We start from the raw sequence: 70,020 nt of genomic DNA, 5'->3' as shown, positions 1-70,020 counted from the left end.
TAATACACATATTCGCTGTATTAATATTTCCATTTAATACACATGTTTGTTGTATTAACACTTCAATCTGATACACATATTTGTTGTATCATTGGAGTTCATCCCCTATCTCCTCCCAAATAACATCCGGTTTAGGAGTACATCCCCTATCTCCTCCCACACAACACAATGCATATAAACGTTTTTTATATACATATTCAATCAATACACAATTTTGATGTATTATTCCAACCATCATACACAATGTGATTAGTTTCAGTTTTCCCTAATCAACATACAATGTCTACAACAATCAAGACTATCCTCCACCGATAGCACAAAGCAGTTATTTCTAAACAAATAATAAATGCATCAGACAGATATAATCTCAACATTTCCATAGGTGAGTGATAAATTAATCCAACTACACCATTCAATCCCATAATTTCCCAATTTCATAGATTTCAACTGAATTCCATGTTTTTCCCAAATTAATTATACCAATTAATTTATCACAATAATTAGGACATTTCCCCCTTTTATCAAAAATCAACCCTAAGGTTCAATTTCCTCATTTTGACACTAATAAATGCCATTTTTCATGTCTTACATACACATGGAATTTAATATATGAAAAACCCCCTTTTATCAAAATTACAAATCAAGCCCTAACTTTTTCCCAAAATTACCCAACACCACCAACTACTCAAAATGCATAAAACTTATGTCAAAACTCATAAGATGGAGTAGGTTATCCCTACCTCAAAATGAAGAGCTCAAATGGAGAAGATGACCAAGACCCAAAGTGCTCCAAATCCACAAATTTTCAGATTAAAGCGTAGCCCACACAACCCTCTATCTTTCTTACAAAGAACTTAGGGTGGGAACACACTAAAAAGAGATAAAACCCTAGAGAAAAGGTAAGTGTAGAGAGAGAGAGAGAGGACGGTTCTAGGGTTTTGAAAACAAAAGAAATGAAAAAGTGAAGTGTAATCCCGCTGCTGTCTACTGATATAACACAGGCTCGCTCGAGTGAAGGATTGGTCGCTCGAGCGACCAGACACAAAGAACTCTCGCTCGAGCGTAGAAAGCCTCGCTCGAGCCAACAATCAAAGCTTCAAGTCTGCAACCCAGAAGCACGCTTGAGCGCACGAATGCTCGCTCGAGCGAAGAAATCCAAAACATAGACCTTGCTCGCTCGAGCGAAGGAAAGCTCGCTCGAGCGAAGAATTGTAGCCTTCAGGTCCAAAACTAGACACAAATGCAGGCTCGAGCGCAATACTTCTTGCTCAAGCCACCAGACACAAAACTCAACTCTCACTCGAGCGAAGGATCTAAAACACAGAGCTCGCTCGAGCGACAAAAGTCTCGCTCGAGCGAAGGATCAAAATTCTGGGCAGCAACCATTTGCTCCCAATCACACCCAACCTGTAACAATCCTACCCAAAACCTCCTATAACTCAAATATAAAGTATTGAATGATGGAAAACAAGATATAAACAATACTAACTCCACGGAACCTAAGTCCGGAATACAATAATCAATGGAGGGAAAACCGCGATCGCTATAATCAACCCATTGGCCCGGGCCAAGCTTGCTGGATAGGACTTGTGCTTACATTTTAGGCCCAAGGCCAGAGCAACAAAGTGGAGGGAAAAATAATGAAAAAAAAATTAAAAATTAAAAATAATAACGAAAAAGACGAATAATTGAGGGTACAGCTCAGCAATTGTGGTGCTCACTGTACCATATACTCCACACCTCAAATTGTCATGCGGTTAACTAAAACCTGATCTCTCTGTTTTCTCTTTCTCTCTCTCTCTCTCTCTCTCTCTCTCTCTCTCTAACCTCAGTTCTTACTCAGCCTATCCATATATACTTGTACTTTTGGCTTTACAAACCCCATTTAGAGCGAGCTACTTCAATAGATATATATATATATATATATCTGATCAAGAACCTGATTCACCTCCCACATTTTTTACTCTGTTTTGGTAAGTACCATTCAACCTCTCATTTTAGTCCAACCCCCATGCTCTATTTCGTATTCATTCTATTACAATTTAAACTGCTTAGTTTCTTTATAGTCCCAATAATGACTTTCTTGAATGTGATTTACTTTATCTGGCCGAAGAATTGGTGCTTTCGAAGATGCTTTGAGGATGGATCCAGACCCAGATAACCTAGATGCTCTGTTTCGTATTCATTCTCATAAAATTTTAACTGTTTAGTTTCTTGAATTTGATTTACTTGCTCTGGCTAAAGATTTGGTACTTTGGAAACTGTTTTAAGGATGGATCCAGACCCAGAGGACCCAGCTGCTCTGTTTCGTATTCATTCTTCTTACAATTTAAACTGTTTAGTTCTTCATATAGTCCTAATAATAATACCTTTCTTGAATTTGATTTACTTGTTCCTCTGGCTGAAGAGTTGGTGCTTTCAATACTGCTTTGTGGATGTATCACGACCCAGATGACATTTTCTACCTCTACCGCCAATGCAGAACCCACCTTGCATTGACCGAAGAGTTCGTTTCCAACATATGATCTCTCTCTCTAGCGTTTGTTGTGCTTTGGTTGCTTTCAATTATGCATCAATTTGTGTTCTATGTGTGTTAATAATAATAGAACCATCATAATTCCAATCTAAGGTTGCAGGATTTGCATGTTAAAATTATTCCAATTTTGAGGATTTATTATTGATTCTGATTTTTTTTGGAGGTTCAGGGTTCTTGATATTCTTGCATTGAAGAACAATCTGCGTGTGTGTGTGTTTGAACCAAGATAATTTCTTAAAGTGCCCATCGTCATCTGATCATGTATTCATGTCTTCTTTAAATGGAGTGAATTAGCTAATTCATGAAACTTTTGTTTTTAATCTGCTTTGCAGGACATGGTGATGGAGGCGGCCATCTTAGAAAATGTGTAAGATATCATCTTTAATGCAATATTTTGAAACTTCGTATTAAAGATTAGTTATGAAATCTTATTAAAGAATAGCGCCAGAGATAAATTCTGATCTCTGTTGTAATAATCAGCATAACAAAAAAATGCAATTTGGACTAGTCTTGATCATTTTCTTGCTAATCTGCATTGAAATTGCTTTGGTGGCAACTTTAATCCTGTGGGGTTTGCAGTAAGAATGTGGATGTAGCTAGCCCAGAACATTATCGAATGGAGCGTGCTAACACAGTCGCTGATGTTAACTGTACCAGCTGCAAGAGCCTTTTGGGTTGGAAATTTGTAAGAATCACACAGTTTCTACTTCTTTTGAGAGATTCTATATATATATATATATATATATATTCTTGCATTTGAATAAAAATTTTCTAACAAAAAGGTTATATATGGTTTAGGTTGAAGTGCCAGAGGAAAACGATGTAGTTATGACTGGAAGATTTCTATTGTATTTGTAAGTTTTGAAACAAATAAATAAATACCACTATACTTCAACAGTTTTGCTACATACACAGAAAAGTAGAGTCATGCACCAATTCTGTGCATTGTTATTATCATTATTATTATTATTATTATTATTATTATTATTATTATTATTATTATTATTATTATTATTATTATTTTGGTATTTCAATTTTGATTTTTTCTTATGGATTTTGTTAGGTTTTTATTCTTGGCAATCCCGTTTGACAAAACTCCTTTTAGTTGTATTTGTTTTCGCACTTTTATTTCAGTGAGGCTATGAGTTTATTAGATGCGAATCCAACCCGAATCGAGCCTTGCAGAGAAGTTTGTGATGTTAATGCTTTCAAAATTGCCACTTCGCTGATTATGATTGGGGTCGAGCTGCCCGGTCAGCTCGCGCCAGAAGCAAAATACAAAATTGCATTCAAAGTTGGCTGTCCGCCCTTGCTCGCTCGAGCGAAGAAGTCCTCGCTCGAGCGAAGGATTGCGTCTATACAAAAACCTGAAAGAGCTCATTGTTCGATCGAGCTAAGGGTTCGTGGCTCGAGCGAAGGCACTAATGGAAATCATGCGAGTTAAGGTTCTCGCTCGAGCGAGAGAAGCTTCACTCGAGCGAGCTTCAAAATCCGGATTTCTATAAGGAATTGGTTTTCTTCCAAAACTAGGATTACTTTGGATTTCTATAAGTAGTTGGTTTTCTCCGAAAAACTTTACTTACTCCTCCAGATCTTCTTTTTGGATATTAAGGGTTATATCTGGGGATATTTTGCTGGTTTTCTTTGATGTTTTGATTGAGTATTCAATTCATGGTTTAAAGAGTATACATCAAAGGATTGTTTGTTCATTCTATACAAAAGAGAGAGTTGTTCTTCGGTGGATTCTGAAGAATTCGAGCCTGAAGCTTTGGTGGATTCTGGAGTGGCTCATCGTCAAGACAATTCCGAGGTGAAGACGGGGTTGGAAGAGGCACATAGAGGTTGGTTCAATTCGGGCGTGGATTCTCTAGGTAATTAAGAGTATACCTGTGTAATTCCTTTATGTCTTTTTAGTGGATTATTTTGTGGCTTTTGCCCGTGATTTTTTATCACAATTGGAGGTGTCCAATTATGGTTTTTCCACATAAAATCGTTGTGTCGATTTGTCTTGATTGTTTGATTGGGATTGTTATATACTGCTTAAAATTGATATATAATCACAAATCAACATCTAGCGGATTTCTAGATTTTTCAATTGGTATCAGAACGGGTCGCTCTTTTGTTTTTTAAAACTTTCAAGCGAGATCTTGTTTGATTTGTGATAATGGATACAATTCGTGGGGGAAATTCTATGGTTCGACCACCCCTACTTGACGGATCCAATTATTCTTTTTGGAAAGCTCGGATGAGATCATTTTTAAAATCTATTGATGAAAAGGTTTGGCAATCTGTCATGTATGGGTGGACTGAACCAACAATTACCGTTGATGGAGTAACTTTCCCCAAACCAATTGATAAGTGGGACACAATTAATTACCAAAATAGTAGCTAGAATAGTAAAGCTATCAATTCTCTCTTTTGCGCTGTCACACCTGAAGAGTTTAGTCGTATTTGCAATTGTGAAGTTGCAAAAGAGGCTTGGGATATCTTACAAACTATTCATGAGGGCACTCCTTCTGTTAAACGCTCAAAACTTCAAAGGCTCGCGTCTAGTTTCGAAAACCTTTCAATGAAAGATGGTGAGACTTTTGATGAATTTTATGCAAAGTTGAGTGACATTGTTAATTCCAGCTTCAATTTAGGTGAAAAAATACCAGAATCCAAAGTTGTGGGAAAAATTTTGAGATCCTTGCCCGATCGGTTCCAACCAAAAGTTACGGCTATTGAGGAGGCTCAAGATGTTGACAACCTCAAGCTGGATCACTTGGTTGGAAATCTCCAAACTTATGAGGCACATAGGAATTTCAAAAAGAAACAAAAAGATACTATTGCTTATAGTAGTGCTCATAGAGTTGGAGAGGATTCTGATGAGGATTGTGAGATAGACTTCAAGATTACGGATGCTTTTATAAAACAATTTAAAAAATCTTTTCTGAAAAAGAATCCTAAACTTTTGGAATCTACTCATACTCATAAATCTAAAGGCAAAGATAAACTCAAAATTAATCATATAACCAAGAAGGAGAAAGAAAAGATACAAGGGAACTCTGAAAGAGTCCAATGCTATGAATGCCAAGGATTTGACCACTTTGCTTCAGAATGCCCCACTCGTTTGAGGAAGAAGAAATCCCTCACTATCACTTGGGATGATGAATCAGAATTTGATGAAGATGAAAGTGACAATGAAGATCGAGGTGAAAAGGGACATAAACAATTCCTTGCTTTCATGGTGGCTTCCGAAACTGAAGGACGAACAGAGTATCCAAAGAGCCCGATTGAGAATTAGGGATGGCAATTGGAACCCGGCCCGACGAGGACCCGATCCCCCGATCCCGAATTGAGCGGTTATTCCCCCGAAAAATACCCCCAACGGGCCGGGGATGGTATTAAAAATTAAATCCCCGATAATATTCGGGCCGGGGACGGGGATACATGTTTCAACCCCGGACCCGGCCCGACCCCGTCCCCGATCCCCGCCCCGCTGAATCCCCGAAGTAAAATTACTATATTGCCCCTTATATATATAATAAATGTGTGAGTGTGTATAGGGTTTGGGCTGTTGGCAGACGCAACCCACACACACACATCTTCTCCCTCTCTCTCATCTGTTCCTCACCGCAGCCCCTCATGGTGTCTCCTCTCACCGCACCTCCATTCTTCTTCTCTTTCTCTCACAGCACCGTCTCTCACCGCACCGCCGCTCACCGCACCGTCTCTCACCATGTCGGCGACGGCTCCTCCCTCACCGTCGTTCCTCACGGCAGCTCCTCCTCTCTCCCTCTCACGGTATCTTCTTGTCTCTCTCTCTCTCTCTCACGGTATCTCATCCTCTCTCTCTCTCTCTCTTTGTTTTTTTGATTTTGTTATCTATTTATTGATTTTGTTCTTCAGATCAGAAAATGATGAAGATGAAGATGAACATGTTGATCTGTGTTGATGAAGGTTTTTGATTTTTTGATCTGTGTTTGATTTTTTGATCTGTTTATTGATGAACATGTTGGTCAAGGTTTTTGATTTTTTGATCTGTGTTAGATCTATTTGTTGATCTGTGTTAGATCTGTTTGTTGATCTGTTGTTGAAAATCTCTCTCTCTCTCTCTCTCTCTCTCTCTCTCTATTTGTTGATGAACATGTTGATCAAGGTTTTTAATTTTTTGGTCGGGGAATTTCGAGGTCGGGGAAACCCGATCCCCTCTAGGGGACGGGGATGGGGGCGGTTATGGGTTCCCTGTCGGGGATCGGGATCGGGGACGGGGGTATTTTCACCATCAGGGATCGGGGATGGGGAGTGTGATCCCCGGCCCCGCCCCGCCCCGTTGCCATTCCTATTGAGAATGCCACTAATGATGAATCCTCGGGGAGTGAAGATGAAGAACTTCAACAAGCATATCAAAAGTTGTATAAGGAGTCTCTTAACTTATCCAAATTGAATGACAAACTCACTACAAAACTCAAAGCATGTGAAAGTGAGAATGTCAAATTAAAGAAAGAGATTTCCGAGGCTAGGAATGATGTCCTTAAGATTTCTAATGATCGACAAGCTCTTTGTTCAAAACTCTTGACTTGTGAGACAGAGAGGGATAAGCTACAACAAATCTTTGCAACATATGAAGAAAAGATTGAAAGTCTCGAGATGTCTCAAGTTGCCTTGGAGGAGCTAATCATCAAGAAAGAGGAAGAACTCAAGTGTGCTATGACTACCATTGGTCTTTGGAACAGAGGATCAAAGACTTTGGACAATATCATTGGGTCTCAACATATTTGTTCTAACAAGAGTGGCATTGGCTTTGGTGGTAAGAAAGAGCAAAAACAGAGTGCTTCCACATCTCATGATACAAGAACTCAAGGAAAGGGAGAACAAAAAATTCAACATGAGGATGGACTTCTCAAACTTCCTAGAGTTGGTAAGGTAAAAGAAAAGAAGGTACACCCTGTCCACCCTGTTTTTATTTGTCATTATTGTGGTATGCATGGTCATATTCGCCCTTATTGTTATAAGTTGCATGGGAGAGTGTATTTGCCTAGACCTAAAAATAGAAAGTTGGAAACCATGTCGAGACAGGTTCCCATTGAAAGGGAAGAGAACCACAACGTCAAGACACCACCCAAGAACCGCAATGCTCACAACTTTGTTTATACTAAAACGGTTTGGGTGAGAAAACTTGGCTTGTGTTAATTTGTTTATTTTTTTTAGTTTTTGGGTTTCTGTGTGTTTTGTTTTTTTAAAGAGGAAAAAAATGTGTGCATGTTCGTTTTTTGTCTTGCTTTGGTTAAGGGAGGAAAAAAAAAAAACAAAAAGATTTTCTTAGTATGGTTTTGCAAGCTTAAAATTTTTTGAGTGGTCCTTGGTGCATATTGGAATTGATAAGAATATCCATTACATGTTAATATTTGTGTGCTTTCTGTGGTCATTATTCATTTTGGAGTGTGTGTTTTTTGATTAGTATGTCTCATTCTATACACACTCTTGGATTAACAACTATTGGAGTCTTCCGCCTTAGTGATTTTTTTTTTTTTGGACTTCTGTCATTGATCTTTTGCCTTTCTAGAGGAATTGACCTATACTAGCATATCATGGGTGATGTTGAGTCTCTTAACCATCTTCCATCTTTTTGCATCTCCACGGCTTTTCCCCTCTATTCTTTGTAGTCCAGCCATGAGGAAAAGGCTACCTCAGAGTCACCAACCAGGTCATCCTTATTATATCCATGCTTCTCTGGTTCGGTTTCCATACTCTTGAGCGTGTTAGCCGCCAATGACTGTGCAAAAGAAAGAAAAAATATGCAAAAAATAAAAAATAAAAAATAAAACGTGCAAAAGAAAGAAAAGAAAAAGATGTGAAAAAAAAAAGAAAAAAAAAAAAAGGGATTCATTGATTGAGGGGGAGCCTCCGCTTTTACTCACCAAATACCCCTTGATTCCTAGTGGTTTGACTTTCCTTAGTTGTGCTTAGATTCTCTTGTCTTAGGTCTAGCTTTCATATCACTGCTAGGATTTGAATCTAGTGTTTGTCGAACTCCAAGAGTCACACACACACTTTTATCATAGGATCTATGCTTTTCACATAATGCATCACTCTCTTTTATGAGAAATCTTCTAAAGGCTGGGCGCATTGTGTTTTCAAGTATTGTACTTCTTGGATAATCTTGTGTGTTTCAAGGTACAAATCTGAAATTCCTTGCTTGCTCCACCATATTATTTTTGTCGGTTTCTTCTTGTTCATTATTTTCAGTACAGTGTTTGTGGTTGCTTTGAGTGAGAGGGAGTTTGGTTTATCATTGTCAAAGTTTGTTAGCATAAACACTTTGATTTGTTTGGTAAGGGAGATTGGCTTTAGTTGGTTTGCATGATGCTATGCACTGCTTCTTTATTATTTCCTTATTGCATCTTGCTTTAGTTGATTGAGCTTCCTTTGTCAATTCGTGACAAAAAGGGGAAGAAAGTTGTTTTTCATGTATTCATGTCATGTGACGGGTGCATGTGTCTTAGTTTTCATGTTTTCATGCTATGTTTTCATGCTACATGTTCTTAAAATCTCCAATTTCCATCTATTCATTTTTTTATCTCATGCTTCAAGATAATCTAGTCATATGTTTATTGTTTTTTTTACTCTTATGGGACTAATAGTTGTTTTGGAGTTTGTGGCATTAATAGTGTTTTTGCAGATCTTGATTGTTAGAAAGAAGTTTGTTTTTGTTGGCTGTAATGGGTTGGGGTGTTTAGAATTTTATTTGTTAGGTGTGTTTTGTCACAGCATTGCCAAAAAGGGAGATTGTTAAGTTTTTATTCTTGGTAATCCCGTTTGACAAAACTCCTTTTAATTGTATTTGTTTTCGCACTTTTATTTCAGTGAGGCTATGAGTTTATTAGATGCAAATCCAACCCGAATCGAGCCTTGCAGAGAAGTTTGTGATGTTAATGCTTTCAAGATTGCCACTTCACTAATTATGACTGGGGTCGAGCTGCCCGGTCAGCTCGCGCCAGAAGCAAAATACAAAATTGCATTCAAAGTTGGCTGTCCGCCCTTGCTTGCTCGAGTGAAGAAGTCCTCGCTCGAATGAAGGATTGCGTCTATACAAAAACCTGAAAGAGCTCATTGTTCAATGAGGCGAAGGGTTCGTGGCTCGAGCGAAGGCACTAGTGGAAATCACGCGCGTAAAGGTTCTCGCTTGAGCAAGAGAAGCTTCGCTCGAGCGAGCTTCAAAATCCCGATTTCTATAAGGAATTGGTTTTCTTCCAAAACTAGGATTACTTTGGATTTCTATAAGTAGTTGGTTTTCTCCCAAAAACTTTATTTACTCCTCCAGATCTTCTTTTTGGATATTAAGGTTTATATCTGGGGATATTTTGCTGGTTTGCTTTGATGTTTTGATTGAGTATTCAACTCATGGTTTAAAGAGTATACATCAAAGAATTGTTTGTTCATTCTATACAAAAAAAAGAGTTGTTCTTCGGTGGATTCTGAAGAATTTGAGCCTGAAGCTTTGGTGGATTCTGGAGTGGCTCATCGTCAAGACAATTCCGAGGTGAAGACGAGGTTGGAAGAGACACATAGAGGTTGGTTCAATTCGGGCGTGGATTCGCTAGGTAATTGAGAGTATACTTGTGTAATTCCTTTATGTCTTTTTAGTGGATTATTTTGTGGATTTTACCCGTGATTTTTTATCAGAATTGAAGGTGTCCAATTGTGATTTTTTCACGTAAAATCGTTGTGTCGATTTGTCTTGATTGTTTGATTGAAATTGTTATATGCTGTTTAAAATTGATACATAATCACAAATCAACATCTAGAGAATTTCTAGATTTTTCAATTTGATTCAAAATCTGCAAGTAGGAACAAACTCCTAAAGTGGGATGGAAAGACCATACGATATGCAGATACCCTAATGGCTACATTCGGTCAAACTCCAGACGTCCATTTCTACCGCTGCCGTCAATGCAATACCCACCTTGTCTTGACCAAAAATTTTATGCGTAACTTCACAGTAAAATCTCTCTCTCTCTCTCTCTATATATATATATATTATATATGTGATTGTTAAGAATAACAGAACCATCACAATGTCATCTAAATTCGCAAGATTTTCCATGTCGTTGTAGCTAGAGTTGTTCAAATCAATTCTTTTTATGATGTTAAAAATGTTGTAGTACAAGGCTTATCTGATTATGGAATTATCAAAAGTTCTTGTTTGTTACTACTGCATTGCAGAACAATTGTACACTCATATACTGATTCTATTTTTTGGAGACCAAGATGGGTCTGTGTGCATTTTGAACCAATAATAAATAATTTCTCAAAGATTTGTAGAGGAAAAAGTAAAGGGAAGTGATTTCCTTATGCAAATCCCTTCACAAATCCCAGATACAAACACAATCTAAAGCATCACAAAGATGGGTCAGTGTGTGAGTTTTGAACCAATAATATATCTAATCTGTACTCATATTAGCTTGAATTAGATTGCAAGAAAAATATGTATATATCTGTACATATAAACATATATATTGCTTTTAGCATATGGCGATTTCATATAAACATATTTTCCTTTTTTAAAAAAAAAAAAATTTGAAAGCAGAAAGCAAGTTTATGTTCTAATTGTTGTTTCAATCTGCTTTCCAGGACGTAATGATTGATGATCCGGGCATCTTTGCAAATGTGTAAGTTAATCATCATTAATACAATCATCATTAATACAATTCTATGAAACTTCAACCAAAGCACGACTTAGTTTCCAGGGTATGATCTCTCTCTCTCTCTCTCTCTTCTTTGTTTGTTGTGCCTTGGTTGGTTCGAATTATGCATCAATACCTGTACTGTGCGTGTTAATAATAACAGAACCATCATATTTCCAATATAAACTTGCAAGATTTGCATGTTTTTCTTGTTAAAATTGTTCCAATTTTGAGGGTTTAATTCTGTTATTGATGTTATCAAGAAATGTTTTGTATAATGCTTGTTGATTATGGTATTAGGAGCAATGGGTGGTGGTTTCTTCGAGGCTAGGGTTCTCGATATTCTTGCATTGAAGAACAATATGTGTGTGTGTTTTGAACCTATATAATTTCTCAAAGTGGCCATGATCAACTGATCATGTATTCATGTAACTTTTGTTTTCAATCTGCTTTGCAGGACATAGTGATGATCGAGGGGGGCATCTTGTGTAAGATCTCATCTTTCATGCAATTTTTTCTTTTAGACTTCTTATTACAGATTAGTTATGAATTCTTATTAAAGATTAGTGCTGGACATAAATTCTGATCCCTTTTGTAATCAGCACAACAAATGCAATTTGGACCAACTGTTGATCATCTTTTTGCATTGCATTTGATTTTGTGGCCACTTTTAATACTGTGTTTTGCAGTGAGAATGTGGATGTTGCTGACCCAGCACATAATCGAATGGATCCTACTAACAAGGCTGCCGATGTTGACTGTAGCATTTGCAAGAGCATTTTGGGTTGTAAATATGTAAGAATCACAAAGTTTTTACCCCCCCTCCCCCTTTTTATTTTATAGATTTTATATTTATTTTTTTCTTACATACTGACTAAAAATCTTCTAACAAAATTATACTATTATATGGTTAGATTGAAGTGCCAGAGGAAACCGATGTGGTTAAGACTGGAAGATTCCTACTGCATATGTAAGTTTTGAAATAAATAAATACTGCTATAGTTCAACAGTTTTGCTAGGTGCAAAGAAAAGTACAATCCATGCACCAATTCTGCGCACTATGTTATTTTTGTTTTTTTCTTTGGTTTTTTTTTTTTTTTTTTTTGGTATACTTCAATTTTGATTTTTTTCTTATGGATTTGATTCAAAATCTGCGATTAGGAACAAGTTCCTGATATGGGATGGAAGCAACATGCTGTTCGCAGATACACTGACGGTTACATTCCATCGAACTCCAAATGCCCTTTTTCTCCTCTGCCGTCGATGCAATACCCACCTTTGCCTTGGCTGATCGTTTTATGCGCCTCATCGTAGTAAGATTCTCTCTCTCTCTCTCTCTCTCTCTCTCTCTGCTTGTTAATAATAACAGAAGCCATCTAAACTTGCAAGATTTGAATGTCTCTGTTGTTAGAGTTGTTCAAAATTTGAGGGTTCAATTCTTTTTATGATATTATTCAAGAAATGTTGTAGTACAAGGCTTATTAGATTCTGGAATTTTTCGGAGGTCACCGTTCTTGATATTATGTCTAAGGGTTGTGTTTGGAGGTAGGATTTGTGGAAGGATTTATAGAGGGAAAAGGAAAGGGAAGTGATTTCCCTTTGCAAATTGCTTCACAAATTCAAGATCCAGACACAACCTAAACATGCAATCATGGTTCAGTGTGTGCATTTTGAACCAAGAAAAATAAGTATATTTGTTACAGTGGAATGCATTGGTTGAACTAATGTAAGATTACGGTGGCTGCATTCCTTTTTACCAAACAGTTACTATTTGTTGTTATCTACTTGGGTTTGTTTGTTTTTTAAAAAGCAAGTCTGTGTTCTTGTTGCTGTTTTCAATTTGCTTCTCAGGACAATAGGGGCATCTTTGAAAAAGTGTTAGTTATCATTATTAATACAAATCTATGGAACTTCTTTAGTGGGCAGAGATCATTATGAATTCTGATTAACAATTAGTGAACAGCACAACAAATGCAATTTGGACTTCTATTACTAAGAATTTTAATATTCAATGACCAATATGATCATCTTCTTGCTAATCTGTATTGCATTTTCTTTAGTGGCAACTTTAATCCTGTGCTTTGAAGTGTCGACGTGGATGTCTCCAAAGTACATTATCGAATGGAGCGTACTAACATGGTTACTGATGTCTACTATAACGGTTGCAAGAAGTTTTTGGGTTTTAAATTTGTAAGAAACACAAAGTTTCTACCAATTTTGAGATTCTCCATATATCTCTATTCCTACATTGACTAAAAATCTTCTAACAAAATTATACTATTATATGTTTAGGTTTTAGTGCCTGTGGAAACCAAGGTAGTAAAGACCGGAAGATTCCTACTGTATTTGTAAGTTTTGAAACAAATAAATACCACTAATTTCTGTTCACATAGTTTTTATTTATTTATTTATATATATACTTAAATTAAGTTTCTTATCGATTTGATTCAAAATCTGTGAATAGGGAAAAGCTGCTGAGGTGGGATGGAAACAATTTGGTGTATGGACATACAATTGAACTTGTTGAAAATGCTTGAATAGACAGACGGTAGAGAAGACGTTCACAATGACAACTGATGGAGAATTCATATATGCATGTAGTATCAAATTCATCCATTTTTTTGTTACTCTTAAAATTCTGATTTAATGTTTCTCTAGTTCATGAGACACTCTATACAGAGCAAGAGGCATGAAGCTAGTAGTTGTTTTTAGACTAAAGGGATTGTTTGGTGTAAGATTTTTTTCCACTGTTTAGGATAAGTGCTTTTTATGTGTGTACTAATATTATTACAATAGAAAGCAAATTTTAGACAATGTTTGAAGAATAGCTTTATCTGCTCATATTTTGCAATTAGCTTTACTTTCTATTATTTGTTCTTTTCTTCTTCTTTGTTTTTTTCTTTTTCCTATGCAATTCAAAGTAAGGATTTTGAACATCTGTGTTTGGATAGAGAGAAATTAGAGGAATGTTAGTGAGAAAATTACAAACTAAAAGATTAGAACTTCGTAAATTGTCTGTTAAATTGCACGACATGAATAATAGAAATGGAAAATGCTAAAAGAAATTTGACAACCCTTTTAGGCATATGCATAGCTTCAAATGAAGTACTGCTCTTAAAGTTCACATAGAATGAAACATGTGTAAGACACCTTCCAAATAAAGAGTCCCAAAGAAATTTTATACTGTTAAATTGTGCTTTTTACGCATTTAAGATTTTTATTATATTTTTCAGAAGAATCACATACTGAATTGAGTTTAATAAAATTAGTTCAAAAGTTTTAGAAAAAACATTTATTCAACTTAAAAGTGAAGATCTAAAATATAAATAAGAAAATGAGGCAACATATGAGCAGACATGCTTGGGTGTAAAACTGAGTTTGCCTTGTTGCCATAGGCATTAATTCTGGAGGTTTCGGTATTGGCTTCTTTTTTCTTTTTCTTTTTTTCTTCTTTTTTGGGTATGGGGATTTTGGTATTGCTTTTCTAGCTATTTCGTGGGGTTTCATCGTTACAGTTGATGCTTCTTTTTGTTGGGATTCAGCACTTGGGATGACTAAAGTTTTTTGCTTGTAACATATAGAGACTTTACGTCTATTGTTTATTTACCTTATTTATTTGCATATCCCAAGTTGTTAAGACTTTATTTGGATCTTAGATTCTTGGAAGGGTAAAAAACAAGTGAATGAAATAGAAGCAAAATCTCTTCTTTTTCTTTTTCCTTCTTTTATTTATTTTTTGAATTTTCTCTTCCTTTTTCTTTCCTCACAAATTTGGGATCCAAAGAAGCATGCCCATGACCAAACAAATTTTTTTTTGGAGGAGGACCATCCATCTCTACTAATTCATTGTCATTTGCAACTTCAATTTTTTGTGTGCTAATTGCTTAGAAGATCTGTTTCTATTCGATTCATTTAAAACTTTGCAACTTTAACTATGCTGTTTGTTTTTTTTTTTTGTTTTTTTTTTTTGCGAAGACTATCCAAATATTTTAATCATTCGTTTTATAAAGACATTAAAACTCAGTAAGTCAGCTTGTGAAAAGCCACTCAACAAACTCACTTATAAACTTACACGTTAGCCCACCAAAATATAAAAATAGTTGTGATGGAATGGAATCCCTCACCTTACTCTTTATGACAAAATATTATTTTTCAATTGTAAAATGTACTATGTGCCAATTTGTAAATTTTCTTCAATTTTATACATATTTAAAAAATTAAAAAATTAAAAAACTGAAACGTTTCAAATTTAGATCATCAGCCCATCGGCCTGGGCCAAGCTTGCTGGAAAGGACCTGGGTTTACATTTTAGGCCCAAGGCCAGCCCACGTACAGACTTAAAAGAACAAAGTAGAGGGTAAAAAAAATAGAAAAGAAAAGAACGAAGGGGGTGTAATTCCGAGGGTACAGCTCAGCCATTGTGGTGCGCACTGTACCATATACTCCACAATAGAAACTGTCATTTTGGCAGTTAACTGAACCCTGCTCTCTCTCTCTCTCTCTCTCACTTCAGAGTTCTTACTGAGCCTATCTATATATACTTGTGGCTTTTCAAATTCAGAGCTATTTAAATTCCTCATACACTCTCTCTCTCTCTCAAGAACCTGACTCACTGCCCACATTGATTCCTCTGTTTTGGTAAGTATAAATTCAACTTCTCATTTTATGCCAACCCCATGCTCTGTCACATATTTATTCTAGTACAATTTGAACTGTTTAGTTCTTCATATAGTCCCAATAATAACTTTCTTGATTTTGATTTATCTGCTCCTCTGGCTGAAGAAGAGTTGGTGCTTTCGAAGCTGTTTTGAGGATGGATCAAGAAGAAGACCCAGATGACCCATGCTACCTCTGCCGCCAATGCGGGTACGACATTACAGACATCGACCAGTTAGTTTCCAAGGTATGATCTCTCTCTCTTCTTTGTTTGTTGTGCTTTGGTTGCTTAGAATTATGCATCAATTTCTGTACTGCACGTGTTAATAATAACAGAACCATCATAATTCCAATATAAAGTTGCAAGATTTGCATGTCTTTGTAGTTAAAATTTTTCCAATTTTGAGGGTTTAATTCTTTTTATGATGTTATCAAGAGATGTTTAGTATGAGGCTTGTTGATTATGGTATTACGAGCAATGGGGGTGTTTCTTGATATTCTTGATATTGATTCTGAATTTTTTTAAGGTTAGGGTTCTTGCATTGAAGTACAATCTGTGTGTGCATTTTGAAACAATATAATTTCTCAGAACTTTCCCATCATTCATGTAACTTTTGTTTTCAATCTGCTTTGCAGGATATAGTGATGGAGGCGGGCATCTTCAAAGATGAGTAAGATCTCATCGTTAATGCAATTTTTTTTTTTTTTTAAACTTCTCGTTAAAGATTAGTTTTAACTTCTTACTAAAGATTAGTGATAGACATAAATTCTGATCTCTGTTGTAATCATCACAACAAATGCAATTTGGACTAATCTTGATCATCTTTTTGCTAATCCCCATTGCATTTGATTTGGTGGCAACTTTAATACTGTGTTTTGCAGTGACTATAAGGATGATGGTGGTGACCCAGCATATAATCGAATGGAGGGTACTAACGAGGTTTATGATGTTATCTGTACTGAGTGCGACAGCCTTTTGGGTTGGAGATTTGTAAGAATCACAAACTTTCTACTTTTTTTTTTTTTTTTTTGAGGTTGTATATTTATCTCTTCTTGCATATTACCTAAAAATCTTCTAACAAAATTATATTTTTATATGTTTAGATTAAAGTGTCAGAGGAAACCGATGTACTTAAGACTGGAAGAGTACAAGCGCATTTGTAAGTTTTGAAACAAACAAATACCGCTATAGTTCAACAGTTTTGCTAGGTGCACTTTGTTTTTTGTTTTTTTTTTTATTTGTTTATTTATTTAATTATTTGTATACTTCAATTTTGAGTTTTTTTTTTCTTCTCGTGGATTTGATTCAAAATCTGCGATTAGGAACAAGCTCCTGATGTGGGATGGAAGCGAGATGCTGTATCCAGATACACTAATGGTTACATTCAATCAAACAACAGCTGCCCATTTCTTCCTCTGCCGTCAATGCAGTACCCCCCTTGTCTTGGTTAGCGATTTAATGCATCTCGTCCCAGTAAGATTCTCTCTCTCTCTCTGCTTGTTAATAATAACAGAAGTCATCTAAACTTGCAAGATTTGAATGTCTTTGTTGTTAAGATGTTCATATTTTAAGGGTTCAATTCTTTTTTATGATGTTATTCAAGAAATGTGGTAGTACAGATCGTTATTTGATTATGAAATTATCAAAAGTTCTTGTTTGTTATACACCTGCATTGAAGAACAATCGTAGACTCATATACTGATTCCGAACTTTTGGAGACCAAGATGGGTCTGTGTGTCTTGAATCAATAATATATAATTTTTCAAAGATCATCTAAATCTGATCTTGTATTTATATGAGCAAAAGTTCTTAGGATCCACTGATTCTGCAATGTTTTGTTGGTTACGGTTTTTGATATTATATCTAAGCATTGTGTCTGGAGTCAGGATTTGTGGGAGGATTTATAGAAGGAAAAGAAAAGGGAAATGATTTCCCTCTGCAAAACATTCACAAATTCAAGATCCAAATACAACCTAAAGAATGATGAACATGATTCAGTGTGCATGTTTTGAACTAAGAAAAATCTGTATATCTGTACATAGAACATGGTTCAGTGTGCCTGTTAAGAATATGGTGATTCATGTTACAGTGGAATGCGTTGGTTGAACAAATGTCATATTACAATGGCTTTAATCCATTTTACCAAACAGCTACTATTTGTTATTATATCTACTTGGGATTTATTATTATTATTATTATTATTATTATTATTATTATTGTTATTTATTTTTTAGAGCAAGTCAGTGTTCTTATTGCTGCTTTCATTCTGTTTTTTAGGACATAATGATCAACGCAGGCATCTTTCGAGATGTGTAAGTTATCATCATTAATACAATTCTATGGAACTTCTTTGGTGGGCAGAGATTGCTCTGAATTCTGATTAATGATTAGTGACCAGCACAACAAATGCAATTTGGACTTTTATTACTAAGAATTTTAAAGTTCAATGACCGATCTGATCATCTTCTTGCTAATCTGTGTTGCATTTTCTTTGGTGGCAACTTTAATCCCTTGTTTTGCAGTGTCAACGTGGATGTTGCTGGCGAAGCACATTATCGAGCAGAGGATGCTAACGTGGTTACTGATGTTAACTGTAAAGGTTGCAGGAAGCTTTTGGGTTGGAAATTTGTAAGAAACACAAAGTTTCTACCAATTTTGAGATTCTCTATATATCTATTCTTACATTGACTAAAAATCTTCCAACAGAACTATACCATCATATGTTTAGGTTTTTGTGCCAGTGCAAACCAAGGAGGTTCAGACCGGAAGATTCCTACTGCATTTGTAAGTTTTGAAACAAATAAATACCACTAACTCTGTTCACATAGTTTTATTTATTTATTTATATATATATACACTTCAATTGAGTTTCTTATCGATTTGATTCAAAATCTGTGAATAGGGAAAAGCTGCTGAGGTGGGATATAAATGATGAACCTGTTGAAAATGCTTGAATAGGTAGTAGATAAGACATTCGCAATAACAACTTATGGAGGACTCATATATGCATGTAGTATCAAATTCATCCATTTTATTGTTCTCTTAGAATTCTGATTTGGTGTTTTCTCTAGTTCACGCGATACTCTATATGGAGCAAGGGGCATAAAGTTAATAGTTAATAGTTGTTTTTGGATAAGCACTTTTTATGCGTGTACAATAATTTTTGTTACAATTGAAAGTTGATTTTAAACCATGTTTGAAGTAGCTTATCTGCATATATTTTGCAATTAGCTTTACTTTCAATAATTTGTTCTGTTTTCTTTCTATGCAATTCAATGTAAGGATTTTGGACGTGTGTTTGGATAGAGAAATTAGGGGAATCAGTGAAAAAGTTGCAGACTAAAAGATTAAAATTTCATAAATTGTCTGTTAAATTGCATGACATTAATATTGGAAATGGAAATGGCTACAAGAAATTTAACAACCCTTTAAGGCATGTATATAGCTTCAAATGATGTACTGCCCTTGAAGTTTATATAGCATGAAACATTTGTAGAACAGCTTCCAAATAAAGAGTCCCAAATAAATTTTATACTATTGAATTGTGTTTTTTATGCATTTAAGGTTCTTCTTAGATTTTTCAAAGAATCACATATTGAATTGAGCTTAATAAAACCAATTCATAAGTTCTAGAAAAAGGCATTGTTCAACTTGAAAGTAAAAAATCCAAAATATAAATAAGAAAATGAGGCAACACATGATCAAACTCGCCTGGGTAGTTTGCCTTGTTGCCATAGGCATTGGCTCTGGGGGTTTTGGGTATTGTTGTTTCTGCTTCTTCTTCTTCTTTTTAAATTTTTTTCTTTTTTGGTGGGTCTGGGAATTTTGGTATTGCTTTTTTAGATGTTTCCTAGGCTTTCGTCATTGCAGTTTTTTTTTTGGATCAAGTTTCATCATTGCAGTTGATGCTGCTTTTTGTTGGGATTCGGCACTTGGGATGGTTATGTTCTTTGCTTAGCTTGCTTTTGTTCTTTTTTCCAGACCTTATTTGCATAGCCCAAGATCTTAAGAATCTATTTGGACCTTAGATTTTTGGAAGGGTAAAAAAGTTTTTTTTTTTTTTTTTTTTAAAAAAAGGAGAGAAAAGTGAATAAGTAGAAGCAATCCATTTGGTTTAGTTTTTGAAAAGAGTTTTGAAAATTGAAAATTTATTTAGTTATGAATTTTAAAAATAATTTTGAAATGATATGTAGTTTTTTTTTTTTTTTTTTGTAGTTGAATAGATGGGAGTGTGAGAGAAAATTTGCTAACCAAAAATGTTTTTGATTTTTTAATCCAAATATTAATTTAAAAACTAAACCAAAGGTTGCCAAAATCTCTTCCTCTTGTTTTTGCTTTTGGAATTTTCCTTCCTCTCTCTTTCATCAGAAATTTGGGATCCAAAGAAGCATGCCCATGACCAAAAATTGAGGTGGGGGAGGAGGAAAAATATCCATCTATTGTTGCTCGTTCATTATTCACAATCTGAAATTTTTTGTGTGCCTAGAAGCTTTGGTTCAATTTGACTCCTTTAGAACTTTGTAACTTCAACTGTGTTGTGATTTTTTTTTAGTAAATACAATATCCAAGTATATATAATTATTTATTTTATAAAAATATTAAAACCCGACAAGTTAACATGTGAAAAGTCACTCAACAAACTTGTCTATAAACCTACACATTAGCCCACCAAAATCGAAAAAATATGTATATGCAATGGTGGAATCTCTGACCTCACTCTTTATGACAAAATATTATTTCTCAATTATAAAATATGTTATGTGTCATTCTATGAATTTTATAGTATATTTTTATAGATATTTTAAATAAAAAAATTTAAAACATTCAACTTTAGAAAAAGTTATTTGGTGGGTGCAAAGCCAAGTGTTGCTCTAAGATTCTTGTAATTGGTGAAAAGGACCAGGACTATGATTGTGTGTTGGGTCAGAGAAAAGTGTAGGAGATGACATTTGGTGATTGGTAGGAGTATTATTAACCATCTAATAATTTTTTCAACAATATTATAAACTCTGAAAAAAAAGGAAAATGTTTCGTAATTCAAATTTTGTGACTCAAAAGTGGTTCAAATGGCCAAAACGACGTCATTTTAGCCATTTTTATGTTGTTCTGTACTCAAAACGACGTCGTTTTGGCCATTTGAGCCACTTTTGAGCCACAAAATTTGAGTTACGTAGCATTGTCGAAAAAAAAGTACAAACTTACTCATCTCTGAGAAAAAAAAAATAATAAATAAAATATATGATTGGTCCACTTCATTTTGGAGGTTATGGGTCCCAACTTTGGATTCCCAACATTTTTTTTTAATTTTTCGGAATTAGGAACGTGGTCTGCCTGGGCCAAGCTCGCTGACATGGGCTTACATTTTAGGCCCAAGGCGAGCCCACTGACGGATTTAAAGAAATAAGTGGAGCTGCAATTGTGGTGCACAGTGTACCATATACTCCACACCTCAAACTGTCATTTTGGCGGTTAACTGAACCCTATTCTCTCTCTCTTTCTCTCTCTCTAACCTCAGCCTATCTATCTATATATACTTCCGGCTTTACAAATCCCATTGAGAGCTACTTAAATTCCTCAGTTCTTACTCAGCCTATGTATCAATTCAACTTCTCATTTTGGTCCAACCCATGGTCTGTTTCGTATTCATTCTAAAATTCAATCTGTTTATTTCTTCATAATCCCAATAATAACTTTCTTGAATTTGATTACTTGCTCTGGCTGAAGAGTTGGTGCTTTCAAATCCGTTTGAAGATGTTTCAAGAACCAGGTGTCTGTTTCTACCGCTGCTGCCAATGCAGTACCACCCTTGCATTCACCGACCACTTAGTTTCCAAGGTATGATCACTCTCTCTCTCTCTTCTTTGTTTGTTGTGCTTTGGTTGCTTTGAATTATGCATCAATTTCTGTACTGTGGGTGTTAATAATAACAGAACCATCATAATTCCAATCTAAACTTGCAAGATTTGCATGTCTTTGTTGTTAAAGTTGTTCCAATTTTGAGGGTTTATTTCTTTCATGATGTTATCAAGAAATGCTTAGTGGTAATTAAGGCTTGTTGATTATGGTATTACAAGTAATAGGCGATGGGTTTCTTCATATTATTGATATTGATTAATATTGATTCTGAATTTTTTGGAGGTTAGGGTTCTTGATATTCTTGCATTGAAGAACAATATGTGTGTGTGTTTTGAACCAATATAATTTCTCAAAGTGCTTCAAGATTGTAACAAAACTGCCCATCATCATCTGATCATGTATTCATGAACCAATCTGCTACAGGACATAGTGAAGGAAGCGGCCATCTTAACAGATGTGTAAGATGCTCATCTTTAATGCAATTTTTTTTAAAACTTATTTTTAACGATTTGTTATGAGTTCTTATTAAAGATTAGTGCTAGACACAAATTCTGATCTCTGTTGTAATCAGCAAAACAAATGCAATTTGGATGAATCTTGATCATCATTTTGCTAACCTGCATTGTATTTGATTTGGTGGCAACTTTAATCCTGTATTTTGCAGTCAGAATGTGACTGCTGCTGGCCCTTATCAAATTGACAGTAATAACTTGGTTGCTGATGTTACCTGTAACGGTTGCAACAGCCTTTTGGGTTGGAAATATGTAAGAATCACAAAAGTTCTTTTTTTTTTTTTTTTGAGATTCTATATTTATCTTTTCCTACAAAATGCTACTGTATGTTTAGGTAAGAGTGCCACGGAGAAACTATGCAGTTCAGCCCAGAAGATTCCTATTGCAGTTGTAAGTTTTGAAACAAATAAATACGGCTATTTTTTCTTTTTTTTTTTGCTAAGTGCACAGAAAAGTACAGTCCATGCACCAATTATGTGCTCTATTTTTTTGTTTTTTAATACTTCAATTTTGATTTTCTTATGGTTTTGATTCAAAATCTGCAAGTAGGAACAAGCTTCTGATGTGGGATGGAAAGAACATGCTGTATGCAGATACACGGATGGTTACATTCCACCAAATTCCAAATGCCCGTTTCTTCCTCTGCCATCAATGCAATACCCACATTGCCTTGAATGAAGATTTTATGATTAGAATCCCAGTAAAATCTCTCTCTCTCTCTCTGTGCGTGCGCGCACGCACTAGTTAATAATAACAGAAGTCAGCTAAACTTGCAAGATTTGAATGTCTTTGTTGTTAAGAGTTGTTTGAATTTTGAGGGTTCAATTCTTTTTATGATGTTATTCAAGAAATGTTGTAGTACAAGAACGTTCTTGTTTGTTACAACTACATTCTGAAATTTTTGGAGACCAAGATGGATCTGTTTGTGTTTTGAACCAACAATATATAACTTCTCAAAGTTCTTAGGATCCAGTGATTCTAATCATGTATTTTTAGGATCCACTGGAATATTTTGGAGGTCATGGTTCTTGATAATATATCCAAGGGCTGTGTTTGGAAGTAGGATTTGTGGAAGGATTTATAGAGGGAAGAGAAAAGAGAAGTGATTTGCCTATTGCAAATCGCTTCACAAATTTAAGATCCAAACACAACCTGGATATACATATACAAATATACAGGTTGCAAGAAAAATCTGTCTATCTATACGTATATATTGCTTTAAGGATATGGTGGTTCATGTTTCAGGGAATACATTGGTTGAACTAGTGTAAGATTACAATGGCTGCATTCCTTTTTACCAAGCAGTTACTATTTGCTATTCTCAACTTCGTTTTTTTGTTTAAAAAAAAACAAAAACAAAAACAAACAAAAGAAAAGAAAGCAAGTCTGTGTTCTTATTGCTGTTTTGAATCTGCTTTCCAGGACATAATGATCAATGCAGGCATCTTTGAAGAGGTGTAAGTTATCATCATTAATACAATTCTATGAAACTTCTTTGGTGGAAAGAGATAGCTCTGAATTCTGATTAAAGATTAGTGATCATCACAACAAATGCAATTTGGACTTTTATTAACAAGAATTTTAAAATTCAGTAACCGATTTGATCATCTTCTTGCTAATCTGTACAGCATTTTCTTTGGTGGCAACTTTAATCCTGTATTTTGCAGTGTCAATGTGGATGTTGCTGGCAAAGCACATTATCGAATGCAGTGTACTGACACAGTTGCCGATGTTAACTGTAGCGGTTGCAGGAAACTTTTGGGTTGGAAATATGTAAGAATCACAAAGTTTAATCCTACCATTTTTATGAGATTCTCTATATATTTACTCTTACATTGACTAAAAATCTTCTAACAAAATTATACTATTATATGTTTAGATTGAAGTGCCAAAGGAAGAAGCCATTTTCCTCAAAGCCGGAACTTTCCTGCTGCATTTGTAAGTTTTTCAGTGCATGTATGTTTTTTTGTTTTTTATACTTCAATTTTTATATTCTTATCGATTTGTTTCAAAATCTGAGTAGGAACATGCTCCTGAAGTGGAATGGAACAAATATGCAATGTGCAGATTACACATGGAACTGTTGAAAAATGCTTGAATTGACCGCTAGGAAGACTTTCGCAATGACTGCTGATGGAGGACTCATATACATGTACTATCAAATTCATCCTTCTTTTATTTTTGACTCTTAAAATACGGATTTGGTGTTTTCTCTGTTTCCTGCGATACTCTATACGGAGCAAGAGAGCATAGAACTATTAGTTGTTGTTGTTAGAACAAAAGGGATTGTCTGGTGCGTGATTTTTTTCCACGGTTTAGTATAAGCACCCAATACTCAATAATAGGAGCTTTCTATGCATGTACTACAATTTCTATCTTCTTATGATCTATGATGAAAATATGTCTGCTGCTGTTACAATAGAAATCATATTTTAAACTATGTTTGAAATAGCTTATCTGCATATATTTTGCAATTAACTTTACTTTCTATTATTTGATCTGTTTTCTTTCTATGCCATTTAAAATAAGGATTTTGAGCATGTGTGTTTGGACAGAGGGAAATTAGGGGAATGTCAGTGAAAAAATTGCAGAGTAAAAGATTAAAATTCATAGCTTCAAATGATGTGTACTGCTCTTAAAGTTTGTATAGCATGAAACATCTGTAGAACAGTTTCCAAATAAAGAGTCCAAAGAAATTATGGTATTGAATGGAGCTTTTACATATTTGAGATTTTATTTTATTTTCTAGAAGAATCACATTGAGTTGAGCTTAATAAAACCAGTTCAAAAGTTCTTGAAAAGGCATTTATTCAACTTGAAAGTGAAAAATTATAAATAAGAAAATGAGGCAAAATATGAGCAAACATGCGTGGGGGTGTAGGCTGAGTTTGCCTTGTTGCCACAAGCCAATGGTTCATGGTGTTTGGTATTGCTGTTCTTTTTCTTTTTTTTTTCCTTTTTTTTTTCTTTTTCTTATATTTATTTTTTGGGTCTGGGGATTTTGGTGTTGCTTTTTTAGCTATTTCTTGGGGTTTTGTCCCTGCAGTTGATGCTATTTATTGGGATACAGCAATTGGGTTGGCTTTGTTTTTTGCCTGTAACATATCTTTGATGGGCCTATAAAATAGGTTTTTCACTAAGAAACTGTCTTCTAATAATAGAGTCCCAACCTGAATTTTTTTTCTTTCCAATGAGTCTATGGGCATAGTTCAATAACAAGTTTAAGATAAGAAATGTTTTAAAAACAAATGATAATATTAAAAATGGTTATAAAATCTATGAAAAGTGTTTTGCAATTGATTAATAGTATCTCTTGTTTTTAATTTTTTTTTTCTTGAGCCCGGGACAATTGGCGCTTTAATTTATTTGTCAAAATAAACTCATTTTTAAAAGGAACACTTGCCTGCTACTAAATCCCATACATAAAATTTAAAATTCATCTAATACTAAAATAAAATATTTGCACTAATTAGTCCTATATACTTTTAATTGTCACCAAAAAGATCTTTCTTTTTAAAAAAAAAAAAAAACGCTACTATATTCCATCATCGCCGAACTTTTGTTAGACTGTTACCGAAGTCTCTCCGGAATGCTCAATATCACCGGGAAGTCGCCGGAGTATCGCCGAAAATTCGTCGGAATATCATTGAAGTGTTCTGAACAGAACGTTTGCTGGACGTCAAGAATATCACTGGAGAGTCACCGGAATGTCTAGAATATTGCCACAAAAAAAAAATTAATAGAGAAATTAGAACGAAAAAATAAAACAAAATATGCTAAATATTGATAAACTAAAAAGGGAAAAAAAAACAACAACAACAATGGGAAAAAAACATATATTTTTCAATTTTTGTAGGATTTAAGTACATAATTTCCAATATTGATCAAACTGAAAAATAAGCTTTAAAACTGTAAAATGTTACAGTTTCAAAGCATGATTCTATTAAGCATTTTATCCTTATTAATCAAACTGAAAAGCATGTTATAAAACAGTAAAATTTTACTATTCTAAATAATGTTATGAAATTGTAAAATTTTACAATTTTAAAGTATGATTCATTTCAACACCAAAAAAATTAAAATTGTAAAATTTTATAGTTTTCACTGTCTGTAACTAAAACTTGAAAACAACTTATTTAGAATTTGAAAATTTTCTCCATTAAAATAGGAAAATAGAAATACGTAATAGAAAAAAGGTAAAAAAAATTGAGAGATCAAGGGAGAGAAACAATATAGAGAAGATTATACTCTGGCAATTATTTTTTGTTTAGATCTAGTCGAATCTAATATAGATCTACTTAGAGTAGACCTACTCATCTTTTTTGTTGGAAACTCGTCTCTTTCGCCATTGGTGAGGGTGAAATAGGACATCGATGGTTGGTGGTTGCTGATGAATCCCAATCAATGGTGGTAGTCGGTCGACGGTGACTATAAATCAAAAAGAGAAAGAGAAGAAATAAGGTGTGGTCGTCAGTGGTTGGTCGTCCGTCATCGGTCGCCGAAAATGAGGAAGAGAAAGAAGCAAAGAAGAACGAAGACAGAAAAGAACGAAGAAGAAAAATATATAGTGAACTTTTGAAAATATCTAACTAAATAAATTTCTCCTCTTTCAAATAGGATTTCCGAATAATTTGCCCATTTTAAAATTTGTTCAATTGGTTGACACTAAAAGATATCATCTGCCCTAAAGACATGTAATTCAACTAGACGAGTTAAACTAACCCATATCTTGAGCCGCCGCTAGGCTAGTTCAAATAGTGTTTGGATTGAGCCTAGACTATAGGTATTAAAGCTCGACTCCACAAGTGCACTTGTGAACCTAAACATTAGCCCACCAAAATTTTTAAAGTATGTACATGTGAAATATAGCTATGTGAATTAAGGGGGTAATTCTACGGGTACAACTCAGCAATTGTGGTGCGCACTGTACTATGTACTCTCTGTGAATTATGTAGTTTATATTATTCATTAAGGATAGTTTAGTACTTTAGGTTGTTAGGGTTTGATTCTATTAGATTATATATTTGTACTTGTTTGATTGATCATTCAAGAATAATATACATAAGTTTGTTATCATGGTATCAGAGCCACGACCCAGATGTTAGCATACCTTTCGCAGGTCATCATCGACCATCGCAGCCCCTTTCTCTCTCTTTGCAAGGCCTTGTGGTCTCTGATCTCTTCATCGCACTTCACTCTTCCTGGTTGCTGGTTCTGAGCCCTAGGTTGGGTGTCTCATTTGGTTGTGTCGGAGCGCTAGGGCATCATCGACCATCGCAGCCCCTCATCTAGTTCGATTGAAGCTCTCCCCTCATCTGGTTTGATCAAAGCTCTCTATTTCCTCTGTGTGACTTGGATTGGTGATCTCTCTGCTCTGCTTTGGTTCTCTTTGATTGATATTTGTGGTGATAACGTTATTATAAGTTTGACTTAATTGGTTCTATAATTACAGCAATAGTGACTTCGATTAGTCATTCTGCTTTGGTTTTACTATATTGCTTAATTACAGCACTATGGCTGATGATAAATTGCAAGCTATCACTACTAAGTTAGATAGTACCAATTACTCTTTTTGGTCTCATATAATGAAAAATTTTATAATGGGTAAAGGCATATGGAACTATGTGATTGGTGTAACTATTAGACCTATGGAATCTCAAGAAACTGAAGCCGAAGTTGCTAAATGGGATAAGGAAAATGCACAAATTCTTATGTGGTTTCATAATTCAGTTCAAACTACCATTGGTATGAATTTTTCCAAGTATTCTACTTCTAAACAAGTTTGGAACTATTTGAAAATTATGTACCTTGCGTATCACGACCCAAACCCGCCCCTATAGGTTTAGCATCGTAACCGGCCAGTAATCCTTGGATTACCGAAGGCCTCTGTACAGATTAACAAAATTTAGGGACTAGCGGAAGCAAATACGTGAATATAGTTGTCCAATGAGCTGTGCTAACTTTCATGAAACAGAGTATTTAAAACTTTATATACATATCCGATAGTCAACCACACATTATACCCACACACATTACAATATCTTAAGTACAGCCAACATAATCAAATCCAGTCTCATACATATACAGAATCAACAGGACTGAACACAGGACACTTCGGGAACCTCCACGTGAGGCGCAATGGTTGGCTGACAACAGAAACACAGTTCCAGACAAAAGCCTTCGGGCTCGATCTCCAGAATGCCCACCTATATATACATATATATACAAACAGTGAGCTAAAACCCAGTGAATAATAACAGAGCAAAGGATTTAATGAATGATGTCCATCACAGAGTTAGAAATCAAATTCTTATCAGAAACAGATTCATATACATATTCGTAATCATTTCCATATTCAGATTTTGCATATAATCATACGTGGTACATCCCTTAGCGTTAACAAATTCGATGGCCCATAAAGGGACGGCCTTGAAGGCATTCTGATGACTCATGTGTATAGAGACGTTTCTGATGACCCATAAAGGGACCTGATGACCCATAAAATGACGCATATCATATGATGCTAAGGATGCCACGAATAATTTTCAGAATTTTGGACAACCATTCATTCATTTCAAACATAGCATGGCATTTCAGATAACTAATTACTTCGTATCATAATATTCAAAAAATACTTAACATTAAACATAACTTTACAAAGTTATTACTCACAGATGATTGGTAGCCCTAACTGGATGGTAAGACGGCCCTTCACTTGTTCTGAGGCGCGTGACCTACAAGAACACACATACGAACAAACACTTGAAACACACGTTTGAATTGTACATAACTTATATTGTTTGCTCTTAGTGTGTTTCTAACCCTTAACCCTCATTGCTATGGCTTAAGTAAGGCTTAGGAATGCCTAAGATGCAATAAGAATGCCAAAACATGCCTTGGGACACTTAGGCAAAATTTCTGAAAATAAGGTCCCCGTTCGAGCGTAGCTTTCCTCCCTCGAGCGGACATGCAAAATGAGAGGGGTCGCTCGAGCGTGACATCCTTCGCTCGAGCGACCTGCAAACTTGGAAAAAGTACTGGTTGGTCGTAATCCACGCTCGAGCTACAACTCTCACGCTCGAGCGGGTCGACAACATGCAAAGGGTTCGCTCGAGCGTCAAAGTGGTCGCTCGAGCGGAGAGCTCATGTCTGAAAGAAAAATACTGAGAGCTCGCATTCTCCACTCGAGCGTAGGTTTCCTCTCTCGAGCGGATTGTGAAATCCTGGGTTTTTCCAAAAACAGAGTTTGAGCTTCGGAATGCTATTTCAATGGCAAATTCGTACGTGGCTTGTTCAAACACTTGGAATGCTTCCTAAAACACAAATACATGATCATTTTCAAATGTTTAGCTCAAAACTCATGGATTTAGTAAATTTGAACTCAAAAGCTCATGCATGAAAGATTTTCAAATCGTTTTCTTGCTTTCTTCAAAACATGCAAATGATGACCAACAACCCCATGAATTCTGAAACCATGGACATGATTAAAGTTCACATACATGCAAGGACTTTTAAAACTCAACCCAAAATGATCAAATCAAAGATGATTTTACCATGGATACTCATGAAAGCTATTTATGTGCTCAAAGACCCATTTTCTTGCACTCTCAAGAAGGTAGCTCGAGACTCAGGAAATCGTGATGCATGGAGGATTAGCTACAAAATTTAGACATAAAATCCTTACCTAGAGCTTGTTCCCAAAACATGAGAGGTGAATCTTCCTATTCCTCTTCTAATCTTCAAGCTTTTGAGCTTTCTCACTCTAAAGCCAAATCCTCTCTCTCTCTCTAGCTAAATTCTCTCAGTAAGGAAATGCAGAAAAGAATGCTACAAACACTCTCACTCTCAGCTCCACAACACACACTCTCACACTTTGAATACACTACATGTGCATACACATTGTTAAAATCCACCTACTCTCCACCTACTTCACCCACTTAAACCTACTCCACTAAACCTAACCCACTACTTCACCCACTCTCCACCTACTTCACCCACTTAAACCTACTCCACTAAGCCTAACCCACTACACCACTACCACCTCACCTACTCCACTAAACCTAACCCACTACACCACTACCACCTCACCTACTCCACTAAACCTAACCCACTACACCACTACCACCTCCACTTCACCTACTCCTTACCTACTACACACTCACCCTCTTCTATATATAGGAATCATGAATCATTGTAATAGATATCAAGATACAACAATCAATAATACATACAATTTATTCTCTCTCTATTTCTCTTTATACATTAAATTTTACATGGTATCAGAGCAAGGTTAAGACCTTAGTATTTCTCACTTCACCGGCGGGCGGCAACCTCGCCTTGGCCGCCCGCCGGACCTCAACCTATTCCGCTTATTTTCTACACATACCTTGACTTCTTCAACATTTTCTTACACCCCTCCTCCGCTATGTCGGCGGCGGCACCCGCATCATCGTCTAGCCTCTATCGCCGTTCACCTCGCCTCTCACATATCCGTGGTTGTACTCTTACTCGTCGTCGTCGTTGGCGTTTCTGGCGCTGCTTTTCTGCTCGTCACTGCTATTTTTTTCCCGATTTGCTCTCTCTCTCTTAGCCATGGATTTGGGTGTGGGGTGTAGAGCTGCGGCTCTGTTGTTGGTAGCCATGTTTGCTGGCTTGAAGGTTTCAATGGCAGCAGTGTACAAGGTTGGGGACTCCGCTGGTTGAACCATCATTGGGAATATTGATTACAAGGCCTGGGCTGCTTCCAAGACGTTTCATGTTGGAGATGTCATCATTTTCGAATACAATTTTCAATGTCACGTGTTGCAAGTGCCCCACAAAGAATACCAAGCCTGCAGAAGTGTAAGACAGTAACATGCATCTTCACATACAGCTTGGGTAATGTGTAACTATCAAAAGCACAAGCTTCTTGGACATCCCTCTCTCTCATCTTTTCCCACTTTCAAACCCACTTTAATCATATCTCTCCTTTCTCTTAATTTATTTCATCCACGTTCTTTCACCCTTTTCTTTTATTTTAATATATATATATATATTTTATTATAATATATTTTCCCTATCCCTTGTTAGTAAGCATCACCCGTTTTCCATTCTCTTATTATTATTTATTTTATATTCCACCAAAAAAAAAAAAAAAAAAAAAAATCTGATGTTTTTCTTATCACCCATCCACAAATATTTTTCTCTATTTTCTTTATCCATTATTTTCTTTTATTTTATTTTTCTTATTAAACAAAACAACACCACAAAATAACACCAACAACATTCCACAACCTTGTCATTTTATTCATATCAGGGGATCAACCCCGATCACACTTTTACATAAAAAAAAAAAAAAAACAAAAACAAAAACAAAAAAAAAACACACAAACAAAAACAAAACTACCACACCCACAGTGGGATTTTTCTTCTCTACTCAGCCGCCGGTCTTTTCTTCTTGCCTCCGTCCTGGGTGGTCCTTGCCGGTGTTGCCTCCGTGCTTCCTAGACCACCAAGCAAGTTGCCTCCTCCCTGCTCCTCCACTACAGCATACGGTGGACCTCCAAATCGGAACATCACGGTGGCCTTCCGCTTCAGCTCCTTATTTTCCGCCTTTAGCACACTTAACTCTGCTCGCGCATCCTTATACATGCGTTGGAGCAGAGCCAGTTGGGCGTTTAACTGCTGCACCTCATTTGTCCTACTCTGCAGCCGGTTCGACAAATTTGTAACCGCAGTCATGGTTTCCACACATGACTTCAATGTATACTGATTGGCCTCCACATCCGACTGCACTGCCATTCTTTGCTCCACCGACCGCATCGGAAAGTTCAACAGAGCAAAACCCGTGTTTGGTTGAGGTTCACGGGCCTCCGCACCAGTTATCTCTCTTGTTGACTCGTTGAGGTCGGGAAAGAGAGTGAGTAGACCACGGGATGAAGAGGCCATATTCTGGGTAGCTGAACGGGAAGAAGAGGCCATGTTTTTTGGGTTGCTGAGTGTTTCAGCGAAATAGCAATTTCAGACTGATAATGTTCGGAAGGGGAGTGTTTCAAGATTTGCAGCTCTTAGAGGCAATCTCTCAGAAAAACGAATATCTCTCTCAGAAAATGAAGAGTTTTTCAGAAGTTTTTTCCCAGGTTTTTTTGTCTTCGCTTCTGCCTCAAGCACAGCCTCCGCATTGGTTTATATTGACACTGACGACGCGGCCGACACGCCACTCTGTCGCTCACGTGCCTCGCCGCGTCTCCGGCTCACCTTTTGATGGCTCGACGCTTTCTGTCGGGCACGACTTTTGATGAAGTGGGCGCGCCTTTTGAGGGCGCAACTTTTGATGGCACGTCTTTTTATGGATTGGGCACGCCTTTTGATGGCACGCCTTTTGAAAGATTGGGCACACCTTTTGAGGGTGCGACTTTTTAGGGGTCCGACAAGACTCTGTAAACTGTCCCGACATTGATTCCGGTTAGCTCCTTCATGGGTCCGACAAGACTCTGTAAACTGTCTCGACATTGATTCCGGTTAGCTCCTTTATGGGTCCGACAAGACTCTATAAACTGTCCCGACATTAATTCCGGTTAGCTCCTTTATGGGTCCGACAAGACTCTGTAAACTGTCCCGACATTGATTCCGGTTAGCTCCTTTATGGGTCCGACAAGACTCTGTAAACTGTCCCGACATTTGATTCCGGTTAGTTTCTACAAGGGTCCAGCAAGACTCTGTAAACTGTCACAACAACTGTCACAACATTGTCTGCTACAACGGTCCGACATGACCCCATAAACTGTCTTCTACATTGGTCTGACACAATCATCCAGTGTCTTCTACACCGTTATGACACCACCATACAGTGTCCTCTACATGGTTATGACACCCCCATACAGTGTCCTCTACAACGTTATGACACCACCATCCAGTGTCTTCACCAATGGTCTGACACGACCATACAGTGTCTCTTCTCCTCTTTTATTTTTATGTATTTTCTTGTTTTGTTACTCTCTCCAAACTCAAGTTGGTTAGTTCGTATCCCCCTTGAGTTTGCGGGGGGCTGTTAAAATCCACCTACTCTCCACCTACTTCACCCACTTAAACCTACTCCACTAAACCTAACCCACTACGTCACCCACTCTCCACCTACTTCACCCACTTAAACCTACTCCACTAAGCCTAACCCACTACACCACTACCACCTCACCTACTCCACTAAACCTAACCCACTACACCACTACCACCTCACCTACTCCACTAAACCTAACCCACTACACCACTACCACCTCCACTTCACCTACTCCTTACCTACTACACACTCACCCTCTTCTATATATAGGAATCATGAATCATTGTAATAGATATCAAGATACAACAATCAATAATACATACAATTTATTCTCTCTCTATTTCTCTTTATACATTAAATTTTACACACATGCATCAACCCAACACATCCTCAAGAGTTGCAATTCCCTACATTCAATATCACCAAATGCCTAACTCAAACTTCTCAATACCCCCACACAGATCCTCTATACACACTCACTTAAGGGTTTCAATCCTCTACACTTCACTTCACAAAATGCCTCCACACACTACCCACTTAATCACATCTAGGATCACGAATAGGAGTAGATTAGGGATAAATCATGCATCATCTTAGTTAGACACAAGTAACCTTAATCAGTCAAGGTTAGCCCACAATTCAATTAATCAAAATTAGTTCCAAGTATTCTAGTCAGTCAATCCATGAACTCAAGTTCGGTTTCTAAAAGTATTTAGGCTAACAACTTCAGATTCTAAGTAGAAACCATAACAGATAATTCTATGAATGACAGATAGAAAGCCAAATCATGAAGAATTACATAATAAACTCATAATCTATTCTATTCACTTAATTAGCATCCTTAATTACTGATTAGTAGCTAATTACGGGTCGGGGTTATTACATTGCGTCTAACTTTGCAAAACAGTATGAACTTGAGATGTCTATTCGCAGTGCTAGTCAAAAAGATAAGTCCATTAAGGAGTTCTACAATGAGATGAAGACTTATTGGGATCAACTTGCTTTGATGGAACCGTTAGATTTACAGTTACTTGACAGTTATACCAAGTATCGGGAGAAGCAACATCTTGTTCAATTTCTTATGGCCCTTCATGATCAACTTAAGCCACTTCGAGGAGCTATTCTTCATCGGTCTCCCTTGCCTTTTGTGGATGGTGCTATTCGTGAGCTTATTGCAGAAGAAACTCGGTTTAAGATGGCTCATGGTGCTCCTGCTTCCTAGTCAGTTTTTGCCACTTCTCCGCTCTTTTCCACCCCACCGTCTCCTTTATTTCAAGTTACTGGTAAGCCCAAGCCTCGGGTTTCCATGGATGAGTGCAGCTTCTGTCATCGGAAAGGCCATTAGAAACATGCTTGTCTTAAATTTTTGCAACCTAGGAGTCATTTATTTGGTCCACCATCCTCTAAGCCGACATCTGCGGGATCTCTCTCATCTGCCACCTTTTCTACACCAGTTTCTAAGAATACTCCGTCTTCCAATATGCAGTCTATGTTTGAGCAGTTCAAGTCTTTCATGGTGGCCAATCCAAATCTTTCATCCCAGGCCTCCACTATGACTACAACTCAGTTAGGTTGGTCTGGTTCATCCTCTTCAGGTAATATCCACACTTCGTGGATTTTTTATTCTGGTTGTTCACATCATATGACCCATGTTGCATCTCTCCTCAGTGATTGTGTCTTCCATTCTTCTTTTATCACTATTGCTACAGCTAATGGTTCTTCTATGCCTGTACATTCTATTGGTTCTATTTCCTCTTCCCATTTGTCTCTTTCTCTTGTATTTTATGTGCCTCACCTCTCACTCAGCCTTATTTCTATTAGTCTACTATCTGATTCTAGTTTTGCTGTTGTTTTCTCTTCTTCTCATTGTGTTGTGCAGGATCGGGTATCCAAGAAGCAGATTGGGATCAGGTGTAGAGTTGGAGAACTATATATCTTGGACAGCTTGCATGTTCCTCCAAAAGTGTCTTCTACTACATTGTCTTCTTTTTGTTTAAACAATAAGTCTTCTTTATTTTATATTTGGCATTCTAGGTTAGGTCATCTGTCGAGTGATCGTTTGAGGATGGTAGTTCAGTCTGGACACTTAGGCAATTTTTCCATTGATGATATTTCTGAGTGTTGTGGTTGTAAACTAGCTAAAATGTCTACTCTTCCTTTTAATAAAAAATGGTTTTATTTCATCTTCTCATTTTCAATTGGTTCATACTGATGTTTGGGGTCCTTCCCCTATAGTTGCCAAGAGTGGTTCACAATATTATGTGTCTTTTGTGGATGATTACAGTCGGTTTACCTGGGTTTATTTGAAAACTCAAAAATTTGATTTTTACAAAATATATTCTAATTTTCACTCCATGATTCGCACTCAGTGTTCCACCACCATTAAAGTTCTCCGTTCTGATTTAGGGGGTGAGTATTACTTGTCTGAGTTTGAGGAGTGTTTAGCTACTCATGGCACTATTCATCAGTCTTTGTGTTCTAACACTCCTACCCAAAATGGTCAAGCTGAGAACAAACATCGCCATCTCCTTGATACAGCTCGCTCTTTGTTACTCTCGTCTTTTGTCCCGTCTGTTTTATGGGGAGAAGTTATGCTCACTGCTGTATATCTTCTCAATCAAATGCCTACTCCTCTTCTCTTAGGCTCATCTTTGTATGAGCTTCTTTTTGGTGTTACTCCCAATTATTCTCTTCTTCGTATTTTCGGTTTTGCATGCTTTGTGCTCCTTCCTAAACAGGCGCGCTCTAAGCTTAGTTCTCGTTGTGTCCTATGTGTCTTTTTAGGGTATGGCATTAATCAGAAAAGTTATCAGTGCTATGATCCTGCCACCAAAAAGCTATATGTGTATAAGCATGTCATTTTTTTAGAAAAACTACCCTACTACACTATACCTTCCACCCCTGTTCCTATTACCAAGGATTAATTGGTTCACATTAACCCATTTCCTCCTGATGTTTCTCCCGATGTGTTTGTTTCTAATCTTGAGGTCTTTGCTTTACCTCTTACTAGCATTTCTAATATCTCGCCAGTTATTTCCTCTCCAGCTTCCGCTTTCCCTACTTCTCTTTTTGTTTATCAGCGCCGCAAAGCACTTCTGAACTCACCTGTCTCTAGCTCAACTGTCCCTCTAACTGCTTCTTTGGATCCCGCTCCTCTTGCACATCGCTTTCCAAAGCGAGACCGTCATCCTCCAAACTGGTATGGTTTTGGTAATACATGTTTTTCCCTTTCCTATCAATCTTTTCTTTCTTGTCTTCATACTTATTTTGAGCCCAGGACCTATAAGGAAGCTTGTCATGATCCTAATTGAATTGCTGCCATAAATGACGAGTCAACTGCTTTGGCTAACACTCAGACTTGGGATTTGGTTCCATTACCCGCTAGCAAGAATGTTGTAGGCTATAAATGTTAAAACCTACAATCACCTACTCCACCTACTACACCTACCACCACCTACTACCACCTACTACACACCTACCACTACCACCTACTACCACCTACTCCACTACATCTCCTATATAAGGAGCCCCTCACCATTTGTAATATACAACATACAACAATCAATAATACATCAATTTTAACATGGTATCAGAGCAGGTTTAGAACCTAATATTTTCGCTTCCCTGGCGGGCGGCAACCTCACCTTAGCTGCCCGCCGGACCTCAACCTAGTCCGCTAGAATTTTCTACAGCTTGCATCAGCTCTTCATACTTTGAAGTCATTCCTTTTTCTCAATGAGGAGAAGGCCCATATTGTACTGGTATTCAAAAAGCTCATTTTCGAGCTTTGAAATCTTCTCAACAGTTGTTTCGCGGTCCAAGGCCGCGTCTTTCTTAGTCCCACCATTTTCGCCTGATAAACCCATCGGTGGAAGCGTCGTGGACTCAATCAAAGCCACACTCTTACCCCTCAAACCCGTCTCGCCATTCCTAGGGTTTGAATTAGGATCCAAATCCGAACCAGACCCAGAACCGTCTTCTCACTCCTGGGTGTGAGAGGCCAACCAGACCACACCTTCCTCTGCGGCGTACACATCACGAAAGTTCCCCCAAAGTTGAAGATCGCAGATCCATCCTCACACTCTCTGAGTTTGGGGATTGAACAGATTTGCTCTCTCTCTCAACCTGATCTCTCTCCCTCTCGGAAAACACTGATACACTCAACGCACTCACAAACAGACATGGGCTGCCTCGGGTTCTCTCTCTCCCAAGACCCACACATGGGGAGGGATCTGGACATGCATTTCTTGAGCTGCATTCACTGCACCAACCCATCTCTCTCGACATCACCGACTCCTTTTTACTTTTCTTCTCTTATTTCTTTATTTTTTCTTTTACTTCCTTTACCACCACTCACCCATGTGACCCACTCTCCAACCATATATCTTTTGCAGAGCACTACCCTCAACCTACATTCTCTTTCTCTGAAATCCCATCATCATTTTCTTTTATTTTATTTTAACCCCATCATCCTATTTTATCATCATCATTATGTCTCCACTACCTACCTTTTTTTATTTTATATCTATATATATATATATATATATTATTATACTATATTACCCAAACACAACACTCTCTTTCCATGTGTTTGCTTGGTTTCCAATCTCCTTTGATCTGAGCAAACCAGACACACAGAGACATCTCTCTCTCTCTAGTTTTTCAAACCCATTTTACTTTTCTTCTTTTATTTCTTTATTTTTTTTTCTTTATTATTATTATTATTATTAAAAAAAAAAAAAAAAAAAAAACCGCAGGTTTTGACAAAACCGTGGGCCAAGACACCCACGTGGGCTTGTCTTCTCTCTCTCCTCCGTTTGATTTCAAAATCCATTATTTTTCTTTATTTTCTCCAAATCACTTTTAATCTCTTTCACATACCCACTTTTATTTTATTATATCATCACCATACCCATCATTCCATTCCCCATTTTTTTATTTTATATATATATATATATATCTCTTTTTATTATATTATATTAAAAAAAAAAAAAAACCAACACAATTTACCAATTTGCACAACAAACCATATTTTATTCATCTCAGGGATCAACCCCGATCACAATTTTACAAAAAAAAAATACAACAAAAACAAACAACACATCCACAGGCGGGATTTTTTCTTATCTACTCTGCCGCCGGTCTCTTCTTTTTGCCTCCATCCTGGGCAGCTCTTGACGGTGCTCCCTCAATACTTCCTTGTCCACCGAGCACGTTCACTCCCCCATACTCCTCCACTGCCGCATATGGCGGACCTCCAAATCGAAACATAACGGTGGCCTTCCGCTTCAGCTCCTTATTTTCCGCCTTTAGCACACTTATCTCTGCTCGCGCATCCTTATACATGCGTTGGAGCAGAGCCAGCTGGGCGTTTAACTGCTGCACCTCATTTGTCCTACTCTGCAGCCGGTGCGACAGGTTTGTGACCGCCGTCATGGTCTCCACACATGACTTCAAAGTATACTAATTGGCCTCAATATCTGTTTGCACTGCCATTTTTTGCTCCACCGACCGCATAGGGAAGTTCAATGGCGCAAAACTAGAGGCGCTTGGTGGCGGTTCAAGGGCCACCGCACCAGTTATTTCTCTTGTGGACTCGTTCAGGTCTGGAAAGAGCGTGAGCAGACCACGGGACGAGGAGGCCATGTTCTGGGTAGCTGGACGGGAAGAAGAGGCCATGTTTTTGGGTTGCTGAGTGTTTCAGCGAAGCAGCGATTTCCGACTGGTACTTTCAGAGAAGGACTGGGCAACAGAGTGTTACAGAGTATCTCTCTCAGCACACAAAGAGTTTTTCAGAGGTTTTTTAGCAGGTTTTTGTCTCAGCCTCAGCCTCAGCCTCCGTCTTGGTTAAATAGCCAAGGCAGACACGCGCATCGCGCGCCACTTGACGCCAGACGACAAAACGGGCGCGCAAGCCAATGTGGTGACGCGCCTCGCCATCATGTCCGGCACACCTTTTTATGACTTAGGCTCGTCTTTTGATGACACGCCTTTTTATGGATTGGGCACGCCTTTTGATGGCACGCCTTTTGACAGATTGGGCACACCTTTTGAGGGTGCGACTTTTTAGGGGTCCGACAAGACTCTGTAAACTGTCCCGACATTGATTCCGGTTAGCTCCTTCATGGGTCCGACAAGACTCTGTAAACTGTCCCGACATTGATTCCGGTTAGTTTCTACAAGGGTTCGACAAGACTCTGTAAACTGTCCCGACATTGATTCCGATTAGCTCCTTCATGGGTCCGACAAGACTCTGTAAACTGTCCCGACATTGATTCCGGTTAGTTTCTACAAGGGTCCGACAAGACTCTGTAAACTGTCCCGACATTGATTCCGGTTAGTTTCTACAAGGGTCCAGCAAGACTCCGTAAACTGTCACAACAACTGTCACAACATTGTCTGCTACAACGGTCCGACATGACCCCATAAACTGTCTTCTACATCGGTCCAACACGAGCCAGTGTCTTCTACATCGGTCTGCCATAACCATACAGTCTTCTACAACGGTCTGACACGACCATACAGTGTCTCCTATCCATTTTTTATTTTTCAGATTATTTTCTTGTTTTGTTACTCTCTCCAAACTCAAGTTGGTTAGTTCCTATCCCCCTTGAGTTTGCGGGGGGCTGTTAAAACCTACCATCACCTACTCCACCTACTACACCTACCACCACCTACTACCACCTACTACACACCTACCACTACCACCTACTACCACCTACTCCACTACATCTCCTATATAAGGAGCCCCTCACCATTTGTAATATGCAACATACAACAATCAATAATACATCAATTTTAACATGGGTCTATAAGGTCAAAACTCTTTCTGATGGTTCTTTGGAACGGTACAAAGCTCGTTTGGTTGCCGAGGATTTTTCTCAGGAGTATGGGATTGATTACGATAAGACTTTTGCCCCCGTTGCCAAGATAACTACAGTTCGCACTCTTATCTCTGTTGCTGTTGCCCTTCACTGGCCTTTGTTTCAACTAGATGTCAAAAATTCTTTTCTGAATGGGCATCTTGCTGAAGAAGTGTATATGCGCCCTCCACCGAGTCTCTTTTCCCCTTCTGGTGTTGTTTGTCGTCTTCGCCGTGCTCTATATAGTCTCAAGCAGTCTCCTCGTGCTTAGTATGAGTGATTTCACTCCGTTGCACTTCAGCTTGGTTTTCTCCGTAGTCATCATGATTGTGCTCTCTTTGTTCGGCATACTTCTGTTGGCCTTGTTCTCCTTCTCTTATATGTGGATGATATGATCATCAGTGGTATTATTTCTCGTGCCAATCTCACTGATAACAAAATTGTCAACACTCCTCTTGAGTTGCATGCTAAGTTTTCTGCTTCTGATGGCATTCCTCTTGAGGATCCCACTTTGTACTACGAGTTGGTTGGGTGCCTTGTTTATCTCATTGTTACTCGTCCGGATATGTCCTATGCTGTGCACATTCTCAGTCAGTTTGTTTCTGCTCCTCGTTCCACACACTGGGCTGCCTTACTCTGTACTCTGCGTTGCCTTCGTGGCACTTTGTTGCAATGTTTGCTGTTATCTGCCTCTTCGGACTTGACTCTTCGTGCCTATGCTGATGTTGATTGGGCAGGTGACATCTCTGATCGCAAATCCACTTCTGGTCTTTGTGTTTTCCCCGGCGATTCTCTCATATTTTGGAAGAGTAAGAAACAGTCTGTTGTTGCTCGTTCCACTGCTGAGGTTGAGTATCATGTCATGGCTCATGCTACTTCTGAGATTGTTTGGCTTCGGTGGCTTCTTTCTGATATGGGTGTCTCTCTTTCTGATCCGACTCCGTTGTATTGTGATAATCAGAGTGCTATCCAGATTGCCCATAATTCAGTCTTCCATGAGCGAACCAAGCATGTTGAAATAGATTGTCACTTTGTCGGACAGCATCTTCAGGCTGGCACTATTACTCTTCCTTTTGTTCCCTTCTCTTTTCAGTTGGCCGATTTTTTTATAAAGACTCACACTGTTGCTTGTTTTCGTTTTCTTCTTGGCAAACTTTCGATGCTTTCTGCACTCACATTCTCAGTTTGAGGGGGGGTGTGAATTATGTAGTTTATATTATTCATTAAGGATAGTTTAGTACTTTAGGTAGTTAGGGTTTGATTCTATTAGATTATATATTTGTACTCGTTTGATTGATCATTCGAGAATAATATACACAAGTTTGTTATCATTCTCCACACCTCAAACTGCCATCCTGGAGCTTGACTTAACTGAACCCTTCTCTTCTCTCTCTCTCTCTCTCTCTCTCTCTCTCTCTCTCTCTCTCTCTGTTCTTTGTTGTGCTTTAATTGCTACAGAAGCTCTGTTACATTACAAAGCCATCATAATTCCAATCTAAACTTGCAAGATTTGCCTGTCTTTGTTGTTAAAGTTGTCCAATCTTGAGGGTTTAATTCTTTTTATGATGTTATCGAAAAATGTTTAGTATTAGGCTTGTTAATACAATGCGAGATTAGGGTTCTTGATATGCTTGCATTGAAGAACAGTCTGTGTGTTTTGAACCAATATGATGAGTATAACTAAGCTGCCCATCAGCATCTGATCATGTGTTCATGTTAGCTTGAATTAGATTGTTACTTGTTTTTAATCATCTAATTGGGTTTTTTTCTTTTTTTAATTCATTAGCATTAATGATTAAGCAGAAAGCAAGTCTATATTCTTACTTACCTTCTGTTGTCAGTCTGATTTCCAGGACATAATGATCAACGCAGGCATCCTAAGGAATGTGTAAGATCTTGTCTTTGATCTAATTTTGTGAAACTTCTTTGGAGGGCAGAGATAGTTCTGAATTCTGGTTTTTCTAAATCTAGAGACAAATGCAATTTGATCATCTTCTTGCCAATCTGCATTGCATTTGCTTTGGTGGCAATGTCAATGTGGATGTTGCTAGCCCAGCACATCATTGTATGGATTGTGCTAACATTATTGCTGATGTTAACTGTAAAGATTGCAAGACTCCTTTGGGTTGGAAATTTGTAAGAATCACAAAGTTTAATTCTACCATTTTTGTGAGATTCTCTCTATATATCTATTCTTACTTACTTATTGACTAAAAATCTTCTGTATGTTTAGGTTGAAGTGCCCCGTGAAAACATTACAGTTGCAGCCGGAAGATTCCTGCTGTATTTGTAAGTTTTGAAACTAATATATACTTCAACAGCATTTTTATATTTCATTTTTTTTCCATATTGATTTTATTCAAAATCTGCATGTAGGAACAAGCTCCTGATGTGGGATGGAAAGGATATGCTGTATGCAGATACATACAAACCTGTTGAAAATGCTTGAATTGGCAGTAGGGAAGACATTCACAACCAGAGCTGATGGAGGACTCATATACATGTAGTGTCAAATTCATTCATTTTTTCGCTACTCTTAAAATTCTGTTTTGGTGTTTTCTATGATTCACGTGGTACACTATACGGAGCAAAGAGGCATAAACTATTAGTTGCTTTTAGAACTGTAAGAGGGGCTAATTTGAGCCCACTAAATTATTTAGGCCCAATAGCCCAAGATTAGTGGGCCCGAATTTATTGCAAGTCCAAGAATCGGTGGGCCCAGATTTATCGCCATCAAACGGGCTGAATCGCTCTAAGCCTCGAAGGGGTTCGGATCCACGAACTTAGAGACTTAGAGACTTACTCGGGCCCGGACTCGAAAGGGTGTTGAACAAGTCTAGAGATCCGAGGCACTCGGACTCGAAAGGATTCGGACCTACGAATCTAGAGATCCGAAGCACTTGGCTTCGAACGGATTCAGATGCAATCTAGAAGTCGCTCCGTTAATGAGTCCCAGAACACTTGCGGGCTCGGAGCTTTCCGGGATCTACGCACCAGAACCATGGGCGTAATGGAGTTCGAACAAAGGACCCGATCCCGACGACGGTGAGTGGAGATAAATTCACTCTTCGGTTAAACTAGCCTATACCCGGGTCGAGGTGGCACGACCCCGGGGGGTCCATGAGACTCGGCAATATTTTTGCGGCAGGACGTCCTCTGGGACTACCCCTGACACTTTGGGATGATTGGGGATCATTGGTTAGGTGTGGCTAAGAAGAAGGGTTCGCCGAGGGAGTGATCTCCTCTTCGGGGTTTTCTCATCCTCGGAGAAGTCACCTCCTCGGAGAGGTCACCTCCTCGGACAAGGTGGTTAGAGAGAATATCCCCCATGTGCCTTGCACATGGGCTCCATCCTACATCATGAGGTGCCTATAAATAGCACCCACCCATAGCTTTACAAGGGATGGATTTTTGGAGATTTTTAACTCTTGGGAAAGAACTAATTTCCCTTCTCCATTATCAACCTTGAGAGTGAAAGTGGGAGATCAATGGGAGAGCCTTGCCATTATTCTATTCTCTAGCCATTTTGCCTTCTTCTTCACCCAATCTCTTATCTCCATCATCTCCTTTGTTTTTGTGTTCTTGAGTTGAGACCATTGAAGAATCTAAGCCTCTCATCATCTTCTAGAGAATTCGAAGTTGTTCTTCAAAGATCTTCGAAGATCTTCGAATTTTCCAACTCCTTTCTCGAACCCCCTCCTACAAGAACAAAATGGATTGCTTGGTGTATGATTTTTTCATGGTTTAGCATAAGCACGCAATACTCTATATGGACGCTTTCTATGTGTGTACTACAATTTCTGTTGTCTTCTTGTGATCTGTGATTAACATGTTTCTGCTGTTATGATAGAATGTAGATTTTAGACCATGTTTGCAATTAAGCCTACTTTCTATTATTTGTTCTGTTTTTCTAGGCCATTTATAATAAGGATTCTGAGCATCTGCGTTTGGATAGAGGGAAATTAGGGTAATGTCAGTGAGAAAGTGGCAAACTGAAAAATTAAACTTCGTAAACCCTGTAAATTGCATCCACAAAAACTTCCCACACCCTTTCAGGCATGCATGCTTCAAATGAAGTACTGCTCTTAAAGTTTTAGCATGAAACATCTATATAATAGCTGTCAAATAAAGACTGCAAGGAAATTTTGTTGATGAATTGAGCTTACACATTTGAGGTTTCTATTAACTTTTCTTCCTGAAGAATCACTCATTTGACCATGGTCCTTTGAATAACCCATAATACTTTATATAAGTGTAAAGAATGATAAAGACAGAGAAGCAAAAGATGGCCCATGAACAGCGTGGGCAACCTGCGCGATCAGTTTTTGGGGAGGCAAGCTGCTGCTCCTCAGTTTCCCTGCACACAATTCTCTTTTGAGTTGAAGCAGAGTTGAATACTTTAAAAAGTGAAATCCAAAATGTAAATAAGAAAATGAGGCAACAAATGAGTGATCATGTTTGTGCACATAGTTGATCAAAAAATCATGTTTGTGCACATAATTCATGTGTTTGTGAAACTTGCATACTATAACCCATATTTGCAGTGAGAGTTAGGAAACATGCCTGGCCGTAGGTTCTGGTGGTTTAGTAATTGCTGTTTTTGCTGTTTCTTGTGCTTTTAGTATTTCTGTTTCTTTTGGTTTTGGCATCGCTGTTTCTTGGGGTTTGGTCGTTGGAGTTGGTGCTGTTTTTTGGGCTTCAGCACTTGGGATGGCTATGCTCTTCGCCTGTAACATTGTACGTAGTTTAGTATATTTGTTTGTCCATAAATTCATGGGAAAAACAAGTAGTCCAACTAACTCACTCGATTCCTGAATAGGAGATTGTAAAACAGTTGAATATATCTTTGCTTAGCTTGTTTCTGTTCTTTATTCAATTGCCTCCAAAACCCGTATAAAGATCCCATGTTCAAGACCTTATTTGCATAGATCTTCCACGAGTAGCTGCAGTTAGAAAATTTAACTCTTTAGATTTTTCAAATTCTTAATAAAAATTCATATAACAGACTTCTAAATTCTTTAGATCTTTTAGGGTCTTCTTACCATTCATATATGCGCTTGAGACCCTCTTGAGACACCTTGTTCCAATACTCAGCATCCACCTTACACTTCTCAAAGAAATCAGCAATCTTGTTGCTCGATTCATCATCGTTGTTAGGATCGACATGGAAACCCGAGACCCCATCAACAATAATCTCTGCCGGTCCTCCTTGATTGGTCGCAAAAGTTGGTAATCCACAGTTCATAGCTTCAATAACTGTCAGACCAAAAGCCTCATAAAATGCAGGCTGCACAAAAGCCCCCTTTGTATCAGCAATACACCGATACAGCTCTCCATTGCGGTACCTATCAGTCTGAGCTGCTATCCATCTGATCTGACCCTTGAGTTGGTATTTTTCAATCAAAGTATGCATTTTATTTATTTCTGCAATTTCTTCCCTATCTTTCGATTTTGATGGATCAAAAAACCCTGCAACAACGACAAGATTCGCCAAGTTCCTAAGCCTTTTGTTCTTCCCATACCACTCAACGAATCCAGTAATGTTCTTCACCGTGTCAAGCCTTGCCATCGAAAAGATGATTGGTTTCTTCTTGTCTGCCAGAAATCCTCTGTTCCAAATTCAGTTTCAGATTTAACACCAAAAGTTCGTTTATTTTTTAGTTTTTATTTTTTTAGGTATAAACGAGGGTTGGGATATGAGATGAGTGGAATGGATAGACTTACATGTGTTCGTGGTTATCCTTGTTAGCATAGAGTAGTTCTTCAATGGCAGGATGAAATGATGTGAATCGCTTGTTTTTCTCTGTGAAGGGAAAGTAGACTGCTTGTTCAGCCCCTGGGGCAGCAATGTTGAACTTTGGATCAAAGACGTTGATGCCTGAAACTACTCTGCAAAGGCCTGGCATTGTAAATGCCTGGTGGCTTTCATATTGTCCAGCCCTCTTCTTGCTGAAATTACAAAAATAAAAAAGTAAGTTTTGACCAATGATAGAGACAAAAATTTTGCGTCAAACAAACTAACCTTCCTGCAATTTCTTGATATGTGCTGGTAATGATGAAATCGGCTGAATTCATTGCAATCAAGTCTGCTGTGAATTGGCACGAGAAGTGGTACTTTGGATCCAACTCTTTCCATTTGACATCAGAATCTTCATACTTAGTCTTCTCCAAAGCATGAGCAATGGTTCCCTAGGTTTGAAGCATGCTGAACTTTAGATCCTTTATGACTCAATAACGAATAGAACGTAAAGCGATTTCTAAAATTGATTATAAACTACTTGACAAGTGGTCTAACCAGAGTGACTCCAAGTTTGCTAGCCATTAGAGATGCCACCAAGTTTCCATCAGTGTAGTTCCCAAGTATAAGGTCTGGTTTGCATTCCAAGTGCTTGAGGACCTTAGAAGTAGCATCCTAGAAATGGGAAAGAGAGAATTAAGAACACAAATGCTAATGCATATACATTTTTTACATGGAACTTGAAGATTGAAAAGTTTAGGTGCGTGCCTGGGTAAATCTCTCAAGGTAAGGGTAGTCATCAAACCGGGATACCCATTGGTGCAGAACCCCTTTGTCTGTCTTGAATGGGACTCTAAGGATGTGGGAGTGTGTCGTGTTGAGGACAGGCTCAATCTCCTCGCTGCACTTAGTCCCTTTTGCATCTGGTATGAGACGAGTCACCTGTGGACATATAAGCAAAGCAAGAAAGACTTATAAACTCTTAAACCTATCTTCTCTTGGTCAATTAAATCATTTCTTGGTGAATTTTATGCATCGCTCACCACAAGAATCTGAGGCTTCACACTCAGTCCTTGCTGCTTAATTCTCAGCAGCAATTCCTCCTCTAAAGCTTTCACCTGGTCTAGAATGTAAACAACCTGTTGAAAATTCAAAAGCCTGTTAGTCCTGGTTGTACATCGAGCTTTGTATGTATGTACTATTGCTCATACTAATGTGACTGGTTGTGTTATATACCTGGCCACCAGTATCAGGCAAGCCAAGGACATCAGACTGGCCAAAGTAGCCATGGACTGAGAAGATCACGATTTTGAATATATTTGGAAGCCTTCTGAAGAACGATTCCATTTTAATTGGGTCCGGTGCTTGTAGTATCTCTGAAAGGATCTTCATTGTCTCTTTAACTCTGTCTGCGTTTTCTCCCCACCCTTTCTCGAACCCCCACTCTTTAAGCCTGAAAATACAAAAATAGGTTTGCACAATATATGAGATCACAAGAACTATAATTTACAGTGAACATAGAAGAAATGGTTACTTCTGCTCAAAATTTTGGTAAGGAGTGTTTTTTGGGAGGGCAGAAACGTAAACATCAGCCACGATCAAGCCTGCCTGAAGCTTGGAAACTGTGTTGATATTCTCATTGATCATAAGATTCTGCAAATGGAAACAAAATCAGCTTAGAATTATCGGATCTTTTATTGCCATTCAATTCAAATTACTTGTCTAGATACCTCTCCGTGATGATCTAGGGCAAGTAAGTACTCAAGCAAAGGCTTTGCACGTTCAAGATCACCACTAATCCTTGAGGTCATGAACTTTGACATGAAGTCAACTCCATTTCCAATAGAAGAAGAAAGGGTTAGGCGAGGAGTAGAGAAGTCACATGCTCCAAAATCTATTTCCAGTGCATTTTTATCCATTGCCCTGCATATCAAAATCATTTTACGGCACAATTGTTTTAAGAAAAACAGGTCTTGAAATTTTTGTTAAGAATTACACAGTAAAAGACAATGATCATGAACCATCATAAGAAAAACATAAAATTCACACGCACCAATTTTCATCGTACACTATTTCTTTGAGCTTCAAGTAGTCTTTGGCTGTTATCGAATCCACTTCTAGACTATTGGCGTTCACCTTAAAAAATTCCCAAAAACCAGGGCTCTGTCTGACTGCCAAAGCTACGTAAGGTGGATTTATAGCCACCTCCTGTAAAAGTTCAAATGAAATTACTTATAGTTCGCACAAAGACGTGTATTGTACGTACTTTAATGCTAATAGGATCAATTTGTGGTTTACGGTAGTCTAGACCTCATATAGATGTTTCTGTGCACTTTTCTATAGCATTATTGTTGTATGTACATGTACATATGTAGAGATGTACATGTAGAGGGAGAGGGAGTAAGTTTAAAACCTGGGTAGAACTGAAGACTTGGCCGAGTAAACCCTCCAAAACTCTGGCTCTTTCACGCTTGTCCTCGATTGCTTTGTCTATTACTTCCATTATTTGGTGGGGTTTCATCAACCTTCTCCCCATTCCTACAAACCTTGATTTTCCAGACATAGAACAAAAATTCCTATTTTGTTAGCCAAGCTAAATAATTAGTGAACTTCGCATGGTTTGCATGGCAAAGTTTAGGTCAATGAGGTCATGTTTGATTCGCAAATGAGTGTAGAATATAACTATTTTATTTCAAATATCCTTTTATCAAGCATATGTGGGGAGAATGTAGGACAAGATAAAATTTTCATCACAAAATGACTAAAATACTCTCCTTGGTAAAATTTTGAGATACTTATCCCAAACTCCCTTATATGAACATATGTGGGACTTTTTTTTTCCCAATAGAATGTAGCACAATTTATCACAGATAAAACTTTCATTACAAAATGACTAAAATACCCTTCTCCAGAATAAATTATCCCAGCTAATCTTATATATGCAAGGGGGAAGAAATGAAGAAAAAAAAAAAAGTAAATACCCAGAAAAGCATCTCTTCATGTAGTAACGGCTCTGTCTCAGAGCGTCGGACAAGCTGTCAACTACTGCAATATTTGAAGCCATTCTAATGTTAGATTTCGAAAGTGCGAATGATTTTGAATTCCCAAGAATGCTTCTTGGTATATATAGAGAGGGAAATCTAGGTGGACTAGTTAGAGAAAGAGAAAGGAAATTCCTTGGTGCGGAGTGTAGGAAAGAAAAGACTTAATGAAAGAAAGGAATTCAACATCGTGAAAAGCAAATCTGGGAGATTTACCTTTTCCCCACAATATTACTTGACTTATAGGAATGAGAAGTAGAGGAAAAGTATGTTTTCTTAATTAGATAATCCTTTAAGTTGGATGAACTTTTTATTCTTTTCTTCCCAACCAATCATTGACAAGCATACCCAGACAGAAACCCAAGCTGCTTAGACAAAACAAAAAATAAAAAATGAGATCAGGAACAAAACCGATTATAAAAAATAGTTCAGCATGAAAGATACTAGTTCTAACTAGTTTTAGTTCTATATTTTAGACTTTTTAGTTGTTAAAGCATGAATTTCACAACTAAGTACAAAAATCATTGAAATATTTGGACTTGGGGCCGGTCGTAAGTGACATAGTTATAACATGAATTTCACTACTAGAGTCATCCGTGTATATCATTCATGAAAATATTAGCTCGATCAAATAATCTTAACATCTTCATTTTATCGCATTTGTCTCCAAAAAAATGAAAATGTGAAATTAACCCCAATATATTTGATAATCACACATATTCGAGCTGTTATAAAAGCTGATGCTTTTTTGATGGGGGGGAAAACTGATAATTAAGAGCCAAGAAATTTTATTGGTGAAATATTGGGGCTGAGAATACCGATGAATGTTAAATTCTAAAATTCATGATGAATTAATTTATTTCTTAAAATTAAAATTTCCAGCATCCCTCTAGACTACTCAGTATGTCATTACAAGTCAAGTGTCTTTGACTTAATCCAAATAGCTTATCAAGTGGATTTATGATGCATGTTAAATTATGCACCTAATACGATCCACCAAAAAAAAAAAAAATCAGATTTTGAACACTTAGTCTGTGCTTGGATCATAGATTATATCAAACAACTCTTTGTTTCATAACAATTTATAAAGTCCTTTTCTCCAAATTATAATACATTGAACAATTCAAGTGAACTTGATGATAGGAAATAGAAGGGGGGAAAAAAAGTCAAGTCAATCTATTCAACTTGATTTACTAATTTGAAAAAAGTACCCCTGTTTTTTGTTTTCATTAAAATAAATAAAGAAATTTGTTTTCAAAAACCAAAAGATTGAAAAAGTTAAAAAAAAATCATTGTTATTATTTTTGTTCAAAAATAAGCTTTAAATGGAGTTTTAAAAAAGTCTGAAATTTTTTCAAAAACCATTTCAGTTTCTGTTTTTGGGTGTATTCAAAAATAACAATGAAAATCATTCAAATCTCCCTTAACCATCACTGACAGTTGGTTTGCACAAATAGATCAATTGTCAGACACTGATTTCTTTGGACTCTTTATTTGGAATGAAAATCATACAAAGGGTTGTCAAATTTGTCGTTGCCTTTTTTCCATTTCCAATCTTCATGTCATGCAATTGATGGAGAATTTATGAAGTTCTAATCTTTTAGTCTGTCACTTTCGCACTGACATTCCCCTAATTTCTCTCTATCCAAACACAGATGTTCAAAATCCTTATATTTTAAATGGCATAGAAAGAAAAACAGAACAAATAATAGAAAGAAAAGCTAATTGCAAAATATATGCAGATAAAGCTATACAATACTTCAAACATGGTCTAACATCTACTTTCTATCATAACAGCTGAAACATGTTCATCACAGATCCTAAGCAGATAACAGAAATTGTAGTACACGGATAGAAAAAGCCCATACAGAGTATTGCTTACTGATCCAAAACCGTGAAAAAGATCAAACACCAAACAATCCCTTTCTTCTAACAACAACTAGTGGTTTTATTATGCCTCTTCTTCCATATGGAGTATCGTGTGAGCCACAGAAAACACCAAAACAGAATTTTACGAGTAACCGAAAAATGGATGAATTTGATACTATATGTATATGTTAAAATCCACCTACTCTCCACCTACTTCACCCACTTAAACCTACTCCACTAAACCTAACCCACTACACCACTACCACCTCACCTACTCCACTAAACCTAACCCACTACACCACTACCACCATCCACTACACACCATCCACTACACCTACATCTATATAAGAAACCATTTTGTAATAGACAGTATATATCAATCAACATTATATCAATCAATAATACAATTCTCTATTTCTCTTTATACATTAAATTTCTACATGGTATCAGAGCAGGTTTAGAACCTAATATTTTTCGCTTCACCGGCGGGCGGCAACCTCACCTTAGCCGTCCGCCGGACCTTAATCTATTCCGTTTCTTTTCTACACATTCTGAACATTGACAAAGTGGAGAGCTCCTTTCCTGGTGCGTTTAAGAAGCTCGCCCCCTTTAGAAACAAAGTTCTTTTCTTATTTCTTTATCATCACACCAGACACCAACTTTTGTCCCCCTCTTTTCATTTCTTTTTATTTTTATATTATTCACCCACCTCTGCTTTTTTCAACTCTTTATTTTATTTTATTTCATTTCCCACACTGATGTTTTTCATATAATCCATCTACCAATTCTTTTTATCTATTTTCTTTATCTCTTGTTTTCTTTCCTTTTATTTTTATTTTTACACAAAAAAAAAAAAAAAAAAAAAAAAAAAAACGGGAAGAAGACGAAACTGCACACCAAACTCATTTTATTCATATCAAGGGATCAACCCCGATCACAATTTTACACCAAAAAAATAAAAAAAAAAAAAAAAAAAAAAAAAAAAAAAACAGAACAACCACATCCACAGGCAGGATTTTCTTCTCTACTCTGCTGCAGGTCTTTTCTTCTTGCCTCCGTCCTGGGCGGCCCTTGACGGTGTTGCCTCCGTGTTTCCCACTCCACTGGGCACGATCACTCCACCCTGCTCCTCCACTGCAGCATATGGCGGCCCTCCAAATCGGAACATCACGGTGGCCTTCCGCTTCAGCTCCTTATTTTCTGCTTTCAGCACACTTATCTCTGCTCGCGCATCTTTATACATGCGTTGGAGCAGAGCCAGTTGGGCGTTTAACTGCTGCACCTCATTTGTCCTACTCTGCAGCCGGTTCGACAAATTTGTAACCGCAGTCATGGTTTCCACACATGACTTCAAGGTATACTGATTGGCCTCCACATCCGACTGCACCGCCATTTTTTGCTCCACCGACCGCATCGGAAAGTTCAACGGAGCAAAACCAGAGGTGTTTGGTTGAGGTTCACTGGCCACCGCACCAGTTATTTCTCTTGTGGACTCGTTCAGTTCTGGAAAAAGCGTGAGCAGACCACGGGAAGAGGAGGCCATGTTCTGGGTAGCTGAACGGGAAGAAGAGGCCATGTTGCTGAGTGTTTCAGAGACGGGTTGGTTACAGAGTATTACAGAGTTTCTTTCTCAGCAAAGGAAGAGTTGTTTTCAGAGGATTTTCAGAAGTTTTTTTGTCTGCCTCAGCCTCAGCATCAGCATCAACCTTGGTTAAATAGCGAGGCAGCCACGCGTATCGCGTGCCTCTTGCCACTAGACGACAAAACGGGCGTGCAAGCCAAGGCGCCCACGTGCCTCGCCATCATGTCCGGCACACCTTTTGATGAATTGGGCACGCCTTTTGATGGCACGCCTTTTGACAAAATTGGGCACACCTTTTGAGGGTGCAACTTCTACAACGGTCCGACATGACCCTATAAACTGTCCCGACATTAATTTCGGTTAGCTCCTTTATGGGTCCGACAAGACTCTGTAAACTGTCCCGACATAGATTCCGGTTAGTTTCTACAAGGGTCCGACAAGACTCTGTAAACTGTCCCGACATTTGATTCCGGTTAGCTTTTCCAAGGATCCGACAAGACTCTGTAAACTGTCCCGACATTGATTCCGGTTAGCTCCTTCATGGGTCCGACAAGACTCTGTAAACTGTCCCGACATTGATTCCGGTTAGTTTCTACAAGGGTCCGACAAGACTCTGTAAACTGTCCCGACATTGATTCCGGTTAGCTCCTTCATGGGTCCGACAAGACTTTGTAAACTGTCCCGACATTGATTCCGGTTAGTTTCTACAAGGGTCCAGCAAGACTCCGTAAACTGTTACAACAACTGTCACAACATTGTCTGCTACAACGGTCCGACATGACCCCATAAACTGTCTTCTACAACGGTCCGACATGACCCCATAAACTGTCTTCTACATCGGTCTGACACCGCCATCCAGTGTCCTCTACACCGTTATGACACCCCCATACAGTTTCCTCTACAACGTTATGACACCACCATACAGTGTCCTCTACAACGTTATGACACCACCATCCAGTGTCTTCACCAATGGTCTGACACGACCATACAGTGTCTCCTATCCTTTTTTATTTTTATCTATTTTCTTGTTTTGTTACTCTCTCCAAACTCAAGTTGGTTAGTTCCTATCCCCCTTGAGTTTGCGGGGGCTGTTAAAATCCACCTACTCTCCACCTACTTCACCCACTTAAACCTACTCCACTAAACCTAACCCACTACACCACTACCACCTCACCTACTCCACTAAACCTAACCCACTACACCACTACCACCTCACCTACTCCACTAAACCTAACCCACTACACCACTATCACCATCCACTACACACCACTACCACCTCACCTACTCCACTAAACCTAACCCACTACACCACTACCACCTCACCTACTCCACTAAACCTAACCCACTACACCACTATCACCATCCACTACACACCATCCACTACACCTACATCTATATAAGGAACCATTTTGTAATAGACAGTATATATCAATCAACATTATATCAATCAATAATACAATTCTCTATTTCTCTTTATACATTAAATTTCTACAGTATATGAGCTGTCCTCCATCAGCTGTCGTTGCAAATGTCTTCCCTACGGCCACAATTCAAGCATTTTTAACAGGCTCATTTGTATCTGCATACAGCATATTCTTTCCATCCCACATCAGTAGCTTGTTCCTACTCACAGATTTTGAAACAAATCAATAAGAATATCAAAATTGAAGTACATAAAAAATAAAAAATAAATAAATAATTTAAAAACCATATATACATACACTGAAAACTTACAAATGCAGTAGGAAACTTCCAGTTTTGAGTATTATGGTTTCCTCTGGTACTAAAACCTAATATAGAGTAGCATTTTGTTTTTTAGTCAATATGTGAGAACAGATATATAGAGAATCTCATAAAAATGGTAGAAACTTCGCGTTTCTTACATATTTCCAACCGAAAGGAGTCTTGCAACGGTTACAGTTAACATCAGCAACGGTGTTACCATGATCTACACGATAATCTTCTGGGCCAGCAACATCCACATTGACACTGCAAAACAAAGGATTAAAGTTGCCACCAAAGCAGATGCAATGCAGATTAGCAAGAAAGAAAATGATCAAGATTACAACAGAGATCGGAATTTATCTCGAGGAGGTATGAAAACAAGATCTAGCACTAATCTTTAATCAGAATTCAGAGCTATCTAAAGAACTTACACATTTTTTAAGATGCCCGCGTCAATCATTATGTCCTGGAAAGCAGATTGAAAACAGGAGTTAGAACACAGATTTGCTTTCTGCTTAATAGGATCTGTGATGCTGATGAGCTAGCTAAAGAAAAGAAGAGCCCAAGTAGATAATTAAAAAGAAGTCAGATTTCTCTTGTAATCTAAAACAAGCTAATATGAAATGATTCTGGGCAGTTCAGTTACAATCTTGAAGTATTTTGAGAATTTTTTTTATATATTTATTACCCAGGACACAACCCTTCTGGAGAAATTAAATTGGTTCAAAACACACACAGGCCCTTCTTTGATTTTCGGTCATGCTTTAAAGAATAATAGTCCAAGATTGTTCTTCAATGAAATTGAAATGAACAATAATTTTTGGTTCAATCCCATAATAAAGAACCCTTATATTAAATATTTGTTGATAACGTCATAAAAGCAATTAAACCCTCAAATTGGAACAATTTTAACAACAAAGACATGCAAATCTTGATTAAATTCAGAAACATTAAGATGGTTCTGTTATTATTAAAACACACACAGAGTATTCATACCCTGAAAACGAACTCTTGGGTCAAGGCAATGTGGATTTTGCATTGACGGCAGAGGAAGAAATGGACATGCGGAGGGAATTGAGCCATTGTTGAGGAGGGTGTTGATGTAGAGGGTTGAGGAGGGTCTTGATCCATCTTCTTCAAACAGCTTTGAAAGCACTAAGTCTTCTTCAGATAGAGAAAGTAATCAAATTCAAGAAAATAAAGTTACTGGGACTATGAACTACTAACAGTTTAAATTGTAGAATGAATGAATGAATATGAAACAGAGCATTGGCTGGGTTGAATTGATACTTACCAGAACAGAGGAAAGAATGTGGCCGGTGAGTCAGGTTCTTGATTCTGAAAGAACCAAGTTCAAGAAGTTAACCGCCGAATGACAGTTTGAGGTGTGGAGTATATGATACTGTGCGCACCATAATTGCTGAGCTGTACCCGCAGAATTTTATTTTAGATTTTTTGTGTCAAAGATAATATTAGTAAGTTAACATAATTAGATTATAATTTAAGGTTTCCACGTTACTCCATCAGTTTCAACTCTTTATCTCTCACTTACTTACTCCATCAGTTTCAACTCTTTATCTCTCACTTACCATATTCTAAGGTAATAGGTATGATTGTTAGACATCACACCCTAATGTTTCGCACTGGCAGAATTAGAACACTAATTTTTTAATTTTAAAAAATTATACATGTAATAATAAAATTAATATTTATTCTTAATTTTTGACCCTCGTACATATATTACACTCTCTATTCTTATTTTTTTTAAATGTCACGTCATAAGAGTCTCAAATATTCATTTTACTTGATTTACAAATTTTTTTAAAATAAAAGTCTTATTCGGTGCCATTTTAATACTTTCTGTTTATAAAAATTTAAAAACACGGAAACATGCATCATTTTATTTTCATATAAAAGTAATTTTTTTAAAATTAGAATTTCTTTTAAAAAAATTAGTGAAATATCTATCTCTAACTCTATATATTAGAAAAATTTTAAGATATTTTTTTTTATTAGTTAAGGTCTCTTTATGAAATTTCTTTGTGTCCGATCTAAAATTTATCTCAGTCAAATGAAATTTTTCTAAATTGGCCAAAAAAATTTGAGTTGAATTTTTTCCGTAAAAATATTAAGAGAACTTAATTACTATAAAAATACTATATATAATTTATCTTATAAAATTTTGATATCATATACCTTAAAAAAAAACTCCTTCTCTGCCAAATGACGTTTTTTATAAATTTAAAAAAAAAAAATCAAAACAATTTACAAAAGAAGATTTTTCATTTAAAAATAAAAACAAAAATTATACAAAATCGCGCTAAACCCCCATTGATGGTTTTAGGGTTCGCACAAACACATTCGAGTCAATTGTAAGACACTCATCGAATGGCAAAAAGATTTCCTATCGAGCTCTTTGTAAGCAGTATGTCTCTCTCTCTCTCTCTCTCTCTCTCTCTCTCTCAAAAACCCTAATTTTGATGCCCCTTTGATTTTCTGTACGTAGGATTGTCACATTACACTACAAATGAAGAATTGTGGAGGTTGTTTTCGGCTTTTGGTGTGGTTACACAAGGTAATGCTCCTTAATTCCTCGTGGGTTTTTTCGATTCTTTATTTGCCGGTTAGTTAGTGTTTGATTTGATGTGATTTTGTTGAAATTTGGTGATGATGTAGCATTTGTATTTGTTGGGTTTGCCAATTTTTTGTGATTCAGCTAGGCTAGTTAAGGACACAAGAACCCAAAGGCCTAAAGGTTTTGGTTTTGTCAGATATGAGTCAGAGGTTGAAGCCCAGGCTGCACTCAAGGCCATGAATGGCAGGGTACTCTCTCTCTCTCTCTCAGAGTGAAATGTTTAGTTAATTGGAGAATTTGAACTAGCGTGTACTAGAGTTTTAGAATTATAATTTGAGAATAGAGTTGTATTTTGAGTTTGCAAGTTTTAAAATTATGATTTGAAAAGTGAAAATTTGTTTGGTTAAGAGTTTGCATTTGAGGTTTGAATTTTTGATGGGACATATGAAATGAAAAAAAGTTGTTTGGTTATGAATTTTGAAAAGAGTTTTCAAAACTTAATTGAAATATTTGTAACTCATAATCAAACACACGGCTCAAAACTCTTTTGAAAATTCTATTCAAAACGCATAATCAAACTCGTTTTAACATTCAATTCAAAAAAAATTGTCATTTTGATTTAAAAATAATAATTTCTATATTTAAAAAATATCAAAAACAAATATAATTTTTTTTTTTCCCAAATAACTGATAACGATTGGCGATTGGCAATTGGCAATTGCAAAAAAAAAAAAATTTACATTGTTCCGATCAACCGGCTAGACATCTGGGGACGTCCGGATGGATGATCGGATAGACCCAAAATTCAAAAGCCTTTGCTTTTCAAAATGGAGAAGATGAAAGAGAGAGGGTAGCCAAACGTGAAAGAGAAATATGTTTTGAAATGTGTGGTGGAATCACATTTCCAAAATTCCATCCAAACAATGCATGCAAACGGAGGGGTGGAATTATGATTATAAAGCTGCACCAAAAACAGCGAATTTTTATTTGTAGTTTTTTGCAGCACAGAAACAATTTTTAAAGCTCAATTACTTATTTGTCTTTGGGTCAGGCAATTACTTTTGTCTATTCATTCATAAGTTTAAGATAAACAATAAATAATAAAAGTTCATATTTATACTCATCAGATTTAATGCTAAAAATTTTCCATACCATGACCAAAGTATTTCACTTGAAAGATTTTAGTTTCTAAAATTTAAAATGAATGTTAATCTTATCAATTATTATCTTGCACAACAGCATACTTGCATGGAATATATGTCTCTTATCATGTTCTGCTTTTCGTTCATGGATTTGTTGTTGTCAAGGAAATGTGATGGTCACTTTTGCATCGGTAACCCAATGAATCTATAAGGAAAAAAAATCATATAGCTGTCCCTTGTTTTATGGTGTGGATGTTGGAGAAACTTCAAAAGGATTTCCATTAGTGGGTGACTTTTAAGTATCACTTGGTGAATTGGGAAAGTGTTTGTGTGTTGATTAAAGGGGGAGGATTGGGTAGTCAAAGGCTTAAGTTAGTTACTAGACCATTGAGGGAGGAGTTATTCAAGTAGGTTTGTTTAAAGGTGGGTAATGGAGGTCAAGTGTGATATAGGCATGATTCTTCATGCGGACATAGACCATTAAGGTTTTTCCAAACCTTAACTGTTTTGCTATGGACAAAGGACCATCACTGAAAATATATTTCTCCTTCTCCTCCAAGGAAGTGGTGTGGACATCTAGGTTTGGGAGAGGTTTGTAAGACTGGAAAATTGATTCTATACTTAGCTATGTCTCCAACAATTTTAGGTCGGTTACATGAATCTTGTTTTACCATCCTACTCAATCAAAGCCTTCAAAGGCCATAAGTTAAACCGCAAGCTAATATGCCTTTCTTTATTATCTCAAACCAAATTAATTTGTTCTCCCTCATCTCCCAATGTTACCTTCAATGTGGATAATGTCACTCTTTGTCATCTCCTAAGCAACGTGATTCTTGTTTCATAACTATGAAATTGATTACATGGCAGCCTGTTTTGAAATGCTATACAATTGTTCAGTTCAAAGCAAGATCAGGGCATGATGACGTGGAGAACTTCACAGAATGGGATGTTCTATGTTTATTCTTTTTCTTAATCTAAGCCTTCTTTTTCTTGGAAACAATTTGGAGGACTAAGGCTCCGAATCCCAAGGTTGTGTTGCTTGTGTGGACAGCAACACACGAGGTCTTTTTGATGATTGACAACCTTAGGAAGAGGCATAAGGGTATTATGGGGTGATGTTGTATATGCAAAAGAGTGGGGAGAGAAAGTGTGAACCATCAGCTTCTCCATAATCTTGTGGCTTGTGAAGTGGAGTATAATTTTCTTGGCCTTTGATGTTGAGTGGGTGATGCCTTCTTCAATGGTTGATCTTTTATGATGAGGGAGGAAAGTGTGGGGTGTTACTCCATTGTCTGATGTGTTGCATTTGGAGAGAAAGGAATTTCATGTCTTTTGAAGGTTTGGAGCCACCTGTTCCTAGATTGAAGGGATGAGAGAGTTGTTTCCATTTTCTACTTCATGTTTTGTTGACTTTTAGGGTGGATTTGTAGAATCCTTGGATATATAGCCTTTAGGGGTTCACTGAATACCTTGTACAGGGTTTGTGTTGTTAAGGTACCAAGTGTCCCAAAGACTTAAGCTATTAGGATATTGGTCCAACAATATTTATCAGATTGTCCAACACAATCCCTCACACACCTCTGTTTTGCACATGGAGATGCAAATAGACATGCATAAATAAATTTTTTTTAAAAAACATTGTAATCTGTTTGATCAGAGTAGGCTATTGGGTATGAATGTGAAGGAAAATTCCGAGCTCATATTTGAATCGATAGTTCAACCAGTTTAGTCAGTTGTATGTAGCATCCTCCCCCAATTTTATCGTTGTAATCTCAGCTCTCTCTCTCTCTCTCTCATATATTTTTCTTGCCTTATTCCCCTTATTGATTACTAATACCAAGAAGTGCAGATACAATGGCTTGCTCTCTCTCTCTCTCTCATATGTCAATGTGAAAATTTGAACACCAAATGCATATTTGAAGCACTCATTAGAAGAATAAAAACAAATTTCTAGCAATCATAATATTCGTTTCTGTCAATATCAAAGTTTGAACACCTGGTATATATTTGAAGCAAGACAGATTTCGGAAAATCATAATATCCATTTTCTTTCCCCGTCTGCTTTACCCCCAAAGTGGTTGGGAATTGAAAAAATAAACCTTTGCTAAGTTCAAATCCCCTTGCACACAAAGTCAAAAATCAATACTATTCTGAAATATAATGGCTAAACGTGTTAATTTGTCCTCATTTTGTGGTTATACATTTTCCTGTTATTGGCTGCTATGAGATTTTAATTCTTGCAGTTCCAGATTTTAATTGCTAATTCTTGTGTTGATGTTTGGCACAGATAGTACATGGAAAGCTGATCTTTGTGGAAGTTGCAAAGACTAAGATGCAAGGAGAGGAAGGTTCTTCCTGAATATAAAGATTTTGTGTTTTGCGGTTGCAGACCCATTTCAAAATGAGAAAGTACTGGAAATTGGAATCACTCCCTATAAAATGTTTAGTCTGTAAAATAACAGTTTGGTATCAATTATGTGATGTACTTCTGCTACCATCTCAACTTGCACTGATTATATTTTTTTCTTCTTTCTCTGTTTGCTATTGTCTAGTTCCTAGGAATTGTGAGCTTGATACCACATATTGTTAAATAGAAGTACAAGTAGGGTGAGCAAAAAAATCGCAAACCAGTTTGGCTGTTTTGGTGGTTTGGTCTAGGTTTTTTAATGTTTCCTTCGGGCGTGGATCACAAAATAAGTGAATTGCAATCTGCAGTTAGGTTCACGGATTTACAGATTTCAGTTCCTGTTTGAAATTGAATCAGACCATTTCTTTTTCTTTTTCATTTTTTTTTATTCAAAGGAAATTAAAGCAAACAAGCAGAAAAGGAGTTCAAAACAACATCTAGAGGGTAAGTCCCTCACTACAGTTGTGTCATCTATGAGAAGAGCTGTGACTTCATCAGGTGGATCCTCAAGAATCATTACATGTTCTTCTTGAGCTACTCCCAGATTAGCAAACCTATCAGCAACTTTGTTTCCCTCTCTCAATGTATGGAGCAGTGAGCAGTGACACCTCTGGAGGAGAAATTTAGCATTTCAATGAGAGCCTTGAGAGGAGAATTTGGATTTGGACCATGTTGAATTTGGTGCATGGCTTGTTCTGAATCAGTTTCAATTTCCACATTGGTAACCCCTTTCTGAAACAATATGGTGAGTCCCCGATATATTGCCCAAATTTCTGCTTCCAGACTTGTGCAGTGGCCCAATTTGCCATGGTAGCCCCATAACCAAGTTCCTGTCTCGCACCTCAAAAGTCCCTCATATCCTGCCTGCCGGGGTCTCCCTTAGAACAACCATTTGTATTTAGCTTAAGTTCGCCTGCAATGGGAAAACACCATTTCATTAAGTTTGCCTGCAATGGGAAAACACCATTTAATTAGTTTAGGTACAGAAAATTGGGGGTGAAGAAGGGATTGAAAAGCCTCATCAATCTCATGGACATAGTCTCTAATGGTCTTGAGGCTGTTTTGGATTGGATTCAAAGTGTTTTCAAAAACCATTTTGTTGCGATCCTTCCAGATCTGCCAGAGTAACAATAAAAACCAAAAACCAATTAGATCCATACAGAGTGCTATTGATTTTGAAGTTAGAGGACACCCAGTCATACAGAGATTGGTCGGATCCGACCTCCCACCAAGAGTTGCTTTGGATGTGGATCCAAATTTCCTTAGAGTGGACACAATCTACACATATATACACATTTAGTCTGGACACTGCAAACTCATTTACCCAAAAGTTGCAGCTCTTTTCAGGGATTGTATTTTCAAACACAAAAAACAATGAGAACTTTGAAAACATTCATCTTTGGGAATCAGTTTAAACCAAACTCAGTGGCACATCAATGGGAACCAAAATGGTGGAAGAAACGAGATGAAAATCAACAGCACATGTAATGCCTTAAAAATTTGTCGTAGAAATTCTGATTGCCGGGTTAAATAATTGTACAAACTCGAATTACCTATCACTAATTGATCCCCAAGAAAATACAACTGTTGGGGAGAAAACAAAAAACCTGCTTTAAAATTAATTCACATATTGCTACAGCCCAAAATGGTGAAATGAGAAGAGAGACAACAAATATAACATCTTAATCCGGATCATTATTTTCCTTTCACCCAATCAATTCATTGATCTGCTTCCACTCCATTACACCACTGCTGACATAAAATCAAAAATAGAGTTACCAAGCATCCATATCCAATAAATAGTAACTGTCATTAACATACAAATTAGGGTTTTGGTAGCATAAATCAAATATAACAAACGAAATTCCTGTATCCACAGCCTAAAAGGTTGTATCAACAGCCACCCCTCATACATACCTCACATGTCCAGTGGCCAAACATATGAGAGGACTATCAACGCAGATATTAAGTTTGTGGGTTTAGTCCCACCCAAATCAGAAAATAAAACCACATGTATAGACCCTAGAACAAACCTCACCACCAAATATAAAATCTACGAACTTTAAACAAAGGGACATAGGAAGACCGTTAAGGCCTGATTATTTATCTGACAACATCAACTAAGCTGCCATAGAAATTAGAAGCACATAATCTCTGACTAATGCAGCCTATACCAAATTCAATAGCACACGACAGAGTTATTGAACATGCCCATCTTTTAGGATGATAAACAGTTTGACTCACACTCTTCAATAGATGAAATCATGAGAAGTAGTCAAAGGAAAACATGGTGAAGCATCAATGCAGTATGTAGAGGTTAGAACTGTACCAATCACTAACAATTGAGCTACTCATCAAGAATTGCTTGTGGGAAGTGAGTGAACCACCTAAGTAAAAAACAGAACTCAAACTACTTAAGTATTGAATGAAACCTCAGTTCCTTGTGGTCACCCCTTGCGTCCATATTGAATGCGTATACATCTGCCATCCAATAACTGAAATGGAGCATAAGACAGAATTGAGATATAATAATACTGTTGTTGGAAAAAAGAAAAAAAAAATACCTAGTTACCTCATATTTACAACAAAGTGACAAACTATGTCAAGTCACTCAAAATGTACCTGGCCATCCATTTCCCTCAAGGCTGTGCCAGCTGCAGTCTCAGAATTGAACTGCACAAACCCATATCCTTTTGATTTTCCGGTCACGTGATCACATATAACTTTCACTGCTAAGTATGACAACGTAAATTGCCTTAGATGAATTTCACAGGTATATAGAATCCCAAGGATATTGTGAGTCATGTTACATCACCTTCAATTATTTCACCGTGCTGTCCAAAAGCATCCTTGAGAACACTTTCATTGGTATCATAACAAAGCCCTGCAACGAAAGCATGTATTGCTCACACAACTTGGTTTTAAATTCTAATACCAAGTTTAGGAAGGTAGTAATAAGAACAAGGCCACTTTATAATTGTTGTTTTATTACCAAAGAATTATAGCATCCACTGCTCTACTTTTCTACAAAGCACAGGTAATACATTGTTCAGGATATTGCTGCATTTTTACTCATTTAAACACAAGACCAGTATCACGACTGTACAAATATTACTCACATTAACAGTATCAAAAATAATCTATGAATTTGGCAATTGCTGAGCTTTCTTTACAAGAAACATCTTTTAGGCAATCAACAAGAAGATTGCCAGCAACCCTCAGCAAAAAGAAAACTCACAGATAAAATTAGGCAATCTCGCTTCTCTAAAATTCACTACTACCATGGTTTGTTTTCAAAATGACCGTCAGTCCATTATCTATCTTGAAACAACTTAAAACCACCTTGCCACCATTTCCACCGCGACCACTGCCCACTTCTCAACCTGCACCGTTGTTGCCTAATCATAAATGCCAATTGATCCTTCAATGGCAGTCAATTTGTTTTACACCCACTAATTTATCCCCCCCCCCAAAAAAAAAATATTTGTTTTACACCCCACTATTCAGATTTATTTTAGCAGCTTGCCCCTAAATCTTTCTCTAACCTCTGTAGGCATTTATGGATGTGAATCATGTGATACTTAAATCATCAAATGAAAAAAAATATAAATAAAAATAAAAAAATTGTGAACTTCATGTGGGCATTTTTCAAATTTGAGGAAGATATGGATCCTTTTTTAACTCAACACAGATTTTTTAAACTCATTCCATTGGAAGATGTACAACTATACCAAATTATTTGCCTAGTGTTGATTTAAAATGCCTTCACTTTATTGTTCTTAACTAAATATAGATAAGTGCGTTTTAAGGGCTGAATCCAAAGTTTATCTCAAACATATATTGATATTTCTAAAAAAAAAAAAAAACAAGTATGCATACAATTCTGTGAATGCGAAGATTATGAATCTATGATTAGCGATTATCAAAGAATGAGAGTGAGAGAGAGAGAGAGAGACCTCCAACGAACAATTTGGTGCAAGAATGGCGCAATATAAGCCATCTAGCGAAGGGGGACGAAGAAGAGAGTCGAAGACCACCACTCCCACACTGCATCTGACTTAACGTGCACTCCCCTCGCCCTTCGTACAGCGCATAATAGCAAACGGCGCAAATATCCGGAAGGGCCAAACAAGAGAACTCCCCTGGTAAACTAATCTGGTCTGGGTGAACTCATTATCATGACTTCCCATTTTTAAGTGATTTTAATTTATTAATGTTTAAAATGATTATATATTTTTGAGTTATGCTAGGGATCCCAAACAAATTACCAAATTTTCTACCAAATCTCTCACATGGGTGTGGGACCCACACACATTTGATTTGTGTGGATCCCACACCCATGTGAGAGGTTTGGTAGAAAATTTGGTAATTTGTTTGGGGTCCATAGCATTTTCCTATATTTTTATATTAAAAAAAATTAAAATTTAAAACTCACTAATAAAGAATTGAATTTCACCAATAATTTTTATAAAATCTCATTCATTTATGTTTATGTTCTAAACAGACTTCCTAATGCCACAATTTAGGTAAAATAAAGTGAAGTTTAGCAATTTTTTTAGAATCTAAAAAGATGATAAATTGTTTTTTAGTGAAAACTTATCGTATTATTTTTATAGGAATAATTATATATATACTAATAAATCACGTCATTTCTTTTATAATGACATTTCGAGACAAATAAATCATTTTAATAAAGGAGATAAAATTAAAAGAATGAATCAAAATTCTTAGAACAAAACAAATACTAAATACGAGATAAAATCCAACTGTCTCTCCATTAGTTAGGATTTACTCTCCCAAACACTAGTTTGTTTGTTTAGCAAACATTCTTATAAAAAAAATATATATTTGTTTGTGGAAAACTAAGAGTTGGTTTGGGAAGTGGGTTGACTTTTTGACTTTTTGATTTTTTTGGCTATTTTAGCCTGGGCTAAAAAGCTTGGTTTGGGAAGGGCTTTTTGATTTTTTGGATTTTATGATTTTTTTTGTGAGAGAAAAGTGTAATGATTATGGGTTGGATGTAATGTTTTGTTTTTTGTGGCTAAAATAACCTATTTTGTCTTTTGTGAAAATAGCTAAAAAAACCCAAAACCCAAGTTGCTAAACAGAGGTTATTTAAACAAGCTAAACACATTTGCATCACTTTTCTTTTAAGCAATAAAACAATTTATTTGAAAATTTTCAAACAAAGTCTGAACTATAATTTATTTGGCTCGATCCACGCTTCTTTTTAATTCTAAAATCTCTAAAACCATTTTTATTCTTAGCTTCTCAAAACATGAATCCAAATAACCCCTATCAAGCCTGCCATTCAATTGCAGATGAAAAAATATACATTTGAACAGGAATCCCCAATTACACATACAAAAGAGAGTGTGTGTGCATAATGCACAAATCAGAGAGGTGAAAGGAATAAAAGAATCAAAATTTTCAATTTGTTTTTTACAAACAAGTGAAAGAGGGATGCTTCACAGCAAAAGCAAAAAACCCATATCTCAATGCCCATTTAGAAATTTGATATTTTTTGTGACTTTTCATTTAAAAAAATAATGTATTTAGAATAATTTTTCTAATTAAATAAATAATTATTAAAAAAATAAATAATTAATTAATATGTATCATGTTAGACCATCCCTAACGTTGCATCAGATGTTTCATCAAATTTAAATTTGATAAAAAAAGAAAGAAATATCAACACCAATATTATCATCAAACTGATGTCAAATGGTGAGAGAATCAAATATTTTATCAAATGAATTGAGTGTTTATCATTCATCAAATTTATAAGTGACCATTAGGTCAGGCAATTGTACTTTCTTTATCTAAATCTAATTTTTAGAGATCTTTCCAAACATTCTCTCGAATAAACAAACATATTCAGACATTTGATAAAAAAATTTAAATTTTATGTTATAGTGCACCATATCAGATCAAACTTCTCATTAAATTTTTACTTAAATTTAATAAAAAATTTGATACAACATTAAAAATGTTCTTATATTTTACCAACAAAACTAAATTTGTAAACTTTTTTTATTTTTTTCAACTAAAAAATCTCTCACCAAACGAGTTATCAATCTCCCCACTAAACAAGTTGTGAGACAGCCAAAAGCTGCACACTATTGCTCCCACTAATAAAGCATCTAATCAATCAAATGCCATTCCAAATCCAATTCTCACCACCCAAACCAACCAACCAACCAACCAACCAAATAACAATCTAGAAATGCTAGTCAGTTAAAGTTTACTTACTATTAGATTCTTACCAGAAAATGAGTTTTCTTACTAGGAACTAATGCAGATCACTAATTAATAATTACATTAAAGATGTAGTAGTAGTGAATCTACATGTGTTTTGTGTTTTAGTATTTTTTTTTTTTATTTGTCATATCATTAATAATAGTGTTAATAATAAAAATTTAATGATATGTAACATTATTATTACTTACTATTAAATTCTTACCAGAAAATGATTGTGACAGTGAATAATGTTAGGAATGACTGATTGAAATTTCTTAGAGCATTTTTAGCGATGTATTTTTTTTTATTAAATTTGAGTAAAAATTTAAATAAAACCTCCATCTAATGTCACATGCTTCTATAGAAGATTTTGAATTTTCACTAAAACATCAATCAACTAGGCAATAGGCAAATATCCAATCAATAGACCTGCTAGTGTAAGTCTTTCATAAATTTTTACAAGGAGACAATCATCTAAGGAAACAACCGACCTAACATCCAATCAATCATTCAATGGTAAAAATAACATACAATTCTAACAGTTATAAACAATAAAATTATGAAAAATCACAATCATCTTCAATTTGGTTGAAAGATTTATCATATCCTCAATTTAATACTCAACTAATAAAATGATTGGAACAACAAAGTTACTGGTTGAACAAATAACTCATGTATGAAACAAATTTAAATCGACAACTGAATACAACTCATTCCCAATCATGTTTATATGAAATCATGTATGAAACAAATTTAAATCATGGATTGATAATTCTTAATAAGATAGTGAGTAAACATTCTAAATTTGTAGTGTAACAATTCCAAACAAAACCCACAAAACCCATCAAGAAAGCTGATGACCATTGAAAATGAAAATTGAACTATGATTGACGGGCAAACCAAATAACCAAACAAAAGAAACGAGTGGTTTCATTTCATCCATGGAATCAATAGGAAATCCTAACATAAACAGAGTAAAAACCATGACACACTTTTTCACTAATTTCCCCTAAAAATCAGCCAAACAAGTTGTTCTAAGCCCAAATATACATACAGAGGGAAATGAATTTGGGTGAGAGGATAAAGCTCAAGCAGCTTTCTTGGGGGACTTGGTGGCCCTGGATGGAGATTTGGGTTCCTTGGTGGCCTTGTCAGACTTCTTTGGCAAGAGAACAGGGTTGATGTTTGGAAGAACACCACCATGTGCAATTGTCACACCAGCCAGCAATTTTCCGAGCTCTTCGTCATTCCTCACTGCCAGAAGAACGTGTCTAGGGATGATTCTGTTCTTCTTGTTATCACGGGCTGCATTTCCCGCCAATTCAAGTACCTGTAAACAAACAACAAATATTAGCAAGAAAGAAAGAGTTCAAATTTCAATTTACCCTAGGTATCGTAAGCTGAGAAAACAGAGAAAAATGAAAGAAAAATCAATTTTTGAATCTAATGACTTCTGCTGATGTGTTTTCAGCTTTCCAGCAGAAGGTTCGATAACTGAAGAAATGACATTTTCAACCAATCGCGAATATTTGAAGGAATCGGAAACAAATTTCTACTCTGGTCATGGAATTACTAGAATACCAAACACATGCGAAAGAAAATGCAAAAGCACCAGCCAAAGAGTGTTAAAAATGATCAAAAACTATCATTATTTTTTTTTCTTTTTTTAACCTCAGTTTCTTAGCATCCAAACAGTACAAATAAATCCAAAACAGCAAATTAATCGAGAAAATTTGAAGAAATCAGAAAGAATTCCTATTCTAGTCTTAGAATGTCTCAAATACCAAACAGATGCTAGAGAAAATGCAAAAGCACCAGCGAAAAGAGTGTTAAAAATGATCAAAAACTATTCTATTTTACCTCATTTTCTTAGCATCCAAACAGCACAAAAAAGAAATCCAAAACAACAAAAGCCGATCCAGAGACAACGAAAACCACCAAATTCAACAACAAAACCAAATCCACTCACAGATCCAGAACAAATGATTATGTATACGGAGAGAGAGAGAGAGAGAGAGAGAGAGAGATTACTTCAGCAGCTAGGTATTCGAGCACGGCGGCGAGGTAGACCGGAGCGCCGGTTCCGACCCGCTGAGAGTAGCGTCCCTTCTTCAAGAACCGGCCGATCCTTCCGACCGGGAACTGCAGACCGGCCTTGACGGACCGGGAAACCGGCTTCTTCTTCGGACCGCCGCCCTTCCTCCCTGCGGCACCCTTCTTTACTTTAGCGGCATCCATCTGTGTAAATTCCGAGGTCGAAAAAGACAATTCTGACCCTGAAAAAACAGAATATTAACAATCCACTCCGACCTAGAAATTGTCCAAAAGGAGCGTTTCGGATTGGCGTGGAGTGTCTGCTGACGCGGTCTTGTTTATATAGTCCTACCTGCTTTGTGTGACGATTGATTTTGACCGTTGATATTTTCTTTGATCGACGGTGGTGGGCGATTTGTGACTCGATCCGTGTGCTTCGAAATAGACCAATGACGAGCGGGTTTGCACTTAAAGATTTTGCGCTTATTATTGAGCGGTTTGTGTTTGTTTGTATTGGATTAGGTCTGGTTATTAGTGAGAGAATGGTTAATGAAGAAATTAAATAAAAGTGAGTTTGTTTTGATGGTAGTGGGAGAGATTGTTAGTGATGAGATTATTAATTTATTTTTATATAAAAAAATAAAATAAAAATTATTTCTATATTAAAAAAATTAAAACAAATATATATATTTAGTAAAATAAAATAAAATTTTCCTATAAAATAGATTCAATCCGCATACTATTTTTCTAATTTTACCCAAAACTCAGCCAAGTTAATCTCAGGGAGATCACTAAACCCCTTACACTATCAATCTCCCTTTCTAAATTATTACCAAAGAAACAGTGAGTGAAACTTTGGGCTAGTTTGGCATGTACTAAATAAGTCAAAAAGTCACTATCTTATTTAAATCACATCACCTCTCTAATACATCACATCAAACCCAACCCAAACCCAACACAAACCCACCAATAAGTCAAAAAGTACACTTTTTTAGGACATCCCAAACCAACCCTTTATAATCACGACAATTTAATCCAACCAATCCAGCCACCACACCGATAAACAAACATGGCCATAGGATTTATACTAACACACAAGGGAATAATGTGCATTAGGCCTCGTTTGGAAATATGTTATTTTAGTAATTTTTTAATTTTTTTGCTAAAATGTGAGGTAAAAAAACTAGTAGTATGTTTGGGGTAGTTTTTTAACTTTTTACGAAAAAATATGTAAAAAGTAGAGAGAAAATAAAATCTTTGACTTTTTTATATAGGTTATAAACTTTTTGATTTTTTTAATAAAACAGTCACTAAGGCCTCGTTTGGCAAGAGGCTATTTTAGCCAATTAGCCAAAAAGTTACTAAATTAGCCAAAAAGCCAACAAGTCATACCAAAAAGTCAAAGATTCTCTTTTCTCTCTACTTTTTGCACATCTTTTCGTAATTAGCCAAAAAGTCATCCCAAACATACAAGTTTTTTTTTACCTACCTTTTTAGCCAAATAGCCAAAAAGTTACTAAATTAGCCTGTTCCCAAACGA

The 70,020-nt window shown here is 36.8% G+C and overlaps 6 protein-coding genes and 2 long non-coding RNA genes across 13 annotated transcripts; 4 read left to right on the top strand and 4 right to left on the bottom strand.

Annotated features, from left to right (window-relative positions):
- Window positions 1–11,458: 11,458 nt before the first annotated feature.
- On the top strand, window positions 11,459–12,506 carry LOC114260413 (uncharacterized). Its single transcript, XR_014350184.1, has 5 exons — window positions 11,459–11,569; window positions 11,663–11,693; window positions 11,895–12,000; window positions 12,120–12,175; window positions 12,367–12,506. It is a non-coding gene; the product is annotated as an uncharacterized LOC114260413 (long non-coding RNA).
- Window positions 12,507–15,708: 3,202 nt separating this feature from the next.
- On the top strand, window positions 15,709–24,670 carry LOC114260412 (uncharacterized). 2 transcript variants are annotated; one of them, XM_082904364.1, is made up of 18 exons: window positions 15,709–15,843; window positions 15,988–16,108; window positions 16,498–16,532; window positions 16,744–16,852; window positions 16,966–17,021; window positions 17,185–17,335; window positions 18,140–18,174; window positions 18,385–18,490; window positions 18,569–18,646; window positions 21,587–21,697; window positions 22,142–22,176; window positions 22,383–22,482; window positions 22,565–22,620; window positions 22,780–22,930; window positions 23,653–23,687; window positions 23,898–24,003; window positions 24,110–24,168; window positions 24,254–24,670. In XM_082904364.1, the coding sequence occupies exons 2-18, from the start codon at window positions 16,019–16,021 to the stop codon at window positions 24,315–24,317; spliced, it is 1,377 nt and encodes a 458-aa protein (XP_082760490.1). In that variant the 5' UTR covers window positions 15,709–15,843; window positions 15,988–16,018; the 3' UTR covers window positions 24,318–24,670. The 2 variants fall into 2 exon arrangements, with proteins under 2 accessions (XP_082760490.1, XP_082760489.1); XM_082904363.1 differs by having other exon boundaries at window positions 22,777–22,930.
- A 2,811-nt stretch (window positions 24,671–27,481) lies between these two features.
- LOC145806715 (uncharacterized) lies at window positions 27,482–42,750 on the top strand. Its single transcript, XM_082904390.1, has 5 exons — window positions 27,482–27,590; window positions 41,970–42,014; window positions 42,100–42,264; window positions 42,362–42,417; window positions 42,505–42,750. The coding sequence occupies exons 2-5, from the start codon at window positions 41,988–41,990 to the stop codon at window positions 42,575–42,577; spliced, it is 321 nt and encodes a 106-aa protein (XP_082760516.1). The 5' UTR covers window positions 27,482–27,590; window positions 41,970–41,987; the 3' UTR covers window positions 42,578–42,750.
- Window positions 42,751–44,219: 1,469 nt separating this feature from the next.
- Window positions 44,220–49,178, bottom strand: LOC114260409 (sucrose synthase 6). 2 transcript variants are annotated; one of them, XM_028200504.2, is made up of 16 exons: window positions 49,123–49,178; window positions 48,847–48,910; window positions 48,279–48,411; window positions 47,919–48,073; window positions 47,596–47,788; window positions 47,400–47,518; window positions 47,102–47,318; window positions 46,909–47,004; window positions 46,634–46,807; window positions 46,424–46,540; window positions 46,151–46,317; window positions 45,853–46,077; window positions 45,171–45,737; window positions 44,933–45,071; window positions 44,692–44,855; window positions 44,220–44,485 (listed from the first exon to the last, which is right to left on the bottom strand). In XM_028200504.2, the coding sequence occupies exons 2-16, from the start codon at window positions 48,864–48,866 to the stop codon at window positions 44,332–44,334; spliced, it is 2,640 nt and encodes an 879-aa protein (XP_028056305.2). In that variant the 5' UTR covers window positions 48,867–48,910; window positions 49,123–49,178; the 3' UTR covers window positions 44,220–44,331. The 2 variants fall into 2 exon arrangements, with proteins under 2 accessions (XP_028056305.2, XP_028056304.2); XM_028200503.2 differs by lacking the exon at window positions 49,123–49,178 and having other exon boundaries at window positions 48,847–49,044.
- Window positions 49,179–53,850: 4,672 nt separating this feature from the next.
- Window positions 53,851–54,346, bottom strand: LOC114260422 (uncharacterized). The gene is made up of 3 exons (XR_014350185.1): window positions 54,241–54,346; window positions 54,092–54,147; window positions 53,851–53,980 (listed from the first exon to the last, which is right to left on the bottom strand). It is a non-coding gene; the product is annotated as an uncharacterized LOC114260422 (long non-coding RNA).
- A 2,005-nt stretch (window positions 54,347–56,351) lies between these two features.
- LOC114260407 (organelle RRM domain-containing protein 6, chloroplastic) lies at window positions 56,352–60,527 on the top strand. Its single transcript, XM_028200502.2, has 4 exons — window positions 56,352–56,507; window positions 56,589–56,657; window positions 56,799–56,905; window positions 60,087–60,527. Exons 1-4 carry the CDS (start codon window positions 56,471–56,473, stop codon window positions 60,156–60,158), a joined length of 285 nt encoding a protein of 94 aa, XP_028056303.2. The 5' UTR covers window positions 56,352–56,470; the 3' UTR covers window positions 60,159–60,527.
- A 20-nt stretch (window positions 60,528–60,547) lies between these two features.
- On the bottom strand, window positions 60,548–64,415 carry LOC114260405 (glycine-rich RNA-binding-like protein). Of its 4 annotated transcripts, none has more exons than XR_014350183.1 (5): window positions 64,163–64,415; window positions 63,022–63,090; window positions 62,829–62,935; window positions 62,536–62,701; window positions 60,548–61,119 (listed from the first exon to the last, which is right to left on the bottom strand). XR_014350183.1 is itself a non-coding variant. In XM_082904389.1 (5 exons), the coding sequence occupies exons 1-4, from the start codon at window positions 64,257–64,259 to the stop codon at window positions 62,654–62,656; spliced, it is 321 nt and encodes a 106-aa protein (XP_082760515.1). In that variant the 5' UTR covers window positions 64,260–64,415; the 3' UTR covers window positions 60,548–61,119; window positions 62,639–62,653. The 4 variants fall into 4 exon arrangements, 2 of the variants coding, with proteins under 2 accessions (XP_082760515.1, XP_028056301.1); XM_082904389.1 differs by having other exon boundaries at window positions 62,639–62,701; XR_014350182.1 differs by lacking the exon at window positions 60,548–61,119 and adding an exon at window positions 61,673–61,955.
- A 2,935-nt stretch (window positions 64,416–67,350) lies between these two features.
- LOC114260404 (histone H2A) lies at window positions 67,351–68,918 on the bottom strand. Its single transcript, XM_028200497.2, has 2 exons — window positions 68,478–68,918; window positions 67,351–67,776 (listed from the first exon to the last, which is right to left on the bottom strand). Exons 1-2 carry the CDS (start codon window positions 68,682–68,684, stop codon window positions 67,534–67,536), a joined length of 450 nt encoding a protein of 149 aa, XP_028056298.2. The 5' UTR covers window positions 68,685–68,918; the 3' UTR covers window positions 67,351–67,533.
- Window positions 68,919–70,020: the final 1,102 nt, after the last annotated feature.

This window comes from Camellia sinensis, chromosome 14 (genome assembly GCF_055761805.1).
Source record: "Camellia sinensis isolate YWXY chromosome 14, ASM5576180v1, whole genome shotgun sequence".
Lineage (NCBI taxonomy): Eukaryota > Viridiplantae > Streptophyta > Magnoliopsida > Ericales > Theaceae > Camellia > Camellia sinensis.
Note: the sequence above shows the minus strand (reverse complement) of the source record. Positions and strands in the feature narration are given on the sequence as shown.

Bases quoted from the DNA above. Each gene is read 5' to 3' on its own strand.
- LOC114260409 (XM_028200503.2), bottom strand. From the start codon at position 48,929: ATGGCTTCAAATATTGCAGTAGTTGACAGCTTGTCCGACGCTCTGAGA. The intron at 47,789-47,918 runs GTGCGTGTGAAT...TTTGATATGCAG, and splicing joins ATAGTGTACGATGAAAATTG to GGCAATGGATAAAAATGCAC. The intron at 45,072-45,170 runs GTAAGAAGACCC...TTCTAACTGCAG, and splicing joins CTCAAGCGCATATATGAATG to CTACTCGTGGAAGATCTATG.
- LOC114260405 (XM_082904389.1), bottom strand. From the start codon at position 64,259: ATGCAGTGTGGGAGTGGTGGTCTTCGACTCTCTTCTTCGTCCCCCTTC. The intron at 62,936-63,021 runs GTGATGTAACAT...CATACTTAGCAG, and splicing joins GCACGGTGAAATAATTGAAG to TGAAAGTTATATGTGATCAC. The intron at 62,702-62,828 runs GTACATTTTGAG...GCTCCATTTCAG, and splicing joins TGAGGGAAATGGATGGCCAG to TTATTGGATGGCAGATGTAT.
- LOC114260407 (XM_028200502.2), top strand. From the start codon at position 56,471: ATGGCAAAAAGATTTCCTATCGAGCTCTTTGTAAGCA. The intron at 56,508-56,588 runs GTATGTCTCTCT...TTCTGTACGTAG, and splicing joins TATCGAGCTCTTTGTAAGCA to GATTGTCACATTACACTACA. The intron at 56,906-60,086 runs GTACTCTCTCTC...TGTTTGGCACAG, and splicing joins TCAAGGCCATGAATGGCAGG to ATAGTACATGGAAAGCTGAT.
- LOC114260412 (XM_082904363.1), top strand. From the start codon at position 16,019: ATGGATCAAGAAGAAGACCCAGATGACCCATGCTACCTCTGCCGCCAA. The intron at 16,853-16,965 runs GTAAGAATCACA...TTATATGTTTAG, and splicing joins GCCTTTTGGGTTGGAGATTT to ATTAAAGTGTCAGAGGAAAC. The intron at 24,004-24,109 runs GTAAGAATCACA...TTATATGTTTAG, and splicing joins AACTTTTGGGTTGGAAATAT to ATTGAAGTGCCAAAGGAAGA.
- LOC114260404 (XM_028200497.2), bottom strand. From the start codon at position 68,684: ATGGATGCCGCTAAAGTAAAGAAGGGTGCCGCAGGGAGGAAGGGCGGC. The intron at 67,777-68,477 runs GTAATCTCTCTC...GTTTGTTTACAG, and splicing joins TCGAATACCTAGCTGCTGAA to GTACTTGAATTGGCGGGAAA.
- LOC145806715 (XM_082904390.1), top strand. From the start codon at position 41,988: ATGATCAACGCAGGCATCCTAAGGAAT. The intron at 42,265-42,361 runs GTAAGAATCACA...CTGTATGTTTAG, and splicing joins CTCCTTTGGGTTGGAAATTT to GTTGAAGTGCCCCGTGAAAA. The intron at 42,418-42,504 runs GTAAGTTTTGAA...ATCTGCATGTAG, and splicing joins GGAAGATTCCTGCTGTATTT to GAACAAGCTCCTGATGTGGG.